Below are 71,442 nucleotides of genomic sequence, written 5' to 3' on the forward strand. Positions count from 1 at the left end.
GCTGTTTAAATGAGGTATTTGCTGCCCAAAATGAGTTATTTTGGAAGGAATGAAGGCTAAATGGTGATTGGAGGATGCATAGACTTTAGGGGCTAAAGACTTTGGTGCCAAGTTGATGATTACTTACGATATTTTCCTTGACTAATTGGCATCTTTCTTCAAGATTCAGCCCCTCTTTCCACGTTCCTTGACTCTTTCTTCAAGATTCAGCCCCCCTTCCACGTTCCTTGATTCTTTTTTCAAGATTTAGCCCCCCTCCACGTTCCTTGACTAATTGGCCTCTTTCTTCAACATTCAGCCCCTTCCACGTTCCCTTTTTCAAGATTTAGCCCCCTCCACGTTCCTTGACTAATTGGCCTCTTTCTTCAAGATTCAGCCCCCTTCCCCATTTCACGCACGTTTCCCCTCTGTTGTGCACGTTCAGGCGGCCCCTCCCCTCTCCCTCTCAAGCACGTCTTTCCCTCTCTTTTCTACTAATCTATTTTTTTTTTTGTTTGTTTTGTTGTTCTATTGCTTACTTTTGTAATAACATGAGTGGATGAGCTTTTCTCAGTTGGTTTGTCAAAGTACTTACTCATCCGAACATCACCCGTTGCTTATAGATTAGTAATCGACTCAACACATGCGGAATATCTCTACGTTTTTTTTTTTTTTTTTTGCAAAACACCGTCCACAAAATTCAATTATTACTAGTACTAAGAGTCATCACAAACCTCAACAACTATTCGATTAGATATTAGTAGAGTCCAGGCTTTTCTAGATCATGATTTCACCACTCCCCCTTAATAAAATTTTACGATCCTCCAGACATGCTTTGCAATATCTTGAACTTAGCTTGTGGTAACACTAATATGTCAAACAATTTGATAATCAATTTTCTAATATCTGAGATCAATCTCTTTGTTATTTTGCACTTCTCAATTGAAGTGATATTTGATAGCAATAGGTTTAGTTCTTTCGTGAAAAACTTGATTTTTAAATATTGCGATCACAAATTTGTTGTCGCAAAATATCATAATAGGTTGTGTTAGTGCTTCTTTGAAGTTTTCTAGTATTTTTGGAAGCCATAATACTTACTAGCAGTGGTAGCAGCTAGGAGATATCCTACTTTCGTATGCTATTGAGTCTGCTTCTTGGATGCCCATGAGAATATTGCAAACCTAGCGAGAATATGTAACAAGTAGCAATACTCCTATTGTCAACTAAGTCTGCCTAGTCACCGTCGGTGGAACTAAGCAGCTTCGCTTGTGCATGTGGGCAATAAACAAATGCAATATTCTTTTGTTCCTTGTAAATATTTTGGAATATTTTTGGTAGCTCCAAAATGAATTCGGCTTAGGGAAGCATTCATCAATATGACCCGTATAGAGTGCTTTGGAGCCTTATGACCTTTTCTCCTTTGCCTTTAGTGATAAAGCTTGGTCGTTGTTCCATATAAATTTCTTTTTGAAGATGTCCATTTATATATTTGTTTAAAGATATCCATTTAGGAATCCTGACTTTTTATCTAGTTGATAGTTTGCCATTTCTATTGTGTTGCTAAGACTATGAAAGCACTAATAGTGTCGAGATGAGGGACATGACCGAAAGTTTCGGTATAGTTGATACTGAATTATTGCAAGTGTCCTTTCACCAAAAGCCTTGCTTTATGCTTTTGAGTTGATCCATATGCGTTTAGTTTGGTCTTGTGAAATTCATTTTCGAAGCTTCAAAAATATAACACAGTGGTGCAAAAACCTCTTGCTTCTGGTGAAACGAGATAATGGCCCCGCCTTTAGAACGTGAAGAAGAAGATTGTGGCGATGACTAGCGAGCTGGCCACAATGGTAGCCACAGCATTGACGACGATCTTATGCGAGGAAGATACTGATCTAGCACTGGGGCTGGGACACCGGTTGGTGCAACCTTGGATATAGGACTTTGGACTGAGGTTGGTGCACGAGGACTTTGGCCTGAGGTCACTCCGATATTAACCACCTCGAACGACCTCGGCCTTAGCTATTGAGGAGGCACAACCTCAGAGCTTAAAGCAGCAAGCGGTGGTGGTCCAAGATAAAAGGCGCACACAGTGGCAGATAGAGGGAGCCATGCGGGGTCTCCGCAGATTGAAAAAATGTAAAGGAAGGGAGAGGTGGGACCCATAATTTCGATTGTTCTATTATTTTTATTTTTTGGGTGTAAATGGAGCTAAAATGGTTGCCAATTCTTTTTTTTTTGTCAGTCCTACTCTATTTCTACACTACACTCACTCTCGGACTTTTGCCCTACCTCTTGCAAGGTGTGGGAGTTGAAACCCACTCCTGAAACTTACGCGTCCCCATCCCATCCTCCTTGAGAAGGTGGGGATTTGAACCCCTCACATCTCCTTTCCATATTGGAAGAGTGGCCGCTGGGGCGAATCATAGTGGTTAATGGTTGTCAATTCAGTTAGCGCTTTTTATTATTATTATTATTATTTATTTCTTAGAAAAGTGAGAAGTCTCAATTTTTATATGACAAGAATATCCACATTTTTTTTGGTCGGTAACAAGAATATCCACTCTAGATAAGTAAAGTAAGTCCTCACCAATCATCTTAGTAGCTCCATCGACCAGATAACACTAAAGCCAAAAATCGAATTGATGATGATTCGTATCTGGAATTATCAGCACTTGATGGCATAGAGAATCAAACATGTGTTCCATGTGTTGTTAACTAATCATGATAAAAAGTACTCATCAATCATCTTAGCAACTCTATCGACCAGATAATACTAAAGCAAAAAATCGAATTGATGATGATTCGTATATGGAATTATCAGCACTTGATGGCATAGAGAGTCAAACACGCGTTCCATGTGTTATTGACTACCGATTATCCTCCATTATAATAAAAAACATTTTTTTCTTTGTAGAAAATGCTCGAATATCCTACACTTTTCTTTCAATACCAAGGAAAAGAAATAGACTTAAAAGAAAAGACAAAATTACTAAAATAACTTTTTGAAAATCATGTATCCTTTGATTATCTACTAGCTTAATTCCAATTTTAAAATCAAAAAAATGTGTACTTGTTCTTTTCTTTTCCTTTTGAGCTTCACTGACTAATAAAAAATTAAAGTAATTTGAGTAATTTGGAATTTGTTAGATAAAGAATTTTTTTTTTGAACTTTTCGGTATATTTTGGTACATTTATAAATATAGCACAACAAAAATAGACAAAGATATATATTAAAAAAATGGAATTGGTTGACCAATAGATGCCTTTCACATTCAACTAGAGAAATGAATAACTTTTTTTCAAATTTTTAGTGGCACTCACAAACACGTCTATTTCGTACCTTCATTTTAAGACAAAAACTCCATTCTTAGCTGTTAGGCAACTCTTGGATCTTTTCATTCGATGTTATCTTTAAATGCACGTCGCACAAAAGATTTTCAACAAAAATCCAGTGCTATGCAAATAGTTTGTCAGCATCTTTGGCTTAGAATACTATTTACCCTATGATGAAAGAAAAGGAAAACTAGAATGAGGTGCAAACTAGAATCTACACAAACGCTTTTGTTTTGCTCCTAGACGTTTAAGGAAAAAAAAACATACAAATTGATCATGTTCTTCCCTTTACTCTTCAGTCAGTGCATGCATCAATGCATACGCAATACGGTCAACTCTATTATTCACGACTCAACAACCATAATCTTTGTTTATTCAAGAAAAGAAAGAAGAAAGAAATGGTCCATAATTTTTTATTCCCCAAGTAAAAGATGGAATATATAAACAAATCGGGGAATCCAAGGCTGGTAGAGGAAGGGCCTTTCGAGAAATTGGAAGATATTTGTGATTGCTTCAAATAGAGATTTCTTAGATCTGCACTAATTTGAATATAGAATTTTGAGGGTTCTGAAAGTGACGTATTCACTAGTCACCAATTATACTATGATTAGAACACATATGCAAATATTTTCAATTAAGATTATCACCAGAATTTGAAGCCTTGGATATGGGAGGTGAGCGAGCAAAATTTGGTAAAAAGTAGAATAAACAAAGATATGCCATGTCTCGCAGGTGAAAAACGCCTCCTTACTTATCAAGTTTTAGAATAAACAAAGATATGCGCAAATGTCTCATCTTCATCTAATTCACATGAGAGATTAAATTATGAGATCTTTCACATTTTCTTCGCGAGGGAATTTTAATAAACTATAGTGACATGGACTCAATATTAATTGATCGCTCACCAGCATAAAAATATGTTAGGACTATAGTTAAAATGCAAAGGGAACCATGGACGATGCATAGAACTATTGACATTTAATTTTTAGCTAATGCGTTGTTAAAGGTAAAAATTCGAGATTATGATTTTTGATTGCGATGGAGCTCATTCTTTGAACAAAAAATTTCATTTTTCATTTCATTTTCTCTGATCTATCATCTGTAGGTAATTACCTACTTATTTTCAAAGAAAACCCAAAAAGTCAAAAAGTTGATTTTGTTGTCAATTTTTGACTAAAAGTCAACATCGGTTAAAAATTTAACTTTTTGCACAAAAATTTCCTAATCAATTATAACGTCACTTTGTTCACAAAAATTTTGAAAAAAATTCAAAGTTTGGATCATAAAATCAACATTTTAGTAAAAGTAATTTTGGTTAACCTTTTGACCCAAAAATTTGAAAATGTAAAAATTCTCAAATCATCTCATTTTACTTCAATTTGATTTTGACACTGAAAATTTTGCGAAAATTAATTAAGAACTTCATTTTCCAAATTTTTCAGATTTAAGTTCGGAATCAACCAAAATAAACTTACTTCCTTTCTATTTGTATTTTGACTTGGTTTCTTTTACCACATTTGATCAAGAGGCTATTCTGAGATCACTTGTGCGACATTTCGATGATTTAGCATGTTAGGATAAAATTGCCATTTTTAGCTCTAATTAAGATTCCGAATTAGTTCTTCATGAGTTGCGTATTTACACTTTAAACTAATTCATTTTCTTAAACTAAACCTAAATCCAAGGTCAATTTTTGCAAATTCACTTGGGAACTCTCCAATTTGATGGATTTAGCTTACTTGAACTTTAGAAATCCAAGCTAATGAGCTTTAATTAGTGCAATTCAAGTTGACCCATTCTAGACTAAGGTTGAATTTGAAGAACTAAGGTTCAATTTCATCATTAACCTTCAATTCAATTTTGACATGAGGTTTGTGCCATCATTTGATTGTCAATTTGGATACATTAAGTCATCATGAGCATATAGGTAACTCAACTAGAGAAATGAATAACTTCTTCTTCTTCTTTTTTTCAAATTTTTAACCGCACTCACACACAAGTCTATTTCGTATCTTCATTTTAAGACAAAAACTCCATTCTTAACCATCAGGGCAACTGTTGGATCTTTTCATTTGATGCTCTCTTTAAATGCATGTCGTACAAAAGATTTTCAACAAAAATCCAGTGCTATGCGAATAGTTTGTTAGCATATTTGACTGAGAATACTATCCACACTGTGATGGAAGAAAAGGAAAACTAGAATGAGATGCAAGCTAGAATCTACCCAAACACTTTTGTTTCGCTCCTAGACATTTAGGGAAAAAGTACATACAAATTGATCCTATTCTTCCCTTTCCTCTTCGGTCAGTGCATGCATCAATGCATGTGCAATACGGTCAACTCTATTACTCACGACTTAACAACCCATAATCGTTGTTTATTCAAGAAAAGAAAGAAGAAAGAAATGGTCCATAATTGTTTACTCCCAAAGTAAAAGATGGAATATATTAACAAATTGGGGAATCGAAGGCCGGTGGAGGAAGGGCGGCATGTGCTTTCGAGAGGTTGAAAGATATTTGTGATTTCTTCAATTAGAGATTTCTTAAATCTGCACTAATTTGAATATAGAGTTTTTAGGGATTTAGAAGTGACGTATTCACTAGTCACCAATTAGACTATGATTAGAGCACATGCGCGGATGTTTTCAAATTACACAATTAAGATTATCACCAGAATTTGAAGCTTTTGATATGGGAGGTGAGCGTGCAAATTTTGGTAAAAAGTAGAATAAACAAAGATATGGAATGTCTTGCAGGCGAAAAATGCCTCCTTACTTATCAAGTTTTAGAATAAACAAAGATATGCGCAAATGTCTCATCTTCATCTAATTCACATGTCTGATGAGAATTATGTCTTTTCTAGGGATTTAATTATGAGCTCTTTCACATTTTCTTCATGAGGGAATTTCGATAAAGTATGGCGACGTGGATCCATTGATCGTTCACCCGCATAAAAATATGTCAAGACTATAGCGGAAGTAGTTAAAATGCAAAGGAAACCATGGACGATGCACATAACTGTTGACACTTGATTTTTAGTCAACATGTTGTTAAAGGTAAAAACTCAAGATTAAAGTTTTTGGTTGTGACAAATCTTGTTTCTCGAACCAAAAATGTCATTTTTCGTTTCGTTTTCTTTGACCTATCATTTGTAGGTAATTTCACACTCATTTCTAATGAAAATCCAAAGGTCAAAATTTGGCTTTTTGCACACAAAGTTCCTAATTATTCCTAATGTCACTTTGTCCACAAAAAATTTTGAAAAATTAAAAGTTTTGATCATAAAATCAACCTTTAAGTAAAATACTTTTGGTTAATCCATTGATCAAAAAATTGAAAAAAAGTTAAAATTCTCTAATCATCTCATTTTAGCTTCAATTTGATTTCAACACCGAAAATTTTGTGAAAATCGATTAAAAACTTCATTTTTCAATTTTTTCAAAATTAGGTTGAGAGTCGACAAAAAAATAACTTACTTCCTCTCTAGTTGTATTTTGACTTGGTTTCTTTTATAATATTTGATCAAGAGGCGATTCTAAGATCACTCATGTGACCATTTTGTTGATTTAGCATGTTGGGATAAAAATTGTCTTTTTTAGCGCTAATTAGTAGTCCGAATCAATTCTTCATGAGTTGCGCATTTGCACTTAAAACCAATCCATTTTCTTCAACTAAACCCAAATTCGGGGTCGATTTCGGCAAATTCGCTGTGGAACTATCCAATTTGATGGATTTAACTTATTTGAACTTTGGAAATCCATGTTAATGAGCTTCAATTAGTGCAATTTAAGTAAGCCCATTCTAAACTAAGGTTTAATTTGAAGGATTAAGGTTCAATTTCATCATTAACCTTCAATTCAATTTCGACATGGAATTTGTACCATCATTTTAGTGTCAATTTGGATACATCAAGTTATCATGAGCATATATGTAATTGAACCAACTGATATCCTATTACTTAACCTTGCTTAGTATCCATCTTCAATCGACATCCTCACTCTACCTCCTTTATTCATTTCCCTATGTCTAACACTTGGTCAAATATATAAAAAGATGTTCATTGACTAATTGCCATCATGTATTGATAGATTTATTATATGCTAATTAATAATCATTGCTCTAATCATCAATTAGTTCCACCATCATTTACAACTACATTATATATTTGTAGGTGAATATTACATATCTTGCCGATAGCCATGTGGATATCTTCATTAAACTCTTACTTAACCTTACTCGATATCTGTCTTCAATTGACATCTTCACTCTACCTCCTTTATTCTTTTCCGTATGTCTTAACACTTGGCCAAATTTATAACAAGATATTCATTTACTAATTGCCATCATGTATTGATAGCTTTATTATATGCTAATTGATAATCATTGCTCACAGTTAGTTCCGCCATCATCAATAACTACATTATATATTTGTCGGTGAATGTTATATATCTTGCCGATAGTCATATGGATATCATCATTGAACTCTATATCGGCTCTACATGCACCTCTCACATCTAAAGCTTTAGATTTTGGTTAGAATCTTGATTGTGTAATTTGAGAATATTTGCTCACATGTACTAATCATAACCTAATTAGTGACTGGTGGGTACTTCACTTTCAATCACATTATATTTAAATTAGTGAAAATATAAAGATATCTTTAATTGAAGCTATCACAAATAATTTCCAACCTCTCAAAAGCACGTGTCGCCCGCAATCCACCGCCCTCCAATTTCTCGATTTCTTTATATTTTCCATCTTTTACTTTGTGAATAAACAATGAGGGGGCCATTTCTTTTTTTTCTTTCTTTTCTTGATAAAGAACGATTTGTGGATTGTTATTCATAAGCAATAGGTCAGTATGGCACATGCATCACGCATGCACTAACCGAAGAGGAAAGGGAAGAAAAGGTACGATTTGCATATATTTCACGCATGAGTTGCATAAGAAAATGTTCCTTATCAAAGAATTGATGTGATTTGTAATTCATTGAACTAATTCACTTAAGCTTTTGAGTCCACGTGGGTCCACCTGAATATGTTGACAAACTTGAACTTAAGACTCCATCTTGCGAACTCCCATTGTGGAGGTATGTTGACACCTAAATTTTGGCGATTTAGTCATTTATTTATTACATAAAAAATTAGGAGTTAATTTTATCCCTGAAAAATATTAATTGCATAGCATATAGATGTAGGTGCATTTATTTTTAATTTACATGTTTTGCATTTATTTATTGGACCGGTGATGAGTGGATTTGAATTAGTGATTCTGAGCTTTAAATTGACAGGCCGGACTAAGCCCATGAAGTGAGTAAATTGGCCAAAGCCTATTTTTTTAAGTGATCGGAAATTATCTCGTGAGAAAATAAGAATTTGAAATTTTCCAGGATATCGATTTGGAAAAAATTAAAACCCTAATCGGTGGCCTATAAATAGATTTGTTCGAATAGGGTTTTGGGGGGCCACAAATATTGATACACACGGCCATTGAGAGAGCAAAGAAGCCGAGAGGGAGAGGGAGACATAGGAAGCCTTCGTAGAAGACGAAAGGGGAGGCCGATCCATCAGTATTGCATATTTGCATCCCACTATCGTTCTTTTCCTTTTTCTAAGGGTTATGCCTACATCTTCCACATCATAGAAAACGCCAAGGAGAGACCCTCACATTCTGATTATCCTAAGAGGTTTTACGGCAAGTGATCAGGAAACAAATAGCAAATCTCGCTGTTTAGAGTGATTCAAGCTTATTGCCAAGTTTTCAGTGGCGCCCTCATCAGTTGCTGTGCTGGTCTTTTGCAATATTGTCTCACCAAGCGAGTTCCTCCGAGCCCTGCCGCACCGCCTCGACAAGCTGCCGTCCCGTTGAGCTCGGTCAAAAAATTCAGCAAGCATCCGAGTCACTAAAATCTGCGCAAGAGAAGGGCACATGTTCTTCGAGTAAAGGAGGACGTATACATTGAAAGGGGGAGGATTTCGCACACTTATTTTATAGGAATTTGGAGCATCTCCCAATTGTGGTTCTCAGAGTCCCTTGGCAATCATCAAGGAGTCCAGGTGTCTAGCAATTCCACCACCATATCTACGTGGTCCCCTGGTCAAAGTTTCGCAATCAAGCAGCGGCCAAGAGAGCTCTTGGTCAGAACGGGCGCACTCTTGATATTTTTTGTAGGTTTCCCGGCAAATCATCGAGAGCCCAACACTCTTCACCGCCATGCATCTCAGCACTACTCATTCGTGCTCGGAGCTCGACACTCTTCACCGACAACCTTGCTCCATCGACGATTCTTGATCGATCCATTGTCGACCACCAATCCTCAAGCCCCGCCGCGGCAATTGATTGTTCGTTGCTCTGTTTTTTACTCTACTTTGCAGGCTAATTTGTGCGCCGACAGCCCAGCGACAAAGCTGCAAACCACTCACGTCTCCTGCTTTGCTACTTCAAGATCGCAAGCGGCCACCGATGAACCCCCGTCACGAGCAACCTTGCCCAGCCGGACACCAAGGAGTCCCTCATCACGAGCCGTGTAGCCTCCGCCATTCGTGAGCCCTTGCCGTTGGACCATGGTTCTAAGCCGGCATCCCGATTTGGGAAACTTATCCACTCAATAATTTGAATTTAGGTAATTATCTTGTTTGCCATCAATTTGAATATTTTGTGATTCAATTTGATTGAGAATATTGCATGATTCCTAAATTTGAGCGATAAGTGCACTCCCAATTAGGATTTATTTCCTAATTCGCAACCGCACACGGATTTTTATTCCATCTATAAGGCTTTAGATGGAATAATTAATCATGCGGGAGTAAAATTGATATTTTGATCTTTAAGGCTTAAGATCAATTTATCGATTTTATTAGTGAAATAATCAAGTTTGAATCTAAATTCGAATGGTGGATAACATTTTTTTATGACCATGGATGGTTTGGTGTTTATCTCTTAATTGTTTTGTTTATCCCGAAAATACAAAAAAAAAAAAAATTGCATTTGCATATAATGTAGATTAGGATTGATTTTCTTAGATAGAGTTGCATGATAGAATAGTTATTTTTTTTAAATTGCATGTTTAAATGCATGTATTTAGAATAGATAACATTTCATATTGGTTTTCACTTTAGTTAGATTTTTATTTTTAGTAAATTTAATTACGAATTTTCATAAAAAATACAAAAAAATCATGCGCATGTCATGTAGGATTAGGTTCATGAAATGCCGGTCATCTAGTGATTGTTGCTAGGTTCATTTAGTTAGAAATTGCTTGTCATTAGAATTAGGTCATTTGGTTAATTTAGATTGCATATTTAATTGTTGCATTTCTTTAATTTCGAATTTCATGAAAAATGAAAAAAAAAAAAAAAGAAAACTTAGAGTTAGGGCATTCTTTATACATCATTGCATCTTATGATAGGATTGCATGTTTAATTTTATTTTCTACTTAGTTATAGTTAGAGGTAATTTTCTTCATGATAGACTGCATGTTTATGTCATATAGTTTAGGTCATATTGTCATGCCATATCATTTTATGTTAGATTAGTAGTATGCATTGCATGATTCTCATTGAATAAGTAAAAACAAAAATTGAGTGATTGCATGTTAATTAAAAATCATATTTAGGACTGTCGATATGAATTCTGATCTAACATTGCAGATGCTTTTGTTACTATGAGGTGAGGTAAGTCTTGCAATTCATTCACTGCTTTATCTGGGTGTTAAATTGGTGGTTTGCGCACCGGCATGATCACCTCACCTGTTAGGAAAGTGAATTAAAATTAATTCAAGATGCCTCCAAAACATTTTTTAAAATAAAAGAGAAAGGTACCGAAAGGGCGTTAGAGAAATCTAGCGTAATCAAGTCCTCGAACTCACAATCTCTGGTTCGTAGGAGTAAAGTAAACCTCCCGTTACTTTACTTGAGTTTCTAATCGACCCACCGAAAATAGATTAGTGGCGACTCCTAATTAAAAATAATTTGCATGTTAAGAACTGGAACCTAAGTCGTGAGTTGGTATGGGCTTGGGAGAGCCTGAGCTAAGTTTAAGCTTAGTAATTCATTAGCCAAACCCTAGGTGGTGCACCTGAAAATTTGGTCGCGACAAGGTATTGGAGCCAAGAGAAAGGATTTTTGAATTTTGATTTTTGTGCTTGAGTGTGTTTGATTTCTATCTGAAATTCTGTCCTTACAATTATGTTGAAAGCGATAGTAGAAAGTGGTAATTTCAACGGGAAGAACAACTTTGGGTTGTGAAGTGTCAAGATGCATGCACTAGTAACAACGCAAGATTTGGGAAAGGCCTTGGATGGCAAGGCTAAGTTGTGAATTAAGAGATTTAATGCATGCAATAATTATTAGATACATTGAAACTTGATAAATACCACAATAAATACTCATAAAAGTTGTGAATTAAGATACTTAATGCATGCAATCAAGGATGAAGAGGATGTCCCATTGCTCACCACTTTGACTAGTTTCCTCCTTGAGACAAGATTGATCTTTGCTTGTTCTACATTTCCCCATATTTTACATACTAACCTCCCATATCTGAAGCTTCAGATTTTGTTCATAAATCTTGATTGTGTAATTTGAGAACATTTGTGCATGTGTTCTACACATAAACTTACAGGTGGTCGACTATATTTAAATTAGTGCAAATATAAAGATATATTTAATTGAAGCAATCACAAAAGGTTCCAACCTCTCAAAAGCACATGCCGCCCACTATCCACTACCCTTTGATTGCTTAATTTCTTTATATTTTACATCTTTTACTTTGAGAATAAAAATTAGCTGGCCTTTTTTTTTTTTTTTTTTTTTGTATGAAGAACGATTCTTGAGTTGTTAATTCATAAGTGAAAGACAGTATGGCGAATGCATCATGCATGCACTGACCGAAGAGAAAAGGAAGGAAAATGTACAACTTTCATATTATTCACACGTGAATTGTATTTGAAAAAGCTCCTTATTGGAGAATTGATGTGATTTGCAGCTAATTGACCCATAACTCATTTACTTAAGTTTTCGAGTGAAGGAACGTTCACTTGAATATTTTGATGGGCTCGAACTTAAGACTCTCTCGGTGAGCTTCCAAGGTATGGGTATTTGAGCTAGCAAAAAGGATTTTCTTAATTTTGATTTGGGATTTCTATGTATCTTATTTCTATCTGGAAATTCTACCATTGCAATTATTTCTAGAGTGAAACTAGAAAGTAGAAAGTTCAATGAGAAGAATAAATTTGGGTAGGGAAGAGTCAAGATAACTACATTATATATCTATCGGTGACTATTCCATGTCTTGCCGATAGCCATATGAATATCATCATTGAACTCTATATCAGCTCTGTGTTGATGATATATCTAATCAAATCAATTGTGTCGATTATAAAGGATTTTTTTTTTTGTGTAACCACTTCTTCAATCAATCTCTCAATTGATGAGTTTTTTTTTTATTGTCTATTAGCATCAAGCAGATGGCTTCCTTTGCATTTAAGTACTTCCACTATAATCTTGATGTTTCTTTTTGTTGGTGAATGAATAATTTATATGACTAACCCCACGTTTATACACTTTTCTAACATTCCCTCGCGAACAAAACGTGAGAGAGCACATGAATTAAATCCAACAGTAGAAATAATCATCAGACATTGGAATTAGATGAAGATGAGGCATTTCTGACCCGGATCGAGGATGAAGAGGATGCCTCCTTGAGACAAGAAATTTTTTTGTTTATCCTACTTTTGCCCGTATTTTACATGCTCACATCCCACATCTAAAGCTTTAGATTTGGGTTAGAATCTTGATTGTGTAATTTGAGAATATTTGCACATGTATACTAATCATAACCTAATTAGTGACTAGTGGGTACTTCACTTTCAATACGTTATATTTAAATTAGTGAAAATATAAAGATATTTTTAATTGAAGCAATCGCAAATAATTTCCAACCTCTCAAAAGCATGTGTCGCCTGCAATCCACCGCCATCCAATTTCTCAATTTCTTTATATTTTCCATCTTTTACTTTGTGAATAAACAATGAGGGGGCCATTTCTTTTTTTCTTTCTTTTCTTGATAAAGAATGATTTATGGATTGTTATTCATAAGTGATAGGTCAATATGGCACATGCATCATGCATGCACTGACCGAAGAGTAAAGGGAAGAAAAGGTACAATTTGCATATATTTCACGCATGACTTGTATAAGAAAATATTTCTTATCGAAGAATTGATGTGATTTGCAATTCATTGAACTAATTCACTTAAGCTTTTGAGTCCAAGTAAATATATCTGAATATGTTGACAGACTTGAACTTAAGACTCCCTTTTGGTGAACTCCCATTGTGGAGATATTTGAGCAAAGAGATAGGATTTTGAATTCCGATTTGGTGTTTTTGCGTGTTTGATTTCTATTTGAAATTCTGTTGTTACAGTTATGTTTAGAGCGATAGTAGAAAGTAGTGATTTCAATGGGAAGAACAACTTTGGGTTGGGGAGTGTCAAGATGCATACACTATTAACAATCCAAGATTAGGCAAAGGCCTTGGATGGCAACACTAAATTGTGAATTAAGAGACTTAATGCATGCCACTAATTATTAGATGCATTGAAACTTGAGAAATACCACCATACTCATAAAAAGTTAGTGAATTTAAAGACTTGATCATGCAACTATTTATTAGATGCACTGAAACTTAAAAAGACTCTAAATTGGTGCATCGGTCTTGGAAGCTGAAAATTCATTGTAAAAGGTCATCTAACAGCGGTAGTAATTGACCAAAACAGTCTCTGTTCGTCATGTAATGGATTAGTAGCCTAGGATTTGACAACAAGGTTGTAAATCGAGAACAATGTAATCAATCGACGCCCACGAAATTTATATCTTATCCATCGAATGAATAACCTCTCCGCGTATTCGCTAACTTCAACCTTGAACCCAACTTATTAAGTTGTAGAGGAAATAGATTTTTAATTGAATAAATATGAGTGGGTCGGTTTGATCGAGGAAACATAAGTGGAGCTTGTGGGCCGATTGATATAACCCAATGCTCCCACATCAGATAAGAAGTTACAAACTTTAAACACAATCTCATAATATTCAGCGATGATTATGTATACGAAGTTTCATATCCCAAGACCATTCGCATAACGACACAGCAGCGATGCGCTTTTGTTGATAGCACTCCTTCAAATATTTAACCGAAATCTTAGAGTCGCTGGTTATCAATGACTTTATTGATCAGTTTTTACTAAATTTTGATGACTTCGTCCATGACTTCTACGTTGCGTATTGCTGATTTCTTATACTGCTGACATGCTAGTAGGTTGTCAATTGTCTTTCATAATCGTGACTTCAAATTGTAACCTTTTTTTTTTGGTCAATTGAGCTCATTACTTGCCAATGATAGCCTAAAAATTGGTCATCTTTTTGTGTCAACATTAAGAATAAGAAAAGCCCAACCCGATCGGGTTGACTTAGGGACTAAGTAATATATAAATTGACAAATTGATATCATCATTGAACTCTATATCTGACTAAATTGATTGTGTAAATGATATATCCAGTCAAATAAACTCCATGTTGATTATAAAGAATTTGTTATTTTTTTTGTGTAAACACTTTCTTCAACCGATCTCTTAATTGATGAGTTCTTTTTATCATCTACTGGCATCAAGCAGATGGCTTCCTTTGTATTTAACTACTTCCACAATAGCCTCAACGTTTCTTTTGCTAGTGAACAATGAATTATATGACTAAGTCCACGTTTCTACACTTTACTAACATTACCTCGCAAACAAAACATGAGAGAACACATTAATTAAATGCCAACAGTAGATATAATCATCAGACATGTGAATTAGCTGAAGATGAGGCATTTTTTATTCTTGGATGAAGATGATGTCCCCATCACACCCCCTCCACTTTGACTAGTGTCCTCCTCGGGACAAGACAAATATTTGTTTATTCTATATTTTCCCATATTTTATGGATGCACCTCCCATATTTGAAGCTTCAAATTCTAGTCATAATCTTGATTGTGTAATATGAGAACATTCGCGCATGTGTTCTAATAATAACCTAATTGTGACCAACTATATTTAAATTAGTTCAAATGTGAAGATATCTTTAATTGGAACAATCACAAATAATTCCAACCTCTCGGAAGCACATGCCATCCACTGTCCACTGCCCTTTAATTCCTCAATTTCTTCATATTTTCCATCTTTTACTTTGTGAAAAAAAATTAGCGGGCCATCTCTTTTTTTTTTTTTTCTTTTTCTTGGCTAAAGAATGATTTGTGGGTTGTTAGTTCGTAAGTGATAGATTAGTATTGCACATGCATCACGCATGCACTAACTAAGGAGAAAAGGAAGGACTATGTACAATTTTCATATTATTCACACGTGAGTTGTATTAGAAAAACTAGGGATTAAATCCGGGAAAACTAAAATAATAACAGAAAAAGTTCTTTTGTTTATTACACAGAACTGGGACGCTGCTGACCTAACAGAAGAAGAGAAATGGTTTAACATAAAAATGAAGGCATTAAAAAAGTCCGCATCCGTCGTTCCGTCACTGTCCATTTCTATTTTTGTTTCATGGTTTCATTTTATCAGCCCTTTTTGAAGATGCAGTAGCTTTTGTGTACGACACGTGAATAACATGATATGTTATGCTCCTTTCCGACAAAAAAAAAAAAAAAAAAACGTTTCTGTTCCTTCTATCTCAAACTTTCCGACATAGGATAGCCTACAAATACCCATCAGTAAGGTATGGACACTTGCTAAAAAGCCTCTTCCCTCTAGTGTTCTTCATCTATATTTGGCCAAACACCTAAATCTGGAAATTAGCGGCAAAGAAATGTCTCTTCCGGTTTCAACAATCCCATCTCCTTCTCCTGCTCATGAAACAAGCCAGGTCGCTGAACGCCGGTCGGGAAATTTTCATCCAAGCATATGGGGGGATTACTTTCTCAAATATGCTTCTGACTCCAACTCAATGGTATCATTTAAGTTAATCTTTTTTTTTTTTTGGTGTTTGTATTACCTTCTGAAATTTTTTCTATGGTTATATTTTCTGAGGTGAGAGCATAAAAATAATTGTATTGGATTATTGGGCAACATCCCACAGAATTTGACAAAGAAAAAGAAAAGAGATTGCAGTTTATCGGGAACTCCATGCATGTGTTGGTCCTTACGTTATTCAATTCCTATTTACTTTGGTCAGTCGGATCATAAGCAATATATTTGTTACGTTTTCCTCTATTTTTTAAACTTTCAATTTCATATTAATGTAGAGTTCTCAAGGCGTAGCAAAGGAACGGATTGAGAAATTGAAAGGAGAAGTGAGAAAGATGTTGACAAGCGCTATGGATAAGCCTTCGCAGAAGTTGAACTTAATTGATCAAATTCAACGCTTAGGACTTGCCTATCATTTTGAAATTGAGATAGATGAGCAGCTGGAACAAATCCACAGAAGCTATTTTGAATTTCACTGTGGCGATAATGATAACAACCTGCATACAACCGCTTTACTCTTTCGATTGTTGCGACAACACAGTTACAATATTCCATGCGGTATGTCATTTCAATTTCTCATTGATCGATCAATTTTGCAAAATTATAATGCAAACACTAGTTTGATAGCCCATTTGATTGATTAGAGTGAACACATAATATTGCTATGATGTTTATTTTACTTCAATTTTAATTTGTTAATTCGTCAACTTTTTCTTTGTATACAATTCTTGCATTTTGAGTTCTTCAAATTTTCTCGCTTTTGAGAGGTGAATAGTACTTTCTTTTGACTCCTTGGATTAATACGTCATGTTTCCATTGTTTCCAATTGATCAAGATATTATGCATGATGTTTTTCATGGCATCTCTTGATAGCATCTTTTCCCATGCTCCATTTCGCTGTACAGAAATCTTCAACAAGTTCAAGGACAACGAAGGGAACTTCAGCAAATCGCTCATCGCTGATGTGCAAGGATTGCTAAGTCTATTTGAAGCTTGCCATCTAGGATTTCATGGCGATGTTATTTTGAACGATGCACTTGCTTTTACTATCACTCTCCTTGAATCAATTGACAAAGGAAAAGTAACCGGTAATCTCAAAAAACAAGTGACCCATGCCCTAAACCAGCCAATCCACAAGGGACTGCCAAGGGTAGAGGCAAGGCATTACATTCAACTCCACCAAGAGGAGCCTTCACATAATGAAGTCTTGCTTTCCTTGGCGAAACTTGATTTCAACTTATTGCAAGAGCAACACCAGAAGGAACTTGGCAACATTACAAGGTTTAACTTCATGATTGCATGTCTGAACTAGCTAGTTGTTCTAAGAACACCAAATTGACATAGATTGATTCATGCAATTTCAATTTATCTTGAATTGAAAAACATTTGTACGTGACAGGGAGTTTTACACTCTTTAAATCATTAGTCTAAAGTACTATCCATAGATAACCTCAAAATTCTATCAATGATATGTTCGCCTAATATAGGATTTGTTGGTAAACTATAGGTGGTGGAAGGATTTAGATGGAGAGAGAAAGTTTCCGTTTGCCAGAAATAGGCTTGTGGAGCTGTATTTCTGGATGTCGGGAGTTTATTTCGAGCCGGAGTATGAAGCCACTAGAGAAATACTAACCAAAGTGATGGTGATTGTTTCCATATTTGATGATGTGTATGATATCTATGCCACATTGGAAGAACTAGAACTCTTCACGAAAGCAATTGAAAGGTACAATTGGCACTCAAATGCTTTTCTTGTTTACCAATTCCCAATTTATTCTAATTTGATCAACTGTTAATTAAGGTCAAATGTGATGTTTTCTGAACTTGAATTCAGGTGGGCTGTCGATGCCAAAGATGGATTGCCCGAGTACATGCAAGTGTGTTATAAGACACTTCTTGATTTGTATGATGAAATTGGCTACGAAGTGACTAGAAAAGGACAATCATACTGCCTCTTCTATGCAAAAGAAGTGGTAAGCAATGTGAATTAACATTAAACAAATGAAATTTTTACTTCGTCCACTTGCAACAGAATATCAGGTTCTTGGATTAGGATGAGAGAATGTAATTTATTCAAGTCCCCCAACATACGTTAAAGTTAGAAGACTAACATAGCTTTATGTTTGATAATGAATCATCAGATGAAAAACCATATGAGAACATACTTAGCCCAAGCCAAATGGTTCCAGCAAAACTACGTACCAACGATGGAGGAGTACCTGCCCATTGCATCATTATCCATCGGTTGTGAATTGCTATTAGGGACGTCGTTTCTGGGAATGGGGGATGTCGTAACAAAAAGTTATTTTGACTGGTTATTACTTAGCGACAACAAGATGGTGAATGCTTCGGGTGTAATCTCTCGGCTCATGAATGACATTGCTGGACATAAGGTATATAAAAGCTATACCATTGAACAACATCAATTTGCCTAAATTTTGTCTAATGGAATTTATCAATAGGAGGAATAAAATAATTTCCCTGAGAAATTTGTTTACAGTTTGAGCAAGAGAGAGGACATACAGCATCTTCAGTGGAGTGTTTCATGAAACAATATAAAGTTACGGAGCAAGAGGCTAAGGACGCTCTCCGTAAACAAGTGGTCAATGCATGGAAGGACATAAACAAAGAGCTGTGCCATCCGACCTCTGTCCCCAAGCCACTCCTTGTGCGAATTCTCAATTTTGCACGAGTCTTCCATGTGGTGTATAATGATGAAGTAGATCACTACTCTCATGCTGGAACAAAGCTCAAAGAATTTGTGACTTCTCTTCTCGTCGATCCATTGCCAATGTGATGATTTGGAAGAACAAGTTTAGTTACCAAGTGTCATAGTTGCATTAGAGATTTTCGAATTTGCTCTGTTCACAAGTTGACTTGTGTTGAATATTGCTCTTTTTCTGTTTGTCTTTTTATCGTTTGGAATGACTGCGTCTATCTATCATCTATACAGTTAAATTCTTAAGCAGACCACAAGACGGTCATGATGTGGTGTATAATGATGAAATAGATCACCACTCTTATGCTGGAACAAAGCTCAAAGAGTTTGTGACTTCTCTTCTCGTCAATCCATTGCCAATGTGACGGTTTGGAAGAACAAGTTGACATGTGGTGTATAATGATGAAGTAGATTTTACATAATATCGGCCAAAGCAGGATATAATTCGCCACCGAAGTGAATTGAGTACACCCAGATGGACAATTCCACGGGGGACAAGTTAAACAAATCACAATGCCCAAAACAAGTGGGTTTGAACCAAACGAGCTACAGGTTTCTGCCGCAACTTGCTGCGATGAATCAGAGACAGCAGCATACAGCTAACTTTGTGGCAACCAATATCGACAATGATTAACCAGCAACAGCAGGGATTGCGGCTGTGCGGACAACGATTAAAACAAGGCGATGTTGGCTCATTTTAGTTTCGACTAAGCAAGCCGGGAACAGGGGAGAACAGAGAACAAAACTCAGCGCTTTAAATGATGAAAGCCCCGTGAAACTAGCGTGCAAATTTGTTGGCTGTAAGGGGAACAGCCGAGAAGAGGAAAGACCCGCCCCCGAACAGCCGAGGAGCAACGCATGCTGAAGTCCCTGCTCTGTTTTTCTTCTCGGTTTCTCACACTCTTCTGGTTTTTTTTTCCTTCTTTTTTCCTCCCAATCTTCTTTTCTATTTTCTTTCTTTTTTTTTTTACAAGCCGGGACAAACCAGGACAACTCTCACCGCCTCTCTCTCTCTCTCGATCTCTCTTTGTGTTCGTGTGTTGGCTCTTGTTGGAGAAATCTTATTGGAGTATTTTGAAGAGCAAACTAGCTGACAAAAATTCTTCGTTTCCATCAATCTAGTCCGACACCACCGCCAACCGAAGATTTACAGACTCTACTATTCAAAGTCTAAAGATTCCGATACGCTCTCTTCTCTCCGGCACTCAAGACTCAAAGTCTATTCTCATTCTCATCTTTTTGTTATTTAATTGTTCTAATCCGTTCTACGAAGAAGGGCTATCCATTTAAAACTATCTTTATGAACTTGGTGTTTCATTAAGGATTTGACCTTATCGACTGGAGAAGATCTCTTGGTTGGATATGACATAACGGAATCCTTTAATTGATCATGATTGATTCAGAGATTAAGGATCCAATGATTGACGAAATATACTTGGAAGGTTCTACTTATGGAAACCGAGATCCTGATTGTATGAGCGACTACCAGTAATTTATAATAAGTTCTTGAAATGAGCAAGGATTGATGAGCTATCGACATGTTTCTTAAATAGCTCGAATGATTTTTCTAATTGATTCCGTTCAATGGGTAGATTGGAGGAATTCCTTTGGTAAGACTGCAAATAGAATCAACGGGTATGATGGCATAAAGGAGTATAAAAGGAAGACGTTTACTAGTTGTTCGAGTGGGTGCGCGCCTATAGAAGAATTCCAAAGTTTGATCTTACAAAAAGCTTTTCTTTGTTTTTAGTCAATTCATTTCATTTGAGCGAAATCGTCCCTTTCGTGTACGCAAAAGAGAGTTTATATTCTGAGAAACCTTGAGGAAGTGTGGTAGAGTTTCTACACTGTGGAATCAAGGGAGAGACTTGCTGTTCATACTGTCAGTGCGGAAGAGTGGACGTAAGCTTGGAATAAACTGAACCACTATAAACCTTATATTCTTTGTTAACCAAATGATAACTTCCTTTCTATTGTCTGCTTAGTATTGCTCTCTTATCTCAAGAAATTATTTTTACACCTATTCACCCCCCTCTAGGTGCTTATACTAGCTATCTCACCTCTGCTTTCCTTCTAGTTAACTAGCAACTTCTTCCCTTGTCCTTTACCAAGAAATTCCAATAAAGGCAAAACTATTTTAGACGCGGTTTTGTCCAACCAAGAACAATGCCTGAAGAATTGAACACCAATCAGTCATTAACACCAATGTCCATGGCACTCACTCTAGTATCCAGTAAGTAGCACATACAAAATGGAAACTAACAATCAACATAGGAAAAGCAAACTAGCACAATGCCCAGCAAAACCGCAATACAGCTACGTGACCAATTGCCAAAGTTTTCTATACCGCAAATCCGCGATCGCGACCAAATCATCGAAATCCGGTAGTCAAATTCTTCGAGTTCGTCTCCACCAACGCACCCGTATGACACAAAACCGGGAAAAGAGACAAGATAAAGCTCGCTCGGAGTTCAGCAGACGTCGGGGCACTGAAGGGGGGCGGGGGAACCAAAACAGGGACACGAAACCCTAAGATCTGTTCAGAATCCGACACCACCGCTAACCGAACCGCACGACCTGTCAAGGCAACCACGACGAAACCCTAAGATCTGATCAGAATCCGAGTCTACTCAGCGAACGGATGGGTGCTGGTGCTGGTGCTGGTGCGGGTGCTCGCTCTGCGACGAAAGAAACTACAACTCCCTCCTCCTCTCCTTCTTCGGCTTCTTCAGTTTCTTATTTCTCTTCCTTATTTATTTATTTATTTATTTATTTCGTTTTGCTCTTGGCTGCGTTTTTTCACCGAAATGTTTAAAAGTTTGTAATCGATACGCTCTCTTCTCTTCGGCATATTCGCTTCTCAGACAGGCCACGATTTCCAATGCCGTCCGGCCACGTAACTAATCAATTGCAAAGCTCCCTCGGGTTGGTTGCCGTGTCATCCTTTCTGCTCCTCTTTTTTGTTATTTAATTGTTCTGGATAACTCTGTAATTGTGAAAAAAAAAAAACCGAAAAATTCTACGGTTATGGAGTATCAGTGCAAGCGTTAGAAGAAGCAAATTTCAGGATCATTTAAAAACTATCTTTATGAATACTCTAAGAATCTCAAGTTAACTGTTGGGATTCATGGTTTCTAATATGCAACCGGACAAGTTGGGCAGTTTTCCATTAGAATTTTAATTGTTGTAATTGTGGAATCTATTTCGGCCATGAGAATCTGTAGCTTCAACATTTACCATACAGATCACTCTAGGATCATTTAAAAACTATCTTTATGAATGCTATAATGAACGCATATGCAATCCGGCATAATGCAGAAAGAAAGAGTGAGGTCTATTTGGCATCAAATATGGAGATTTACTATGATAAGGGACAAATCAATTAGACAAAGTATTATACCTCACCATAATTGAATGTATCATAAACCGATAGTACTTTGATGGCAGATTTACTAGGCTTGTTTGCCTGGACAACCATAGAGGTGGATACAGACAAAAAAGCCGTGTCCGAAGAAAACCATTTGAAGTCAAAGACCACCTTCACACAACTTATAAATTTCAACTTAGTTCATCAAAAATAGGAAAACCCAATTAAAGCCCAGAAAAGAGAACAGGTGGGAAATTTCAAACCTCCTACAACCTTCAACTGCACTTCCTGATAAATGGCGGGGGCCCAAGGAAGCATAAAACTATCAAACTTCTTTTGTCCAGAATAATCTACATTTTATCACAGACCATGACTGCTTGCACAATTTTGAGAACCTACGAAAGACGAAATGAATAAAATTGGGCTACCTCATTCTTCTAATAACAAATTCAGCCTTGTTGATACCAGTAAATTATAATAAGTTCCTGAAATGAGCAAGCTTCTCCTCTTTCTTCTTGGGAACAAGGAAGTGCACATATCATAGAAAGGAAATGTCTCTGGATTAAATTTAAATGACAGACCTCCTTTGATCCATGACTCCCGCCAGACTAAGCTAAAGAAGCTGTTGGTTTTCCCATGCCAGGAGTAGTAGCTTTTAGGATTCTAGAATTTCGCCAACCACATTCAACCATAATATCATGTAACATCAAGATATTTCCCAGTTCTCAGAGTGGTGGTCAAACAAATTGAGATCGTCACTTTAAACAGAAGGAACAACGTTTTCATCAACCAAAACCAAAAGCGCTATATATCAAATGACTACAACATCATTAAAAGAACAAATAGAATCTGCAAAGTATTAACACAAAAGAAAAGGAGGAATAAAATGTGTACAGTGCAGTGGGGAAAAAACAATTGTCAGGTGCCAATCTCAGTCCCTCTATCTTTCCTTTTTCTTTTCTCCGTAGGGATGTCAACTAGGCCGGCTCTTAGCCAGCACCACCTCATCCCTTGCACAACCAATTTACAAAATTGCCCTTGGGCTTGCAAAATCACAAAAATGCCCCCCAATTAGTCTTTAATTTCAATATTAATCACCAACGTTCATTGAAAATTCCTCATGGCTGTCTAAATAGACATGTGCACATTAATCATCTCATCTTAGGCAAATTTAATGCCTAAGTAATTTTGTTAGCTAGGGAGATCAAATGCAAGCCGTTAGATCAATCCAGGGATAAGATTTGATCTTACAAATAGGTGTAAAACAAATTTTCCCTCCAAAAATGGGGGCTCTCAATTTCCAGATCCTCTCTCTCTCTCTCGTCATGCCTAAACTATCGCTCATTGGCTTCCTCCGGCAACGTGCCACTTTGTTCAGCAACCTACACTCCCTTTCGAAGTCAATTGCCATCATCTGCCGCCTGTAGCCACCCTCGAAAATCGGCATTTTCGCTGGTGATTCAAGCTCCAACGATTTGTGACTGATTCTAGGTGGTCCAAAATCCTTCAGCAGTCTCAGAGCCTTCGACGATGTTCCTCAACTAGTTCCAGACTTGGTGGCGATCGGAATTCCCTTGAATCAGCTCCAATGAGCTTCTAAACTAGCGATCCTCCTGATTAGCTCAACTGGCTCCGATCCTAGCACTAGCTGCTTTGATGGCCATTCCGGTGCTTTTTGGATGTCCTCCGGTGTTCTCTAGTGTCCTTAGCCCATAACTAAATCTTCCTCAACGTGCCTTAGCCTCGATGTAGATTGATTCTAGCTCAATCGAGCTTATTTCATGAAGATATACAAGGTAGACTCCCTCTTGATCTTGAGCTCGATGAAACGAGATTGCCTTAGGCAATCGAGGCTAAAGCTCAACCTAAGATGATGTTCTATGCTTGCATGGATGATCTTTATATAGTCTATGATGGCTATAGATGATGGATGATAGCTTAGAATGGCTTGCATTGATGATTTGCATGATTAATTGTATTTTGTAATTCGGATGGCCTGATTGGACTGATGTTATAAACGTCTTCATTTGAGCTAGATAATGTCATTTTTAGGTTTCCAGTTCTTCACGAGATTCAAAGCTGGTTTCAAGAGCTTTTACTAGCCGCATGCACATAAATTGGACCTCATTTGCTATGTCAAAACCTGTTCGCGAAATTGGACCTCATTTGCTATGTTGAAACCTGTTCGCGAATAGGATGATCTGTTTTGAGACGTGCATGTTCTACTGAAATGTTCTTGCTAATTGACCTATTCGGTTTGACAATTGTGTATGATTTTTTTTGCATTTCGATTTTGGACAGAGTGCCTTCCTAAAGTTTGATCTTGACATTTAGTTCTAAATCATGTAAAAATTTTGTAGAATTTGCAAATCGTTTAGTTAGATTAAAATCATGTTATTCATGCAAATTTTGTACTCTGTTTCAGACTTGACCTATTTGCTAGTTATCTTTGTTTGAGTTGGAAAATGATCTCAATTGCGTTTGAGGCCCTTTAGAGATTTGTAGGAGACACCATAAGCTTTGTTTTGACATCTTTTTTACATGATTTGAAGATCGTTTACTAGGTCTAATAATTTTCACAAGACCGAACTGAAATCTGGAAAATTTTCTTGTTCTGTTTTCATGTCTTGTTCCAGTGACCTTTGCCGTTTGCCATTTTCCATACAATTTTTTATGGATCAAATTTTAAATCGGTGTCTCCTTGAAATTTGTTCACAACATGTAATTATATAACATATAAAAATTTAAAAATGTTTTAGCATAATTAGTAGGGCCGATAGGCCATAGACTAAACTTGTTTCCTACTGCCATTTTGTGCTAGTAATTGTCTTACACTGATTCCTCGATTTTTTTAAACTATGTGTTGTGAATCTGGAAATGGTTTCTTCATGAAATATCGCTTGTTATATCTTTGTGAACAACATATAAAATTTTCATGACGATTGGAACACATTAGGATAAGTCGAGCATACTTAAATTGGGCCTAGTTGCTGCTGTGATTTGTCTGTCCTTAATGATATGTGCTGAACTTCACTGTCGAAATATTTCAGAAAATATCAAACATGCTTACTATTTTTGCCAACCCTTTCGAAATTGCGGGGCTTTTGTGAAAATTATTATAAATACATGATGCCAATCTTGAAAAGCTTTCTTCGACAAAGTTGTTTGGTATTTCCTAAACTTCGTTTTGATACTAATTTTGTTGGATTTGATATTCGTTTGATGGTCCAAGGAGACCAATCAGTGTGCTAACATTATTTGCATTCGGGTTCTCGAATCCATTTTCCAAGGACATTGAACTTGCTCAATATCCTATAAAATTGTTATCCTTGCTTGCCAAATGGCTGAAACTTGCAAATTACTCTTCTTAGCGACTTGTTTGTAAATATGGAAAGTTTACGTCCCTCTTTGCAATTTTCTTGAACTTGAGCCCTTCTTTGCAAATTGTTCACAAAATTACCCTTTTTCTGGTAACCGAGGACTCCACCACGGGCCCCCCGTGCCCGGACAGCACTGAAGGGCCGGGCCCCTATACCTCGGGGGAGACTAGCATAGGACTCCACCACTTACTTTCGCATCAAGTGAATCACATTTCCTTTGTTCGATTGTCTTTGTTTGTCATTGTTTTGTATTGCATGATCATATTACTCGGTGTATATGATTGTTTTATTAATTGCTCCCTCATTTGATTGATTGATTGAGAATCAAGGCCATATGACCTAAGTGCTTGCTTTTTCTGTCAAATGCATGTGATTTTTAGATGGATGATTTAAGTGCGATGCATGACCATATGGGGAACCTTTGGGATAACCTAGACCCAAATTAGGACCATTCAATCTTAATTACCACTTGTGAACACAAGTGATAATTAATTATCGATGATCATGAATTTAATTGATTAGGTGTCTTAAGAAGGGATGACGTATGCAAATCAAAGGTCAATCTCAAGGCCATGTTTGATTGGTTGAGTGCATTTCCTCAATTCATTGTATTGATTGTGTGACAGCCCAGGGGACGGTGCGTGGGGAGAAGGGATGGCGATGGGTTCGCGCCTCGGTCCACGGACGTGCGCAGGAAGTGGGCACGTCTCTTGTCCCACATCGCCTAGGGAGGGAGTCCTAGGCTAGCTTATAAGACTTGGGTCCCTCTAAACTGTACATATACGTTTTTTTTTGGGTAGTATGGGCTGTCCCGAGAGGAACAAAACCGTGAGGACTTAGTGTCCAAAGTGGACAATATGTGTACAATGGAGACGCGGGATGTTACAAGTGGTATCAGAGCCGACTCCCGACCGCATGTGGGGCCATAGCGAGGACATTGTTCTGACTCTCAACCTCGTGTGGGGCCACAGCGAGGATGCTGTGCTCCCAAGGGGGGGAGAGTGTGACGGCCTAGGCGACGGTGCGCGGGGAGGAGGGATGGGGATGCGTTCGCGCCTCGGTCCGCGGATGTGCGCAGGAAGGGGGCGCGTCTCTTGTCCCACATCGCCTAGGGAGAGAGTCCTGGGCTAGCTTATAAGACTTGGGTCCCTCTAAACTGTACATACGTGTTTTCTTGGGGTAGTATGGACTGCCCTGAGAGGAACAAAACCGTGAGGACTTAGTGTCCAAAGCGGACAATATGTGTAGTGGAGACCCGAGATGTTACAGATTGTCCTCGCTTAAGTTCATTGTTGTATGTTGTATGATCTTATATGTTAGTTTAGCATTAGTTAGAATTATAATAGGTCCAAAAGGCAATCCTTGGAGGTGGTGACCCGAAGGGATGAAGATGGTGGATGGTCGATGTTTGATCTGACCTTTTTCATTTGTAATATTCATTTCCTAACATATGTCTTGGGTCCCCTTCTGCATTATATAAATGTCCGACGAGTTGCGGGTTTTCCTTTCTCGCACTTAAATTTGTTTGTTTAGGTTTTTCTTGTGATACATTTAAACTATTTGGGTGTTTACTTTCCCGCTCTGTCATTTCAATTACTTGTGTGCTTCATTTTTATACTTTAGATAGTTAGTATAGAAATGGTACAAACGAACCATACGTGTGTGATCACCTATCTTTTCACTTGCACGAAAACGTAAAAAAAGAAGAAGTATATATATATGACCACTTTAGATAACAACTGTACTTAAAGGTATCGAAATGGCGCTAATAGAAATCTTTAGCATAAGTCAAGTCCCCAAACCCACGAAATCTCTGGTTTTCTGAAAATCAAAGGTGGTCTCTCAACACTTTACCAAAAAGAAAAAAAGGGTGGTCTCTCAACCCTTGATTGGGTTTCTAGCTGGCCCCCAACAAAGAGGCTAGTAGCGACTCCTAGATAATGGTTTTAGGCGGTGTAACAACTTAAAATGAAATGTGGTCGCGTGAAGCATGAGTTTGAGAGGACTCGAGTTTATAATTGACAATCCGTTTGTGTCGTTAACAAATTGGAGAACCCATTCAAAACTGCCGTTCTTATGTGCCATTCAGATTTTATATCCGTCTAAGGGGTTTTTCGGCATTTTATTTGAGATTTCTATTTGTACGAACCATTCAGATTGACTTTATAAACAAATGCTTCTAAAACCTATTTCTTGGGATTGTAAGGCCTAGAGGGGTAGGTCGCAATAGTCCCTAAGTCAATCTTGTAGGGTTAAGGTTTCCTCATTGACACAAATAATATGACTAACTTTTGGATTATTGACTAGTAATGAAGGAAATCAATGACACGCAATGTAGAAGTTATACAAAGTCATAAAAGCTTGAGCGAAATTAATCAACCAAGTCATTTATAGCAAGCGATCTGGGATCTTGGTTTATTATTAAGGAAGTACTATTAATGAACGTTATAGAGGTTTGCCAACACGTTAGTTGAAGAAAGAGATAGTGGATTGACACGAATGCACAATTGCTGAGTGGTTACACCAATAGTCTCGAGATTTGTTACATCTTGCATATAATCATTATTAGATAATAGGAGATTGTGTCTAGGGATTTCAACTTTTTACCAATAACTGCAAGTGGGGTTAGGAAGTTTTTTGTAGATACAAAATCAATAACTGTTTTGCAAAGGTTCGTCCAATCAATCACATAACTTGTGTTCTTGCATATTTATGTTTATCTTTATTTTCCCAGCAAATCTTTCTAGCACTTTAAATTCCTAGCAATTGCATTTTCAATTCCATTACATTTCAAGACATTTATATACATGTCCAAATAAACAAAGGAAACTTTCATAATTTTTGCATATTCAATTCAATCCATCCCTTTTCAAAAGTTTTTTTTTTCTTTTTTTTGCTTTTTTGGTGAAACATTCCGATTATAACTTTGATAGTATAAGCACGGCTCAAATTTTTAGAGCATATTTAGGTAAAGTGCTTTGATGTCCTGTTTAAGCAAAAAATACTGATACATACTGTAAAATCAATATATAAGGTCTTTTTTTTTTTTTTTGGTTGATTGGCAGAATATGTAACGCTTAAATAGTGGAAGGGGATGAAAAAGTTGAACTAAACATGAGTTCTCAATTGAAGTATGACTCTCTTCTTCTCGCAAATTTTTTCTTTGAGGTAAACCGCTATGACCATAATAATCAAAGTGAAATTACCAATCAAAAGTATCATCGAATCCATTCTCTAATATGAGTTAATTGTTTTGCTCAGCCTGAAGGACTATTAGAAAAATATTTGAAGATGTTACAATAGAATTCCAAGCCAATTCACCAAAGGTAGAAACTTTGTATGTCAAAACACCTAGCTCTGTAGTAATTTATTGTAAATGGGCAAAATTATAGTAGCTTCATAAAGACCAAAAATCCCTTAGTTTGCCACGAAATACAAAAAGCCGAGAAGAGTAGATTCAATTTAATATAGCTCGGAATCACATGTTCCAGAAGAAAAACAGTTTAAAATTGAAAATAGGAATTCGTCAATTATGTTCGGATGCCTCAAACATGTATAAATAGCACACATCGGAACACAAGATACAAACATATATAAAAGCATAATTCTAAGATAGATGCATCTGTAGCTACACTATCTCCATCACTTGCTGGTTTTCCCACAAAGCCATCTGCACAAGAAAAAACAACGGAATAAAAGTTGTTGGACAATGATAAGACAAGTTTGGAGCAATCTTAGGTCGGGCGTATCATGCTAATAGAACTCACATTAGTTACTCGATTGGCTTGCACGGAGATGAGCGACAACTATTACCAGTACAATGAGCAAAAGAGCGACCTGCAATTTAGATCGTGATAAGCTATTGTTCTCTCTTTTGTTTGGTTTGCTGTTCAGCACATAGTTCCAAGACCAGCCAAACAATGTGAGATGAACAGGGTGTAAACTCACCAGGACAGAACTCTTTGTGGGTTCAGTCGCAAGGATGTAAGATTTCCTGTCAAAATTTACAAAGGAAATTTGTTTAAGTAGAAAGGCATAATCAATATCCATTTCCCCAGAGAGAGAGAGAGAGAGAGAGAGAGAGAGAGAGAGAGAGAGAGAGAGAGAGAGAGAGAGAGAGAGAGAGAGAGAGAGAGAGAGAGAGAGAGAGAGAGAGAGAGAGAGAGAGAGAGAGAGAGAGGAACCTTTTGTTTAGGAGGCCAGAATCTCTGCAAGCCTTCTGTATACCCTCGATTATGCTCAATGTTTTTGTAGCATTAGGATCATTCTTGTCAACCTACGGGAGCCAAAGGCATAATTTGGTGAGTAATGTCTCACTCTGTATGTTAAAAAATCGTAGTGTGAAAAGCATGGAGATGGAAAAGCAAGCGAACAAATGAAAGCATCAACTACTATTGTGGCCAAAAGTTGGATTAATAGATCATCAAGAATATTCTGCCCCACAGTCAGGAAGCAGAAGGGAGAAATTTCACAACGCTACTAAGACTTAAGTTATAATCCCTTCTGCTATTAAAGCTACCATTAAATGAAGTGGTTCCTAACACAAAAATATCTTTGCAAAAGACAAAACTTCTTCTTCTTCTCCTTTTTTTCACTTCATAGGCATAACGGAGAACTGTCATTTCCATTTCGGATTCAAGATAGCTAGCCTTTACATGCAATTTGATTTGCTACATATCCACTCAAATCACAGAAGATTGTGTAGGTTATAAGGTCTAGTACATTTTCAAGTTAGAAATAATTAAAATACATGTATAAAAGATGGTGCATTCTAGTTTTTGACTTCATACCTTGGACTTTAGCATACAAGAAAAATCATAGAAAGCACCATAAACATCAGCCATTGTCCTTGTGTGATCCCTAAGTTTAGCAGCAAGACCTGAATAGTATAGTTAGACAAATGGAACAATTGAAGAATTATTATCTCGGAGCTACTACAGAACATAAACAAATGTGCAAAGGCTCATGGATAGACACAGCCTTGACAAATGATGAATGGTGATAGTCTGACAAGCTATATTTCCATCATGCCTGGACCTAGTTCTTCATTACGCCTCATTATTTCATCATGTAAAAGTATCTTCTACATGCCTAGTGCCATTCAAGTTCTTCAGTATGCCTAATCATTTTGTCATGTCTAGGATAGCTCTAATTTCAATGATGAAAGAAAATATCAGCAAATCATTTTCTTACCTGGCCTGATCTTTACTTCGCCTCTGAAAACTTCAATATTGTTGTAGGATAAAGCTAAATTTCCAATCGCCATTATCTAGTAAAAGTAGAAAATGTTGGCAGAGGAGCTTCTCCCAGATAATCAAAAGATTAATGGCATTAAAAAGAAAATATCAACATTCAACGTCATGAAAGCAAATGAACCGCGTACAGAAAGTCTTAAGAATATGAAGAGTGAGTTGAGAAATGTCAACAACTGATTATAATAGGGAAATTTTGTAACGTCAATGTGTGAAACCAAATCTTGTGCCCACACGTGCACACAAGGAGAGAGAAAGGCACAACTTGTGTGTCTGTGCACCTGCTGCACACGCGCGCAAATGTGTGTGAGAGAGGGGAGCAAGGAAAGAAGTGCAGAGATTGGGCTTGTAGTATGTTGGTGAGAAAAATTCTAAGGCAAGTTTTATGTAGGAAAAATTTGGAGATCGATAGCTACCTTCAATATTTTAATATATAGGATAGATGTAAGGCAAAAACACTCGTTCACAGATAAGAAACACTGCTGTCTTGAAGAATTGATAATGTACCTGAAAAATAGCCCAAAACCGGAATATAGCAGGATCCCTTAAAGCAGACATGTATGTCAAACTGTCTTCAACATGTGTCAAAGCATCTGTGACCATCTCATTCAAACATTGTACTGCCTTCACTGAGTTCTCCTCATACTTCAAGTCCTATGTAGATAGGGCCAAATACAGAAAAGAGAAAATAAGGATGTGCATGCGGCGCAAAATTCAGCATTGTAGGTGCATAATATCTTAGCGATTCATTTTCAAAGTAGTTGATGGGAAATCAATTTTATATGGTAAAAGGGCTAAAGCGCAATCTGTGTAAGCCTTTAATCATCCTGAATCATGTTGAAGAGGCATACCTCAAGTTTGTTTACATATTTGCCCCAAATCTGATGAGGCCAAAACATGCGTGACTTTGGAATCTCATTGATATCTTCCAAATAATCTCGAATAATGTCTTGTTTCTGATATTTACATCCATAAAACAATGTTAGAAATCCAAAATATGTGGTCATGTACATGAAACTTAGTGTCTTTCAAGTACCTGTAGAATCAAAGCCATTGAATTGGACAGAGAATCTGGTGCCAAATCTTCAGCTCCAGAAGCATGGAAAAGCTTTGACAGACCTAAACCTATAAGTCCTGACACATAGTGGCAATATTCATTGTAATCATCAACTGTTTCCACCTGCAATAGGGAAGAAATTAGTGGAACTCTTTGCAGGAATAACCCATTAAACAGATTAATCTCCACTACAAGCCAATTCTTCCAGAAGGTGCAAGACTACAACTGGCCTTGAAATGCTTTGTGCAAAAGAATATTACAGCTCTTAAATTCTTTTCATGATAGTATTTGATCAAATCCATTCCAATCCAGCCAGGTCAGTTACCATAAACAAGGCTCGTGTTAGAGTCAATAGTCAGTTCACAGGCATGTGAACCTTCGAAGACGGAAGAGTGGTTATTAAGGCTGAATGATACACTTCTAGATGAGTTCATTTTCTGTAAGGGAGTGAATTCTTTAAGGAGTAGAACCACACAGATAAGGTCAAATCCTTACTCCACTGTGGTCGTAGTAAACAGCCGGATGGGCTACCCGTTGGCCACTGTATGTGCAGCCATTCAATAAATAAAAGGTTTATACTGGTACTGAAAAGTAACATATTCATTTTCAACCATTGGAGGCAAGGATTCTCCTCATGAAAGGCTTACGCACTAGCTATATACTGACCAAGTCCAAACACAACCAAATACTATAATGTGTATAATAGTTCCTTCAGCTTGGCTATTTATAAGGTAGGGTCTTGGAAAATATCAGGAGTGTCACATGACAAGATCACAAACCTCTTTGCAAATAAATTTTGCCATTCCTGCTCCCATTCTTTTAGTAATCTCCTCAATTACCTCTTGATACCTGCAAGTATAAACAAAAGCTACAGTTTATAAAGGAAAAGCAGTCAACACATCAATCAATAGAAACGGTTATACAATTTTGGGTCAATTGCAGGAGAGTTTGTTTTTGAGTTTTCATTCTCAGTGAAAGTGAAAAATGGGTTGGCAAGAACATTTGATAGACAATGATAATATGGTTGCGGAACTGTGATGGTTAGGTATGTTGGTAAAGGAAACACACATGGTTAAGTTCAGAGGCTAAAGAAGATCAGGTTGAAGAAGAGAACATCCTGACCTCACAAAAGTTGTTCACATCATAATTGTAAAGAAATCACAAGTTAGTAACCTCTTCCCAAGCTCCAGGAAAGACGTTGAAACATGATGAAATTGGTCCATTAAAACCTTGCACTCCTTTGTACCACCTTCCATATGGCAATAAAAATATCAAGTCAGTGAACTGAATAGAATTCTGGGCAGCTAAATAGTTCAGTGCCCAGCTCCAACTTCTTCATATAGGCAGCACAGACTTCTGGATAAGCACCATTTACAGATTGTCTGTAAACTAAGACAGCAATATAACTAAACAATAATAAAAATTACAAGATAACAACAGTTGCAACTTAAAGCAGCTCTCCCAACCAAGTTGTGCATGCCCCAAGAATTGCTAGTTGGAGAAAATCAGTGGCATGATGAAATCTGAATAACCAAGAAACACCTTATTTTCCAACTTGACGTCAGAAATATATTGACAATCGTTTACCCTATGCTTGGTTGTCCAATTTCTTCATATGCTGGAAATAACACAGGAATTTATCATAGCAAGAGAGTGTTTATTTTACTTTAGTGTTGGTTCTTAAAGAAGTCAGTAAAAGAACGCACAAATAAGAAATGTAGATGAGACTATTTGTAGAGGTTCTCATGTAGAATCATAACGTAGAGGCAAAATATTGTTGATATATCTTGTTCTTATAGCGGTGTTATAGAAAATTATCTCAGTCAATTTGAAGTCAGCTTCAAATAATGGAAAATTGCTACAAGATTCTGTTAAAGATAGAATCTCCATGTAGCTTTGATGATCATTCTTAATGCAAAATGTGGAGGACGTCAATTATTTACACATACGCACAAACATATTTCTACAAGGTTACATTAAGAGAGACAAGTCAAACAAAGTTTTTCGACAAAATAACTAACTCACGCTTCCTGAATTTTATGTAAAGGTCGGGAAAGGACAAGAATATTGAACCAAGGATTTAAATGCAGGGAAAACCAGTCTTAGATCACCGAAAGCTTCAACTGGAAAGAAAGGGTAGCATGATAGGATGTTTAACTCACATGAAAAATGCCACTCCTTATCAAACACGTGCTGAAGAAAAGCTTTCAGGATAGGCACTTTGACATCAACAGGTATGCTCGTGTCATCCTCTGGAAAGGGAGCATTAGAAGAAATAAGATTCCAGCACAAAATCACATACTAATGTCTATATGGAGCTGGAAACAGTTATTCAACGTGATACTAACAAGAACTAGGCATAGGAATTAAGGATTAATCCTGAAACGAATTCTTTCATGAACTATTCAATGGATTAAATGTAAGCAAAAACATTATTATATGATAAATCAACTGGGGCCTTAATAACTAGAGCATAGCATTCTCCACTTCCATTTATGATGGTTAATGGTGACAAAGACACTCGACTTTACACGTGAAGAGCTCACTCTAACCTACACAGATATTTCCATGAATGTTATCAACATAAAAAGGAAACTCCGGTGGGTTTGCGTTATAGTAAACCTTCGACATACAAGGGATAGATGGCTCAGATTAACCAACCAGAAGTGCTAACGGAGTGAGGGTAATTTAGGACAGATGCACATGTTTGATAAACAGCATAATATCTTGCAAATGAAAGACAGAGAACTAATGCAGTGTTATAGGACAAACCAACTGTATCGAGGGCGCGCAGGACCAAATAGAGTATGCACACCTGCAAAAATGCAAAAGAAAAGTTAAAGAGATGAAAGCACATCGAGAGAAACTAATCTAATAATTCTACTGGAATTTGCACTGGCTGTGAGTGGCATTTGCACTAACTAATCTAACAGTTTATTTACATTTTTGCAGTTGGATTAGCAGACAGCAGAATTGAGGTAGGAGAAAGTATCAAGAGAAAACAAGATATAACCACCTAAATCTATGGATGAGCATTGCATTGGCATTAGCAGTAATATCACGCAGTTCCATTCGAGATCATACTTCGATTTGAAGTGCCCATGGCACTTTTCTTTGACTTCTCAGATTCAACAGTAGGATAAGAAAAAAGTGATTAGCTAATTTAAATAGGTTAGCTAGTAATATGCACCTTCACATGGACGCATGACATGTCGTCCCTGCGGTAGGAGGCGCGTATAAAAAGGGGGTTCGGGCCGAGGAATAAATTCCGTCTTGAAGACTGGTACGTCGGGTTTTATGTTGTCGTCACGTGGCACCTCCCGCCATCCTGTATCTATTTTAATTATAGTTTCTTTTTCTTGTGAATTTAAAGATTCTCGTATTCTTTTAGCTTCCCATGTTTTACAAAAATTAGCTGTTGGATAATTTTTTTCTTTGCTTTTTGAACGACTGGGTGATCTTATATCCAATCTACAAAGGGGTACATGTATTGTGTTCTTATCATCAATGATGCGTATGAATATCTCAATTAGCTTTTGTTAAAAAAAGAAGAAGAGATTTTTAGAAAAAAAAAATGTTATGTTTCTCAATAACCTTTATATTATTATGCTACACGAATCATAATCAATAATACTAAAACAGTAAAATTTTAGTAGGAAGAGTAGGAGGAGGAGGATGGACTGCTCATGGGGGCTCACACTTATGAGAGAGAAAAGTGCGTGGGGAATTGATTTTAGGCGAACTTATAAAAAAAGTGTGTAAGATTGGCCATATCATTCCCCATTATTTAAAGGAAAAATCTATACATGTGTGTCAATATCTCAACGATATTTAAATAACTGAGAAACTCATATTGACTCATCTCTTACTAGATTATACTAATTGAGCGTGTATGACTCAGCAAGACTATATTACCAACTCAAGAAAACTTAATTGGAAATCCCTTACCAAAAATAACCCACCTAATAAAAAGATTTCAACCACGATAAATATTTGAACAATTTAAAAGCATGGTGGATCACCTTTTCATTTATTGAAAATATTTTATTTTTCTTTAAATATATTACCATATATCATTGATCTAAAAAAATAAGGAGAATTATTTAAAAAGTCCAAGACCTATTGCAATTATGTTAATTCAATCCTAAACTTTTTTTTCTTACTAATTAAGTTCTAAACGTTTTGCGATTGTGCCAATCTAGCCTATCTTGCCAATTTTGGCTAGCCAGGCTGACATGGATGCCATTCATCCTACATGGTGCTCGATGTTGACATGGACAATTTTTGATGATATTTTAAATTTATTTATTATTTTCTCTTTCCTTTTTTTTCCCCTTCCCCTCTTCTTCTTCCTCTAGCTGGTCACTAAACCTCAACAATTGGCTAGAGGTGAGGGCTGGTGAAGCTATGCCTCACCCAACCCTCTTGCAAAGGCTCCCTTGCCCAACCCTTGGTGATCGGCCCAAGGAATAAGAAGAATGGAAGCAAAACAAAAAATGAAAGAGAAAGAAAAGGAGAAAAGGAAAAAAAAAAAAAATATATTTAAAATTGTTCACGTTGGTACCAGTCATACCATATAGGGCAACCATAGTCTAGGTTAGTGCCAATTAGCCAAATTGATCAAATGGATTGAATAGGTATAAATGCAAAAGATTTATAATTTAATTGATAAAAAATGGGTTTAGAACCGAACTGGCACAATTGTAGTAAGTTTAGCCTTCTCAAAAAAATATATATTCCACCATACATTTGTGGCCACTTTATACACAACTTAACCGCAAGAGCATGGTGGATATTACGGTAGAGGGATCTATATTTGTAAAGAAACTTCCAAAAAAATTATTGAAATATATATGACTGACACGTTTATAAATCATCATAATTCTCCATGAAAATGATGGTGGAGCAAGAATCACAAAAATGAGGGGTTGCTAGAAGCCTAGAATTGGGACACGTATCAAAGCATGGTGATGAATTTTCGAGGCTACACATAAAGCCACTGACAGCTCAATGGTTTTAAGTCATCATTAACATAATTAATCTCCTCTGGGTTGTCCCCTACAAATATCAAGCTATTTGCATGCAACCTAAACGAGCATAACGCTTTAATTTTTTCGATTATGTTGTCTAGTCTTTTTAAGTAAATTAAGGGGAAGGTTTCAGGTAATGTTGTGAGAGTAAATAATTAATCTTCGCATGAGACATTGATCCTTAGCTTTATCCAAGTTGTCGCGTAGCAGGCACAACAACTTGGTGCGTTTGAAAAAAGGTTTGGGAAAATGATTTTGTATCTAGATAAAGTAATTTAACTTTTCGGGTATTTGTTCAAAACAAACAGCATTGGATAATTGGCTTTTGTTACATTTTTGTTAAGCAACTAAATGAAGTAAAATTTTAGGTCTAAAACTTAGGATGCTTTGACAACATGTGAGATTTTGTGAGATTATTGTCACCTCTTATAAAAACTTAAATCGTTATATAAAAATGTACTTTAATATTTAAATATTATAAAAAGAATTTTGAAATCGAAAACCACACTCACCGCATCGCGAAGCTCGGTGGGGAGTTGTTCGATGACGAAAGCGAATGTCTTGGAGAATTTGCGGAGCATCGAGTAGCAAAATCGCCAATGAGGTTGCTGAGGAAGCTGCTTCTCGGCATTCCTCGCCTCCAACTTCAGCTTCAACAGTGGGTAGAGTTCATTCGGATGCTTCAAAATCGCTCCCAAACTCCCCATTTCTCTTCTCTCTCTGAACTCGAGATCGGAGAAAACAGAGATTGAATTTGGCAAAAGCTAATGGGGAGGTTTTGTAAGGAGAGCAAACCAGAATGGTCAATTATGAATTCTCTAGGCTTGGAATAAACAATGTTATATATTTTTCAAAGTGTCCTTTCATGTCTTCAAATCATAGTACGGCACAGTTCTTTCGGTGTTCATGGTGTCAAAACGTGATTTTCATTTTGAGTGACTAAACCATCATTGATCAACTTATTTACATAAGACCTCTAACCTGATCTAGTCCAGCTGCCTCGAGGACCTCTAACCTTGTCGAGTGCACTTTCATCAAAAACTTAAGTTGTGACGTTTCTTACTAAAAACTGGAATTCTCCCACCAACTCCCCGGGGGAACCAAATTTCAGATTGGAGCTGCTTGAAAATTAGTTTGCGGCAGGTCAGAGAAGTTCCCAAGTCTTTGATTAGGAGTAGAAACCTATTTTGATTGTTTCCCAAGCGGTGACCTGAACAATCATAGAGCTAATTGCTAATCATATGGAAAGAAAAAATTCCAAGATTGCTCCAAATTGACCTTCGGGCACGGTTATGTGACTATGCTAAGAGTTACTTCATGATTAATGTTAAATTAATGTTTCGAGTTTGGATTCGGATAACGATTTGTTAAATCGAATTTATTGATAAAGATTTTTCAAGTAAATTTCGGATTGGATGAAAAAAAAAAAGGACTCTTGAAGATTTACAAAAGAGAAAATAATAGAATAAAGGAAAGAGGGGAGTAAAGTTTCTTTCTTTCTTTTCTTTTCCTGCAGAAGCCTGCAGAAGGAAGTGATCTTCGTGGGGCCCAAAAGTCAACTTTTGGGCACACATGGAAGAGCTATGAAGGAAGTCTTCTGCAGCGTCCCACTTCCTTACCCATTGAAGAAGGAAGCAAACGGTGGGGTCCAGAGTCAAAGTTTGACTTTGGGCACATGTAGATGAACAGAATATAATTTCCTTTTTGTGTGCGTAAGTGGAGCTGCTGAAACCCTACGAAGCCGCACGTCCACGCCGCTTGAGAGGAGCTGCAAGTTTTTTTTTTGAAGCCACACAAAGCCTTGAACAAGAATGCAAATCCGTACATATGTGAACCAGGCATACGTAGAGCGTTATATTTTGAGCTTGAACACGTAGTAATTTTGTACTGTGAGTTTATGTCCAAATGAGTTATTTATTTAGAAACACTTTGAGTTTTTGGTTAAATCTAGGTGTGGAAAACACTCGGGTATGTGAACAATTGTAAATTCCGATTATCTGATTATAGTGGATTATTTATTACTAACTCTCTTCGTAGACGTAGGTACCGATACTTAGACCGAATCACGTAAATTTTTGGTGTCCTTATTATTTCTTGTTTATTTCTCTGGTATTTTGCGTTGACGTACATTGCAATATCCTATTGTTTTCGCGTATTATATTCCAACAATTGGTATTAGAGCTTGAATCAGATTTCTTGATTGTAATTTAAAACTTTTGCTTGTTTAATTATTATCGGGAAATTCTGTTATTGCAATTATGTTTGAAATGAAATCTGAATTTGAGAAGTTTAATGGGAGCAACAACTTTGTGTAATTGACCATCAATATGTGGGCTTTATTGACAACCCAAGGTTTGGCCAAAGCACTGGATGGTGAAGATGAGTTGTCTATCTTAATGAAAGCCTCATAAAGGGTAGAGCTAATGGAAAGAGCAAAGAACACAATCATGTTAAATTTATTGGATGATGTTTAATAGAGGTTGTTGAGGGGAAGGATGCCGCAGCATTATGGGCAAAACTTCAAGCACTCTATGTGAAGAAAGGTTTAAACAATCACTTGTACATGTTAAAGAAGATGTTTCAATTTAGATATACTAATTGTACATCTATTAGAACCCACCTAGATGAATTTAATAGACTCATGATTGATCTAAAGAATGTCGGTAAGATACTTGATGATGAAGAACAGGGTATGATGTTGTTAGCCTCTTTACTAGAGTCATGGGAGTACTTTACTGATTCACTGTTGCAGAGGTGTACTACAATTACCTCAGAAGAGGTAAAGTCCACCTTATTCTTTAAGGAGTGGCAGAGAAAGTTGCGAGATGACGGTCTAGCGTAAGGAGTAGTGCAAGCACTAACAATTCGGGGTAGAGAATAACATCGAGGGCCTAGTAGTAGCAGAGGTAAAAGTAGATCAAAATCACACTATAGAAAGTCCAAGGGATGTGTGAAGTGCTTTGAGTGTCACGAGAAGGGGCATATAAGGAGAGATTGTCCAAAGCGGAGGAATAAAGCTGATAGGTAGAATGCCACAAGTAGTGCGGTAAACGTTGCCGAGAGGAGAAATAGTGATGCAGAAGCTGTTTTATGTGTGACTACTACTTTGTCTAGAGATAAATGGGTGCTAGATTCAGGATGTTCTTATCATGTGGCGCCTCATAAAAAATGGTTTACTACTTACCAGACTGCATATAGTGGTAGGGTTCTTTTGGGGAATAATGCAATTTGTAAGGCTATGGGGATAGGGACAATTTGGATTCGGATGCACAATGGGGTGGTGTGCACATTAACAGATGTGAGGCATGTATTGGAGCTCAAGAAGAACCTTATTTCTCTAGGGACACTTGATGACATTGGGTGTAGGTACACAGCTGAAGGTGGAGTACTAAAGATCTCTCGAGGTATCATGACAGTGATGAAGGGGAAGAAAGTGAATACTCTCTATTATCTACTAGGAGAGATCGTGACCGGAACTGCTGCAGTTTCATCAAGTGAGTCAGACTCTAACCTAACTCAATTATGGCATATGTGTTTAGGCACATAAACGAGGTAGGTATGACGATGCTAAGTGAAAGGGGGATGTTGAAGGGTTAGAAGACATGGAAGCTGGACTTATGTGAGCACTGCATCTTTGGGAAGCAGCACCGAGTTAACTTTACTACAGTTATTCATTTAACCAAACGACCAGTTGAATATATTCATTTAGACGTCTGGGGCCTGTCTTTGGTTCCTTCGAAAGGAGGTGTCCAAATATATGCTGACATTTATCGACGATTATTCGAGAAAGATATGGGTATACTTTCGGAGGCACAAATATGAAGTGTTTGATCAGTTCAAGAAATTTAAGGCATTTATTGAGAAGCAATCAGATAAACAAATCAAGTGCCTGAGAACAGATAATAGCATGGAGTTTTGTGGTAAAGATTTTACCGAGTTTTGCGAAAAAGAATGTATTGTGAGACACCGCACAGGACTTAGGACACCACAGCAGAATGGCGTGGCCGAATGAAAGAATAGAACTTTGCTTGAGCGAGCTCGATGCATGCTTTTGCATGCAGGACTTGGCAAGGAATTTTGGGCCGAAATAATGAACATGGCATGTTACCTGGTGAATCAATCTCCATCATCTACTATCGAGTGGAAGACTCCTGAGGAAGTATGGTCGGGGAAACCTATTGATTACTCTAGATTATGTATATTCGAATGCCCTGCATATGCTCATGCGAGTGATGGTAAGCTTGAGCAGATGGCAAAAAAGTGCATATTTCTAGATTATGCACATGGGCTAAAAGGCTACCGGCTATGGTGCATTGATCCTAGATCACCCGATTTTCTAATCAGTAGAGATGTGATCTTCGACGAAACTACGATGCTTTAATAGAGGAGTTCTGAGACACAACTAGCAGAGAAGACAGATCATGGTATCATTAGTGAGGTAAAGCTTTAGGTGGAGACTCTGGAGACCTTGAAGGTAACAAAAGTTGAGATTGCAGATGAAGCCAAAGTTCCTGAAGTCGGTGATAGTGAACAACCAGCAAAGCCGCAGCACATTATAGCCACAAATAGACAAAGAAAGAAAATTAAATCATCGGTACGTTATGGTTATACAAATATTGCTTATACATTGACTATAGGTGATGATGTGGGGATAGATGAGCTTTCGTCTTACTCTAAGACGATGGCTAGTTCGGAGTTGTCGTTGTAGTGGTTAGGGGTTATGAGCGAAGAGATAGAATCACTCTATTGAAATTAGACATGGGAGCTGGTCAAAGTACCCAAGAGTCAAAAGAATGTCGGAAGTAAATGGGTCTTTAAATGGAAAAAGGGCATTCCTGGTGTTGAGACAGCGAGGTATAAGGCGAGACTTGTGGCGAAGGGATATACACATCGTGAGGGCATTAACTACAATGAGGTGTTCTCTTATATGGTAAGACATACTTCTATTCGTATTTTACTTGTCTTAATTATTTCGCAGGATCTCGAGTTAGAGCAACTAAATGTGAAAACTGTATTTCTTCACGGTGAGTTGAAGGAGCAGATTTACATAAGGCAACCAGAGGGATTTGCTATTTCAAGTAAGGAAGATCATGTTTGCTTGTCGAAGAAATCTTTGTATGGGCTAAAACAGTCTCATAGGCAGTGATATAAACGTTTTGATGCTTTCATGGCTAGTCAATACTACACAAAAAGTTAGATGGATAGCTGTGTTTACTTTAGGAGATTGGAGAATGGTTCTTTGATTTATCTACTCTTATATGTTGATAATATGCTGATAGCAACTAAGAATATGTCCGATATTAATGTGTTGAAGAGACAATTAAATGCTGAATTTGAGATGACAAATTTAGGTGCTGCAAAGAAAATATTGGGTATGGAGATTTTGCGTGATAGGGCTGCAAGACTTTTACGTCTATCTCAAAAGAAGTATATTGAGAAGATTGTGGCACGTTTTAATATGCAGTCGGCAAAATTTGTAAGTACACCTTTAGTGAAGCACTTTAAACTTTCAAGTAAATTATCACCGCAAACTAAGGAGGAGGAGGAGGAGCATATGTCCAATGTTCCTTATTCTAGTGCAGTGGGTAGTATTATGTATGCTATGGTGTGCACTAGGCTTGATATTTCACAAGCTGTGAGCGTGGTTAGTAATTATATGAAACGTCTTAGTAAAGCTCATTGGGAAGCTGTGAAGTGGATCCTCAGTATTTAAAGGAGACAATAGACGTAAGTATAATGTACCAGAGGGACAGCAATGGTAGTGAGGGCATTGATTTTGTGGATTTGGATCATGCCGGTGACTTGAATGATCGCAGGTTTTTAGCAAGGTACGTATTTACACTAATGGGAGGTGTAGTTAGTTGGAAAGCGTCCTTACAGATCACATTGTCTTATCTTCGACCGAGGCAGAGTACATAGCACTAACCTTTGTAGCGAAGGAGGCGATATGGTTACAAAGTTTACTCTCGGACTTTGGGTTAGAGCAGCTGCTTTAACCAAGGTGTGATATATTTGGCGTATAATCCAGTTTATCACAAGCGAACGAAGCATATCAACATCAGGTACCACTTCATCCGAGATGTCTTAGCTAAGAGTAATGTTATTATTAAAAAAAATTGCTACAGTAGATAACCCGACAGACATGATGACTAAGTTTGTTCCTTTGGCAAAGCTCAAGCTCTGCTTGAGCTCTATTGGCATCTGTGGAGAGTGAGCGCTTGTCGGGCGTTGGGAAAGCCTACCGAAGGAAGTGATGGATGATGAGCATTATAACTTTTGAGCTACGACGGAAGTCAAACATCCATTGAAGAAGGAAACAATGTGGGAGAATTGTTAAATTATTGCTTGGCTCTTCAAGATGTCCTATGCGTTTTTTTTTTTTTTTTTTTAAGTTGCCCCTTGTTAGTTTTTATTTTTTAGAAGTCAATGTGCAAGGGTATGTGTGTGAGCATGAGAGCCATGATTTTTGCTGACTTTTCTCGTGGATGGCAATAAGGCAACAATGGGATAAGGAAAGGAAAATTATATCACAGTATTTGTGTATTTGTGTGAAAATTATGTCTCAAGTTTGAGTTGGAAATGAAAATCTGAATTTTAGAAATTAATAAATAGAGAAAAAGGAAATCTACTACACTAGGGAATTGTATGGAAATCGTGTTAGTTTTCAAGTCGGCCAAAGGAAAAGTGAAGAAGAAAGTCCATGATTGAACAAATGATTATAATATGATACATATATTATATATGGCTCTTGTGGGCACATTGTTGATGTGCAGAGGCAATTTTCATCGTGAGTTTGTGGCGATTATATCTTGTTGAGGATACACGAGTATTCAAGCCAATTAAATTCTTATGGTGAGAATTTGTGTTTAATTATTTTATGAGATTAAGAGATTATTTCACGAAGAAGTATGGGGCTAAATGCTGTGTGAGTTATTAGATATAATTTGACTAATCGACTCTATATCACTTTATCTATAATAGAATTTGGTGCTATTCTTCCCGTGAACGTATGTCGTAGTGATTGAATTATGTAAATCTACTGATCTATTTGCTTTTTTGTTTATTTTATTCTATTGCTTACTTTTGTAATAACATGAGTGGATGAGCTTTTCTTGGTTGGTTTGTCAAAGTACTTACTCATCCGAACAGCACCCCTTGCTTATAGATTAGTAACCGACTCAACACATGCGGAATATCTTTACTTTTTTTTTTTTTTTTTGCAAAACACCGTCCACAGAATTCAATTATTACTAGTTCTAGGAGTCATCACAAACCTCAGTAACTATTAGATTATATATTAGTAGAGTCCAGGCTTTTCTAGATCATGATTTCACCGCTCCCCCTTAATCAATTTTTACGATCCTCCAAACATGCTTCGCAATATCTTGAACTTAGCTTGTGGTAACACTAATATGTCAAACAATTTGATAATCAATTTTCTAATATTTGAGCTCAATCTCTTTGTTATTTTCCACTTCTCAATTGAAGTGATATTTGATAGCAATAGGTTTAGTTCTTTTGTGAAAAACTTGGTTTTTAGATATTGCGATCACAAATTTGTAGTCGCAAAATATCATAATAGGTTGTGTTAGTGCTTCTTTGAAGTTTTCTAGTATTTTTGGAAGCCATAATGCTTACTAACAGTGGTAGCAGCCAGGACGTATCCTACTTTCGTATGCTATTGAGTTTGCTTCTTGGATGCCCATGAGAATATTGCAAACCTAGCGAGAATATGTAACAAGTAGCAATGCTCCTATTGTCAAACACATGTTCCATGTGTTATTAACTAATCATGATAAAAAGTACTCATCAATTATCTTAGCAACTCCATCGACTAGATAATACTAAAGCAAAAAATCGAATTGATGATGATTCGTATATGGAATTATGAGCACTTGATGGCATATAGAGTCAAACACGCGTTCCATGTGTTATTGACTACTGATTATCCTCCATTAAAATAAAATACATTTTTTTCTTTGTAGAAAATGCTTGAATATCCCATACTTTTCTTTCAATACCAGGGAAAAGAAATAGACTTAAAGGAAAAGACAAAATTACTAAACTAACTTTTTGAAAATCATGTATCCTTTGATTTCTTTCAATACCAGGAAAAGAAATAGACTTAAAGGAAAAGACAAAATTACTAAAATAACTTTTTGAAAATCATGTATCCTTTGATTATCTACTAGCTTAATTCCAATTTTAAAATCAAAAAAATGTGTACTCATTCTAATCATAAAATCAACCTTTCAGTAAAAGTACTTTTGGTTAATCCTTTGATCAAAAAATTGAAAAATGTTAAAATTCTCAAATCATCTCACTATAGCTTCAATTTGATTTTGGCACCAAAAATTTTGTGAAAATGATTAAAAACTTCATTTAAAATTTTTCGGAATTTGGTTGAGAGTCGACAAAAAATAAACTTACTTCCTCTCTAGTTGTATTTTGACTCGGTTACTTTTATAACATTTGATCAAGAGGCTATTCAAAGATCACTCATGTGACCATTTTGTTGATTTAGCATGTCGGGATAAAAATTGTCTTTTTTAGCGCTAATTAGTAGTATGAATCAATTCTTCATGAGTTGCGCCTTTGCACTTAAAACCAATTCATTTTCTTAAACTAATTCGGGTCAATTTAAGCAAATTCACTATGGAACTATCAAATTTGATGGATTTAACTTATTTGAACTTTGAAAATCCATGTTAATGAGCTTCGATTAGTGCAATTTAAGTAAGCCATTCTAAACGAAGGTTTAATTTGAAGGATTAAGGTTTAATTTCATCATTAACCTTCAATTCAATTTTGACATTGAATTTATACCATCATTTTAGTGTCAATTTGGATGCATCAAGTTATCGCGTGCATATATATGACATCATGAATTTTCGACCCATCCCGATAAAACAAAATGGGCTTTTCATCGATGTGCCTATGGTCATTTTTCTCTGAGCTGGTCACTCACAAGTGAACCAATTTATTGGGTGAAGCCGTTAAGGGGTATAACCACGGTAAAATCCCTAAAAGCTACCCAGTAGGTCGGATTGGACTAAAATCGTGTCCGTTCGATTATAACCACGAAATAGAGTTTGGTTTTGGGAATCGGACGTTCAAGCATGTCATGATTCATTTTTAAGATATCGTCTCATCTTTCGGAGAAATTTTGTCAAGCCCAAATTTTGCGGAAAAATCGATTTTAGACAAGTTGGAAAATGAGAGTGAAATTAGGATGGGCTGTTTGAATGAGGTATTTGCTGCCCAAAATGAGTTATTTTGGGAGGAATGAAGGCTAAATGGTGATTGGAGGATGCATAGACTTTAGGGGCTAAAGACTTTGGTGCCAAGCTGATGATTACTTAGGATATTTTCCTTGACTAACCGGCCTCTTTCTTCAAGATTTAGCCCCCTTTTCCACGTTCCTTGACTCTTTCTTCAAGATTTAGCCCCCTCCACGTTCCTTGACTAATTGGCCTCTTTCTTCAAGATTCAACCCCACTCCACATTCCTTGACTAATTGGCCTCTTTCTTCAAGATTCAGCCCCCTTCCCCCATTTCACACACGTTTTCCCCTTTACCGTGCACGTTCAGCCGCCCCTCCCCCTCTCCCTCTCAAGCACGTCTCTCCCTCTCTTTTCTCTTGAAGCTCATGCGTGAAGGGCCCCCACCAGCCAACTTCTCTCTCTCTCTCTCTCTCTCTCTCTCTCTCTCTTTCTCTCTCCCCTTCTCCCTCCACTTTCCCCTCCTCCCTCGCGTGTGACCAAGTCTCTGCAACAGCTAACCCATCTCAGTTCCTTCTTCCCTTTTCCTTGATTTTGACTTCCTCCCATTTCCCCTACTCTACGATCGTCTTCCCCCTTTCACCGTAAGCCCCACATTAGCCCCCACTCCCCTCATGCTAGCTTTCTCCATTTCCCCTCCATTTTACTTGTTGCCACCCTCATTTCTCCATCCCATTTCACACGTCCAACAAACCTCCTCACGCTTGCAAGCTGCTGCTGTCCGCCACATCCAACAGCTCCATTTCACGTCTTAGTCATTGCAACTCCCGCCATTTGCTATCTCTCTAGTAGTCGCACCACTAGCTTCGCGTCTCAGCCTAGTTGCAGCCCCTTGTCTAGCCAACGGCCACTAAACCAGCAGCAAGCAGAACCGCTTAGTAGCTCGAACTGCGAGACTTGTGTGCTGTTTTCAGCCTGGTTCAAGTCTCCTTTGGGGATGCCGTAGTCATGGGATCTCACCGCCATTGCATCGCCATCGTCGTGGACTCACCGGCCCGCTAAACCGGTGAGTTTACTCACTAAACCTTGCTTAGAAAGTTAATTATGCTTAAGGGTTGATTTGATTAGCTTTAAAATAGATTAGTGCCAATCTAGAATGGTTATATTAGCCTTAGAATGGATTAGTGTTAATCTAATTAGTAAGATTAGCACCATTGATGATGGATTAGTCCAATTTAGTGGACTTTCTTCAGAATTGATTCTTGGACTCTCATTATTTGCCATTTTTGTGGAGTGAAATGTGTTGCAATTTTGAGGTTGATTCATTCTTGAAAAATATTTTAGACATCTTCAACTATAATATATATTTTTCTCAAGATTTTTAGGGATTTAAAAGAAGGAGATATCAACTCCGTCATTTGCAAATAGAATCTCAGACTGTGCTGGAATTTATGACCTTTTGGGATTCTATGAATTTTTATCAACTCTTAGGGTTTGAATTTCAAAATAGTTTCTTCACAAAAATTGTTTGTCACATCTTGTAATTTAATATACTCAAATTTCAGATCAAATGGACAAGTTTTGGATCTCTAACTAAACTAATTTTGGAAAATAGACTTTTTGGAAACAGACCTAGTTTTTGGTACTGGATTTAGCGATTTACTGGGCAGAATCTAGAAGGATCTGGGTTAAGGCGTCCACATGAAAAATGTTCTTTTATGTATCCTTTACAACATATTCAAATTTGGGAATTTTGCAAACTCATTTGATTATATTCTTGGATTTAAACTCGAAGATGCACGATTGGGTCTTTTTTGCCGGTTAGAGTCGGTTATGATATTGTGGTGTTATTGGTGCAATACTTGCTGGTTTGAGCATATTTGATGATATGGTTGGCTTATGACATGCCTAGAGCTTATGCTTGATGATCGTGTGATGGTTTATAGTCATGGCAATGTGACTATTGAACGTTGAGGTGACATGTGTTTTGTTGAGGGAACCGAATGCGTTGTGAGCAAGTAAATGACTAAGTACTACACAAAAATGAGACTTCATGTGGGTTAGAGCCTTATACTATTGCTTATATATGTGAATAGGTTGTGAGCAGGTAAAGGGCTAAGTACTACACGATAGAGAGATTTCGTGTGAGTTACCTCTAGTGCCTTATACTATTACTTTTTGTAATCAATGGCTAAGTGTTACATGGCGACTTGAGTCACATAGGAATTACCTCTAGAGCCTTACAATATTGCCATGCATAGTGAAGGGCTAAGTGCTACACGATAGCAAGACTTCATGTGAATTACCACTAGTGCCTTATACTATTGCTTTTTGTAATGAAGAGCTAAGTGCTACATGATATCGAGATTTCGTGTGAGTTACCTCTAATACCTTATACTATTGTTATTTATAGTCAAAGACTAAGTACCGCACGGTGACAAGACTTCGTGGGGGTCATCTCAAGAGCCTTAAGTTTGTTATTGAGTTAAAGCCTTGAGTCTAGTATTGAGTATTGAGTTGGAGTGTGAAGTAGGAATATTGAATGGGGATGTTGAGCTTGAATTGAGAGTTTGATTATTAAGAGTGAATATCGGGTATGGATTGAACCACCGGTATGAGTTACAAGCGATTGATTATGGAACGAAATTGTGTAACACGGCTTGAAACGTGTCATAATGATTTGGCATTATAATTGGGACTTTTGTGTTTGATTGATTGATTAACTAAAATTGAGATGAGACGTTCCAAATGCTCGAGTGTCGTTATTGCAATTATGTGATATATGAATTGTGCTAACTTGCAGAAGGGAACTGAGGTAAGGTAAGTCTTCTGTATTGTGTGCATATACTACCTCTAGGCATATTTACTTCCTAGTTGGGGTTTAGATGGTGAACTTTCTGAGACATTGTCTCACCTCGTCGTGGGTTTAAATTTTCAGGTCCCTAGTGTGAAGAACACGGAGCTTGAGGTGGAATAGTCAGGAGCATGAGTGGCTCAGAAATTCCTTTTAGAGATAGCTCTCCTATACTTAGACCCTAGAGTTGGCCTCTGTATGTAAACCAGATTGGTTTTAAAAGTGTGTTTGATCTGAAATTGGTAATCTTACTTTTTTATCCCATGTTTATTGTTGTTAGGGGATTATTTAATTCGTTTTTGCTTGTGTATTAAAATGATTGGGTCGGTGATGCATCCTAAGACATTGTAATTTTATCAACCACCGAGGGATGGGCATGCACTCGAGGATCGAAGCGTGACAATATAGGTAATTGAACCTATTGATATCCTATTACTTAACCTTGCTTGGTATCCATCTTCAATCGACATCCTCACTCTACCTCCTTTATTCTTTTCCCTATGTCTAACACTTGGCCAAATATATAAAAAGATGTCCATTGACTAATTGCCATCATGTATTGATAGATTTATTATATGCTAATCGATAATCATTGCTCACAATCATCGATTAGTTCCACCATCATTTACAACAACATTATGTATTTGTAGGTGAATATTACATATCTTGCCGATAGCCATATGGATATCTTCATTGAACTCTTACTTAACCCTACTCAGTATCCGTCTTCAATCGACATCTTCACTCTACCTCCTTTATTCTTTTCCCTATGTCTTAACATTTGGCCAAACTTATAACAAGATATTCATTGACTAATCGCCATCATGTATTGATAGCTCACAGTCATCAATTAGTTCCGCCATCATCAATAACTGCATTATATATTTGTTGGTGAATGTTACATATCTTGCCGATAGTCATATGGATATCATCATTGAACTCTATATCAGCTCTATGTTAATGATATATCTAATTAAATCAATTGTGTCAATTATAAAGGATTTTTTTTTGTGTAAACATTTTCTTCAACCAATCTCTTAATTGAGGAGTTCTTTTCATTGTCTATTGGTATCAAGTAGATGACTTCTTTTGCATTTAATTACTTCCACTGTAGTCTTGACATTTCTTTTGTTGGCGAATGAATAATTTATATGACTAAGTCCACGTTGCTACCCTTTTCTAACATTCCCTTGTGGACAAAACTTGAGAGAGCACGCGAATTAAATCCAACAATAGACATAATAATCAAACATGTGAATTAGATGAAGACGAGGCATTTCTCACCCCAATTGAGGATGAAGAGGATGCCTCCATCGCTAACCACTTTGACTAGTGTCCTCCTCAATACGACAATTTTTTGTTTTTTCTTTTTTTTACATTTCCCCATATTTTTCGTACACACCTCCCATATCTAAAGCCTCAAATTTTGGTCATAATCTTGATTGTGTAATTTGAGAATATTTGTGCATGTGTTCTCATCATAACCTAATTGCTTACCGGTGGGCACTTCACTTTCAAAACCCCATATTTAAATAAATGCAACTATAAATATATCTTTAATTGAAGTAATCACAAATAATTTCCGACCTCTCGAAAGCACATGCTGCTCGTCATCCAATGTCCTTCAATTCCTCAATTTCTCTATATTTCCCATCTTTTACTTTGTGAATAAACAATTAGGTTGTTACGCTCCGATCCTCCGAGCACATGCCCATCCCTCTTTGGTCGATTAATAGCAACGTCCTAGGACACATCGCCGACCCTGTATATTTAATATACGCATGTGGAAGCATATAAATAATCTCTAGACAATAAAACAATGTGATAGGTAAATAGGGCCAATTTTTCACAAAATACTTTTTTATAAACACACAGGTATATACACAAAGGTTTACAAAAGGGATCGGCTCCCAACAAAAGAGAATTGTCCTACGACTAGCTAGCCAGACAAGATCGCCGATTCTTCGGGCTTCACATTTTAAACTCCAGGGCTTCCAGTCCTTCACCAACTCCCTCTAAGGACCTGAAAACGGTTATCCAATAACTTGTGAGACAATATCTTAGCAAGTTCTACCTCCTAAGACTCGATTAGGAAGCAAATACGCCATAAGGGCTGCCTAAGCACAAATAAGTGTCAGAGGACTTACCTTGGCTTCAGTTCCTCCCTGCAAGTCAATACAATTTATATATTCACAAGATCATTTCATTCAATCAAATCATCAAGCCGATCAAATCATTGGTTAATCGAACAGGTCGATTTATGTTATCCAGACTATTTATAAGTCAAGTCAATTAGTAATGGCTACCAACTCCAATCACGTCAATCAAGAACTCAGATCGAATCATCAATCAATCGACTCAGTTGATTACATGTCAACTAGACCATTCCCCAATCATCTCAATTACTCAAACTAAATGTTGAATTACGACTCATCTCAAATACCCTAACCTACACGATCATCTCAAATACTCAACCGCAACGCTGAATTACGGCTCAGCGAGCACAGCCTACTAAATCTTGGCGGTAATGCTGAATTACAGCTCAGCGGGCACGGCTTACTAATTCTTTGGCGGTTAATGCTGAATTACGGCTTAGCGTGTACAACCAATTCTAAGTTTGGTTGTAGTGCTGAATTACGGCTCAACGAGCACAACCTAAATTAGGTGGTAACCTACGGTCCAATGGACATAACCATACTTTGGCGATTTTCTTGATCTAACACACAATGTCATACGATTAATCACCCACGGCCAATAACATTACACTCCTCAAATAAATTTCTCAATTAACACATTATCTTGCCTTATTTTCCTTGGATTAAGAGTACCTAGTAAAAATGATCGTTTGTGGGTACACGGTCGGCCTTAGCCAAAATATAAAAATTTTATTTTTAAACATCCCACCATTTTATATGATCCACCAAAATGTTTTTAACATTATAAACCGACGCTTGGTTATTTTCTAAACAATTACCAAAATTGCTTAATTTAGGAATAAAATCCTAAAATCACAATCAGGCAAAATTAGCACAAATTAAAGCTCAAATAAATAAACAGATTGCACCATTGCAATTAGAATAAAATTCTGGTCACCGACTATCTCGGTCTAATTTTCGAAAAATAAATAATTAATTAAGTAATTACATAAAATATTAAATAAATGCCCATAAATCCAATTTAGGCTTGTAATGCCTAATTGGATGCCGAAACGAACCTGAAAAAATTCCAAGGTTCGTTAAATAAATAATTCAACATGTTTATTTGTTAAATACACTAACTAACCACCTAACATGCATCGACAATTAATTAAATTCATTAATCTAATCTAACCACATAATCCATCTTAGCTTAAACTAATCAACCCCTAAGCATCATTAACCTACTAAGTGAGGCTTAGTGAGTTAAACTCACTTGTTTATCGAACCGCTCGGTTCAATTTGACGAGGACACGATGGGGACCGACTTTCTCTAAAGCGAGCCTAGCAACCAAGGTTCGGAATCACCTCAAAACGGGCCACGAAGCTTCAAGACCTTGGCTAGTTTTAGCTTAGGTTCTTGCTAGACTACAGAGAGGAAACCAATGGCTTCAACGGCGAAAATGGGCTGATCGGAGCTCCGGCAATTGGGTGGTCGGCAACCGGCATCTCTCGAGGGGTCTTAGGGGTCTTGTTGGAGGTTGGGATGGGCAAAGCAAGGGTTGGAATAGGAGAAAGATGAAGAAAAATGTGAAACAATGCAGGCGGGTAACAGACCGGCAAACTCGCGACCGGTGGCTTGCGACGGCCATACAAGACGGCCGGCGGCTCCATTCGGGGTGAGGTCGAGCTTGTTGGGACAGGCTGTCTCTCTTGGTCATGGTGATGGGTGGATCGTTGGCTGATTTTTCTGAGAAGTTGACTATTCACTCGGATGTTTGGCGAAAGGTCAGCTAGAGCAAAAACTAGATAAAGGAAAACATAGGAGGAAAACGGTCTGGCGGTGGCTTTGCATGCATGCAATGAAGGAGGGGGATGGAGCTGCGGTTTCTCTAGTTTCTCTAACGTGTCTCAAACCTCAACAATGGAGAAAGGTGGGGGATAGAGGAAGAAGATGGCTGATGGAGAGGGGGGACCCCAATTAGCCTCCTAAGCCTTCAACACTTGGCTTTTGCACTTGAGAGCTGCCCCCACCACTTCAGCTCTATCCTCTGCCCTTTCTCTCTCCTCAAAGCTTCCTCAACACACCATTGAAGTAGTCCAAATGTTCCTCCCCCCATGGCATACGAATTTGCACATTTATTCCTTCAATTTCATTCAATTTCACTCAATTCTCCCTCATTTGGATCCGATTGAGCACAATTTGATTTCCATAAATCTAACCAAGGTGCCATCATCCTAATCAACATTTTTCATCACCATATAGTCCAACTTGACTCCCAAAAACACGACCGAGAACAGGCCTAGGAAGTTCCCGGTCCAAACGGCCTAATTTTGAACTTTTCATCTTTAATCTCGGTTTGCAATTTTTTTTCTAAAGATGAGTCGACATTTCTAAAATGAATTGTGACATGACAGAACTTTCAATTTCTGAAATTGGGTTTAAATTCACGATTAATTTCACTCTGGCGTGTTTTTAGCGTAACCTAGGCTATTGGGTAGGTTTCAGAAATTTTTAGTACAAATGACCCGTGGTCGATTTTCTTCGAGCCACAATGAACCCACTCGACACATTGGCAACTCTTGGTTGTCGTGAAAATCTCGAGAATTCAAATATGGACAATGAGTACCAAAACGATAGAAAAATCAGTGTAGTGCCAATCGACAAGAATTTTCCAATTTAGTGGTGTCACCCACGATTAGCCACACATCTTTGTCAAACCGACCTATCTCTGACCTCTGATCGATTTTTAACTGTGTGGTAATGGCCTCTAAAGATGAGCATGGTCGAGTAGCCGATTACTGATCAAATTCTCAAGTCTATTACATTAAAATTCCTTAATGGCTTCCCTAAATAATCTAGTTATCTTGAGAGTGATTAGTTTTGATAAAAACCTTATAGGTGCGTCGATGAAATGCCTGATTAATTTAATTGAGAATAGAAGTGAAAAATCCAGAATGTCACATAGGTGACTATTTCTTTTTCTTTTTTTTTTCTTGCTTTTCTTGAAAATAACAATTTGTGGGTTGTGATTCATAAGTGATAGATCAGTATGGCACATGCATCATGCATGCACTGACCAAAGAGGAAAAGGAAGAAAAGTTACAACTTGCATGTATTTCATAGATGGGTTGTATTGGAAAACATTCCCCTCAAAGAATTGACGTGATTTGCAATAAACTGACCCATAACTCATTCACTCAAGCTTTTGAGTGTAAGTGAGTACACCCGAATATGTTGATAGGCTCAAACTTAAGACTCCCTCGTGGCGAACTCCCATTGTGGAGGTTTTAGAGCCAAGAGAAAGGATTTCTGAAATTCGATTTAGGTTTTTGCATGTTTGATTTCTTTCTAGAAATTCTATTGTTACAGTTATGTTTAGAATGATAGTAAAAAGTGTTAATTTCAATGGGAAGAACAACTCTAGGTTGTGGAGTGTCAAGATGCATGCACTAGTAACAATGCAAGATTTGGAAAATGCCTTGGATGGCAAAGCTAAGTTGTGAATTAAGAGATTTAATGCATGCGACTAATTATTAGATGCATTGAAACTTGATAAATACCATAATAAATACTCATAAAAAGTTGTGAATTAAGATACTTAATGCATGCAATCAAGGATGAAGAGGATGTCCCATCACCCACCACCTTGACTAGTTTCCTCCTTGAGACAAGACAGATTTTTGTTTGTTCTACATTTCCCCATATTTTACATGTGCACCTCCCATATCTGAAGCTTCAGATTTTGTTCATAATCTTGATTGTGTAATTTGAGAACATTTGTGCATGTGTTCTACACATAAACTTACAGGTGGTCAGCTATATTTAAATTAGTGTAAATATAAAGATATATTTAATTGAAGCAATCACAAAAAGTTCCAACCTCTCAAAAGCACATGCTACCCATTGTCCACTACCCTTTGATTGCTTAATTTCTTTATATTTGCATCTTTTACTTTGTGAATAAACAATTAGTTGGTCATTTATTTTTCTTTTATTTTTCTTACTTTTCTTTTATAAAGAACGATTCTTGAGTTGTTAATTCATAAGTGATTAGACAGTATGGCGAATGCATCATGCATGCATTGACCAAAGAGAAAAGGAAGGAAAAGGTACAATTTTCATATTATTCACATGTGAATTGTATTAGAAAAAGTTCCTTATTGGAGAATTGATGTGATTTGCAGCTAATTGACCCATAACTTAGTTACTTAAGTTTTTGAGTGAAGGTACGTTCACCTAAATCTGTTGACGGGCTCGAACTTAAGACTCTCTCTTGGTGAGCTTCCAAGGTACGGGTATTAGAGCTAGCAGAAAGGATTTTCTGAAGTTTGATTTGGGATTTCTATGTGTCTGATTTTTTCTGGAAATTCTGCCATTGCAATTATTTCTAGAGCGAAACTAGAAAGTGGAAAGTTCAATGAGAAGAATAACTTTGGGTAGGGGAGAGTCAAGATAACTACATTATATATCTATTGGTGACTATTTTATGTCTTGTCGATAGCCACGTGGATATCATCGTTGAACTCTATATCGACTATGTGTTGATGATACATCTAATCAAATCAATTACATCGATTATAAAGGATTTCTTTTTTCTTTTCTTTTTTGTAACCACTTCTTCAACCAATCTCTCAATTGATGAGTTTTTTTTTTTCCTATCATCCATTGGCGTCAAGCAGATGGCTTCCTTTGCAAAAAGTGCTTCCACTATAATCTTGATGTTTCTTTTGCTAGTGAATGAATAATTTATATGACTAACTACACATTTTTACACTTTTCTAACATTCCCTCGTGAACAAAATGTGAGAGAGCACATGAATTAAATCCAACAGTAGAAATAATCATCAGACATTGGAATTAGATGAAGACGAGGCATTTTTAACCTCAATTGAGGACGAAGAGGATGCCTCCTCGAGACAAGACAAATTTTTGTTTATCCTACTTTTGCCCATATTTTACATGTGCACCTCCCATATCTAAAGCTTAGATTTTGGTCAGAATCTTGATTGTGTAATTTGAGAATATTTGTGCACGTGTACTAATCATAACCTAATTAGTGACTAGTGGGTACTTCACTTTCAATACATTATATTTAAATTAATGAAAATATAAAGATATCTTCAATTGAAGCAATCACAAATAATTTCCAACCTCTCAAAAGCACATGTCGCCTGCCATCCAATGCCCTCCAATTTCTCAATTTTTTTTTTTATATTTTCCATCTTTTACTTTGTGAATAAATAGTGAGGGGGTCATTTTTGTTTTCTTTCTTTTCTTGATAAAGAACAATTTGTGGATTGTTATTCATAAGCAATAGGTCAGTATGGCACATGCATCACGCATGCACTGACCAAAGAGGAAAGGGAAGAAAAGGTACGATTTGCATATATTTCACGCATGAGTTGCATAAGAAAATGTTCCTTATTGAAGAATTGATGTGATTTGCAATTCATTGAACTAATTCACTTAAGCTTTTGAGTCCAAGTGGGTCCACATGAATATGTTGACAGACTTGAACTTAAGACTCCCTCTTGCGAACTCCCATTGCGGAGGTATTGGAGCCAAGAGAAAGGATTTTTGAATTTCGATTTGGTGCTTTCACGTGTTCGATTTCTATCTGAAATTCTATCATTATAGTTATGCTGAAAGCAATAGTAGAAAGTGGTAATTTCAATGGGAAGAACAACTTTGGGTTGGGAAGTGTCAAGATGGAATATTATTAACAACCAAGATTAGGCAAAGGCCTTGGATGGCAACGCTAAATTGTGAATTAAGAGACTTAATGCATGCCACTAATTATTAGATGCATTGAAACTTGAGAAATACCACCATAAAAATACTCATAAAAAGTTGTGAATTTAAAGACTTGATGCATGCAACTATTTATTACATGCACTGAAACTTGAAGAGACTCTAAATTGGTGCATCAGTCTTGGAAACTGAACAATCACTGTAAAAGGTCATCTAACAGCGGTAGTAATTGACTAAAATAGTCTCTGGTTGTCATGTAATGGATTAGTGGCCTAGGATTTGACAACAAGCTTGTAAATCGAGAACAATGTAATCAATCGACGCCCACGAAATCAATATCTTCCATCGAATGAATAACCTCTCCGCGTATTCTGCAACTTCAACCTTGAACCCAACTTATTAAATTGTAGAGGAAATAGATTTTTGATTGAATAAATATGAGTGGGTTGGTTTGATCGAGGAAACATAAGTGGAGCTTGAGGGCCGATTGATATAACCCAATGCTCCCACATCAAATAAGAACTTACAAACTTTAAACGCAATATCCTAATATTCAGCGATGATTATGTACAAGAAGTTTCATATCCCAAGACCATTCGCATAACGACACAGCAGCCATGCGCTTTTGTTGATCCATCATCTCTGTCTTCAACTATCTTGTTGGTGGACCTTTTTTTTTTTTTTTTTTTTTAATAGCACTCCTTCAAATAGTTAACCGAAATCTTAGAGTCGCTGGTTATCAGTGACTTTATTAATAAGTTTTTACTAAATTATGATGACTTCGTCCATGACTTCTACGTTGCGCATTGCTAATTTCCTATACTGTTGACATGCTAGTAGGTTGTCAATTGTCTTCCATAATCGTGACTTCAATTTTAACCCATTTTTTTTCGGTCAACGGACCTCGTTACTTGCCAATGATAGCCTAAGAATTGGTCATCTTTTTTTGTCAACATTGAGGATAAGAAAAGCCCAACCCGATTAGGTTGACTTAGGGACTAAGCAATATATAGATTGACATATTGATATCATCATTGAACTCTATATCTGACCAAATTGACTATGTAGATGATATATCTAGTCAAATCAACTCCATGTTGACTATAAAGAATTTGTTATTTTTTGTGTAAACACTTTCTTCAACCGATCTGTTAATTGATGAGTTATTTTTATCGTCTACTGGCATCAAGCAAATGCCTTCTTTTGTATTTAACTACTTCCACAATAGCCTCAACATTTCTTCTGCTGGTGAACGATGACTTATATAAGTCATCGACTAAGTCCACGTTTCTACACTTTACTAACAATAAATCGCAAACAAAACATGAGAGAACACATTAATTAAATGCCAACAGTAGATATATTCATCAGACATGTGAATTAGATGAAGATGAGGCATTTTTTATTCTTGGATGAAGATGATGTCCCCATCACACCCCTTCCCCTTCCACTTTGACTAGTGTCCTCCTCGAGATAAGACAAATCTCTGTTTATTCTATATTTTCCCATATTTTACGGGTGAACCTCCCATATCTGAAGCTTCAAATTCTGGTCATAATCTTGATTGTGTAATCTGAGAACATTCGCGCATGTGTTCTAATAATAACCTAATGGTGACCAGCTATATTTAAATTAGTTCAAATATGAAGATATCTTTAATTGGAACAATGACAAATAATTCCAACTTCTCGGAAGCACATGCCATCCACTGTCCATTGTCCTTTGATTCCTCAATTTCTTCATATTTTCCATCTTTTACTTTGTGAATAAAAATTAGCGGGCCATTTCTTTTTTTTCCTTTTTCTTGGCTAAAGATTGATTCGTGGGTTGTTAGTTCATAAGTGATAGATTAGTATGGCACATGCATCACACATGCACTAATTGAGGAGAAAGGAAGGACTATGTACAATTTTCATATTATTTACATGTGAGTTGTATTAGAAAAACTAGGGATTAAATCCGGGAAAACTAAAATAATAACAGAAAAAGTTCTTTTGTTTATTACACAGAACTGGGACGCTGCTGACCTAACAGAAGAAGAGAAATGGTTTAACATAAAAATGAAGGCATTAAAAAGTCCGCATCCGTCCTTCCGTCACTGTCCATTTTTATTTTTGTTTCATGGTTTCATTTTATCAGCCCTTTTTGAAGATGCAGTAGCTTTTGTGTACGACACGCGAATAACATGGTATGTTCTGCTCCTTTTCGACCAAAAAAAGAAAAAAAAAAGTTTCTATTCCTTCTATCTCAAACTTTCCGACAAAGGATAGCCTATAAATACCCATCAGTAAGGTATGGACACTTGCTAAAAAGCCTCTTCCCTCTAGTGTTCTTCATCTATATTTGGCCAAACACCTAAATCTAGAAATTAGCGGCAAAGAAATGTCTCTTCAGGTTTCAACAATCCCATCTCCTTCTCCTGAACGCCGGTTGGGAAATTTTCATCCAAGCATATGGGGGATTACTTTCTCAAATATGCTTCTGACTCCAACTCAATGGTATCATTTAAGTTAATCTTATTTATTTTTATTTTTTCGGGGATTACCTTCTGAAAATTATTCTATGGTTATATTTTCTGAGGTGAGAGCATAAAAATAATTGTATTGGATTATTGGGCAACATCCCACAGAATTTGACAAAGAAAAAGAAAAGAGATTCCAGTTTATTGGGAACTCCATGCATGCGTTGGTCCTTACGTTATTCAAAATTTCTATGTGAAGCTCGTGGCATGCACATCTTAACAAATGAAGAAATATTTTTGCTTCAATCAATAAAACTGTCTTAACGGAATAATCTTCAAGTAATTTCAATTCCTATTTATTTTGGTCAGTTGGATCATAAGCAATATATTTATTGCGTTTTCCTCTATTTTTTAAACTTTCAATTTCATATCAGTGTAGAGTTCTCAAGGCGTAGCAAAGGAACGAATTGAGAAATTGAAAGGAGAAATGAGAAAGATGTTGACAACTGCTATGGATAAGCCTTTGCAGAAGTTGAACTTGATTGATCAAATCCAACGCTCAGGACTTGCCTATCATTTTGAAATTGAGATAGATGAGTAGCTAGAACAAATCCATAGAAGCTATTTTTTATTTCACTGTGGGGATAATGATAACAACTTGCACACGACCGCTTTACTCTTTCGATTGTTGTGACAACACGGTTACAATATTCCATGCGGTATGTCATTTCAATTTCTCATTGATCAATCAATTTTGCAAAATTCTAATGCAAACACTAGTTTGATAGCCCATTTGATTGATTAGAGTGAACACATAATATTGCTATGATGTTTATTTTACTTCAATTTTAATTTGTTAATTTGTCAACTTTTTTCTTTGTACAATTCTCGTATTTTGAGTTCTTCAAATTTTCTCGCTTTGAGAGGTGAATAGTACTTTCTTTTGACTCCTTGGATTAATACGTCATGTTTCCATTGTTTCCAATTGATCAAGATATTATGCATGACGTTTTTCATGGCATCTCTTGATAGCATCTTTTCGTATGGTCCATTTCGCTATACAGAAATCTTCAACAAGTTCAAGGACAATGAAGGGAACTTCAGCAAATCGCTCATCACTGATGTGCAAGGATTGCTAAGTCTATTTGAAGCTCGCCGTCTAGGATTTCATGGTGATGTTATTTTGAACGATGCACTTGCTTTTACTATCACTCTCCTTGAATCAATTGACAAAGGAAAAGTAAGCCGTAATCTCGAAAAACAAGTGACTCATGTCCTAAACTAGCCAATCCACAAGGGACCGCCAAGGGTAGAGGCGAGGCATTACATTCAATTGAAAGGTACAATTGGCACTCAGATGCTTTTCTTGTTTACCAATTCCCAATTTATTCTAATTTGATCAACCGTTAATTAGGGTCAAATGTGATATTTTCTGAACTTGAATTCAAGTGGACTGTCAATGCCAAAGATGGATTGCCCGAGTACATGCAAGTGTGTTACAAGACACTTCTTGATTTGTATGGTGAAATTGGCTACGAAGTGACCAAAAAAGGACATTCATACCGCCTCTTCTATGCAAAAGAAGTGGTAAGCAATGTGAATTAACATTAAACAAATGGAATTTTTACTTCGTCCACTTGCAATAGAATATCAGGTTTTTGGATTAGGATGAGAGAATGTAATTTATTCAAGTCCCCCACATAACTTTATGTTTGATAATGAATCATCAGATGAAAAACCATATGAGAGCTGTCACGACCAATTTTTCAGGTGCACCACCTAGGGTTTGGCTAATAGATTGTTAAGCCTAGACTTAACTCGGGTTCTCCCAAGCCCATACCAATTCGTGACTTAGGTTCAAGTTTTTTAACATGCAAATGGATTTTATCTAGGAGTCGTCACTAATCTATTTTCGGTGGGTTGATTAGAAACCCAAGTAAAATAATGGGAGATTTACTTTACTCCTACGAACCAAAGATTTATGAGTTCAGGGACTTGATTACGCTAGATTTCTCTAACGCCCTTTCGGTACCTTTCTCTTTTATTTTGCAAAATGTTTGGCAATCAGCTTGAATTAATTTTAAGCTATTTCCTTAACATGTGAAATGATCATGCGAATGCGCAAACCATTAATTTAACATCCAAGAAAAGCAATAAATAAATTGCAAGACTTACCTCATAGTAACAAAAGCATCTGCGTTGTTAGATTAGAATTTACATCAACAACCCTAGATATGATTTCTAATTAACATGTAATTTTTTTTTACTTAATTAATGAGAATCATGCTTTATGTAATGCATACTACTAATCTAACATCAAATGACATGACATGCCAACATGACCTAACTATATGACGTAAATAAAATGCAATCTCTCCTTAATGAATGCAGTTGATTTATTCTAAGGCAATTTTTGGTATTTTCCATGAAATTCGAAATTAAGAAAAATGCAAAAATTATCTATCTAGATTAAGATTCTATCCAGCTTATATTAAGGATCATGTCAGACTAAATCCTAATTTAAACTAAGGTATTATCTTAACCTAGCAATCTCTAACCTAAGATGCAGTCTATCTAAAAAATCAATCTAAACTTAAATGAAACATGCGATTTTATCCTAATATGCCATGACATACATAGAATACCCTAATTCTACATGACATATGCATGATGATTTTTGCATTTTTTTATAAAATTCGAAATTAAGATTGACACATAATTAAATGTGCAATTTAAATTAAAGAAAATCTAACATCCTAAATTTATGTTTTTGGTGTTTTTATTTAAGAAATTCGAGATAAATAAATTTCCTATTCTAGACATGCAAAATAGCCCTAAAACAAGTAATATACTAACATGCATCTAATCTAACTCAAATATTTTTTATTTTTCTTTTATGGGAGCAAACAAATAAAGGCATCAAGAACAGCATAGCAACAAATCCAACAAAATATCATCCATGTCCATTTTGGAAATAAATTAACGAATTGTATCTCGAGCATGAGATCGGATTGGCCAATTTCAAATAAAATCGCGAATCGTATCTCAAGCGTGAGATTGGATTGGCGATTTTTCCGTGCGATTGCGAGTCGCATTTCGAGCATGAAATCGGATTGTCAATCATGTGCACGTTGCGAAATTAGGAAGATTCCCTAATTTAGGAGGCTACTCGAGTTGCGAATATCATAGCATATCGGGAATTTCCATCTTGTGCACCAATGAATATATTAAATAAGGAAACAAAATTTTCGGAAATTAGATTAGACAATTTTTACCTATCCCAAATATTGCTTCCAAATTTGGTCTTCGAACGGCGGCCAGCTCGTGATGACCAACTGTGCTTCAGAGCAAGCCGGCAAGGCATCTCAGCTTGGGATGCTCGAGTTGGTAATTCACGGTGCGGTGCTCGGTTGACTGCAAAATCAAAACAAGTGCGCGGCAAGGACCAACGCAATATAAAAGATTAAAGAATTAGACCCCAAACCCTCGAATCTCCTTACCGTCGGCGTTTCCCCTGCTGCCATGCACCCTTATATTTCTATTTTTTATCTAACCCCACTCTCCCACCGAAAACCAAATTTCTACCGCCTCAGGCTACACAGAGGCCAATTCTTTCCCACGTGTTTGTCCTTTGGCTATAACTTTTCGGGTGAACTTCATGAGTGGCCGTGAATTCAAATATTCCATTGAGAATTCTCGTATTTTTCTTCTTTGATTTCAACCGGTAGTGTCGTGACTTGATGGACGCCGAAGTGTGAACACGAGTGAATTTCTTCACGGACGATATACTCAAGAATCATAGGGACATGGCCACCTGGTCACCGGCGCACAAGTCAGCTTGCAAAACAAAGAAATTCAACGGCACAATCTGAGTAGCGAGTTGTTGAGGCCGGGATCATTGATGAGGGTAGCCACCGGTGGTTCGGCTCTTCTGGACGGTAGGTCTTCGCTGGTGCTCAGCCCGGAGAGATCACGGGGCAAAAGTCGTTGACGGATCGCAACAAGGCTTTTTTTTTTTTTTTTTTTTTTTTTTTTTTTATGTGATGCTTCTCAGCGCGATGAAACAACTCTTGGTGGTGTGCTCGGGGTTGGGATTAAAATCTGTCGGAGCAATTCACTGGAGATTCCACAAACCAAGAGCTTTAAACGTGATGAGGGCAGCACATCGGGAACTCGACACAACTCAGGCACGTCAAACCATGGTGTCGGCAACAGCTCAATAGGGTAGCACTCATTAACAAGGCGTTGCGGATGAAGAACTGAGGATGCACAACGCCAAAAAGACGGCTGGAACGGTATTTTGACTTTGCTCTATCGCCACCTTCGTGAAAAAGGAGTCTTCCCCTCGGTATTGCCCCTGTCTCCGTGGAGAACGCGAGTTCTCTCTTTTTTGCGGCCGTGTGCTCTCAATTGTGTGGCCCTCCCCAAAACCCTACGCGTATTAATCTATTTATAAGCCACGAGTTAAGGTTTTAATTTTTCCAAATCCATATCCACGAAAATTCCTCTTTCCGAACGTAATATTTGCTTTCCAAACACAATATTTGTTTTTTGATATAATTTAGGATTGCAAGAGGATTATTTCTTAAATTTGAAATCTCGCACAAATAAATCTGTAAAATCTCTCCGAGATATAGGCTTGGGCCGATTTGTTCTTTTCGTGGGCTTAACCCAACTCATCAAATTAAAATTCTGAACAATCAATTCGAACTCATCTGTCACTGACCCAATGTAAATGCGAATTAAAAAATAAATGCTCATAAAATTATATGCTATGCAATTAATTTTTCTCAGGGATAAAATTAACCCCTATTTTTTTAACGCGATGAATGACTAAATGGGTCGCCAAAATTTAGGTGTCAACAAGAGCATACTTAGCCTAAGCCAAATGGTTCCAGCAAAACTACGTACCAACGATGGAGGAGTTCCTGCCCATTGCATCATTATCCATCGGTTGTGAATTGCTATTAGGGATGTCGTTTCTGGGAATGGGGGATGTCGTAACTAAAAGTTATTTTGACTGGTTATTACTTAGCGACTGCAAGATGGTGAAGGCTTCGGGTGTAATCTCTCGGCTCATGGATGACATTGCTGGACATAAGGTATACAAAAGCTATACCATTGAACAACATCAATTTGCCTAAATTTTGTCTAATGGAATTTATCAGTAGGAGAAATAAAATAATTTCCATGAGAAATTTGTTTACAGTTTGAGTAAGAGAGAGGACATACGGTATCTTCAGTGAAGTGTTTCATGAAACAATATAGAGCTGCGGAGCAAGAGGCTAAGGACGCTCTCCGTAAACAAGTGGTCAATGCATGGAAGGACATAAACAAAGGGCTGTGCCATCCGACCGCTGTCCCCAAGCCACTCCTTGTGCAAATTCTCAAATTTGCACGAGTCTTCCATTTGGTGTATAATGATGAAGTAGATTACTACTCTCATGCTGGAACAAAGCTCAAAGAATTTGTGACTTCTCTTCTCGTCGATCCATTGCCAATGTGATGATTTGGAAGAACAAGTTTAGTTACCAAGTGTCATAGTTGCATTAGAGATTTTCGAATCTGCTCTGTTCACAAGTTGACTTGTGTTGAATATTGCTCTTTTTCTGTTTGTCTGTTATGTTTGGAATGACTGCGTCTATCTATCATCAATACAGTTAAATTCTTAAGCAGACCACAAGACGGTCATGATGTGGCGTATAATGATGAAATAGATCGCTACTCTTATGCTGGAACAAAGCTCAAAGAGTTTGTGACTTCTCTTCTCGTCAATCCATTGCCAATGTGACGGTTTGGAAGAACAAGTTGACATGTGGTGTATAATGATGAAGTAGATTTTACATAATATCGGCAAAAGCAGGATATAATTCGCCACCGAAGTGAATTGAGTACACCCAGATGGACAATTCCACGGGGGACGGCAATGCCCACAACAAGTGGGTTTGAACCAAACGAACTACAGGTTTCTGCCGCAACTTGCTGCGATGAATCAGAGACAGCAGCATACAGCTAACTTTGTGGCAACCAATATCGACAATGATTAACGAGCAACAGCAGGGATTGCGGCTGTGCGGACAACGATTAAAACTCGGCGATGTTGGCTCATTTTAGTTTCGACTAAGCAAGCCGGGAACAGGGGAGAACAGAGAACAAAACCCAGCGCTTTAAATGATGAAAGCCCCGTGAAACTAGCGTGCAAATTTGTTGGCTGTAAGGGGAACAGCCGAGAAGAGGAAAGCCCCGCCCCCGAACAGCCGAGGAGCAACGCATGCTGAAGTCCCTGCTCTGTTTTTCTTCTCGTTTTCTCATCCTATTCTGTTTTTTTCTTCTTTTTTCCTTCCAATCTTCTTCTTCTTCTTCTTCTTCTTCTTCTTCTTCTTCTTCTTCTTTTCAAGCCGGGACAAACCGACAACTCTCACCGCCTCTCTCTCTCTCTCTCTCTCTCTCTCGATCTCTCTCTGTGTTCGTGTGTTGGCTCTGCTTTCCTTCTAGTTAAGCAACTTCTTCCCTTGTCCTTTACCAAGAAATCCCAATAAAGGCAAAACTATTTTAGGCACGGTTTTGTCCAGCCAAGAACAATGCCTGAAGAATTGAACACCAATCAGTCATTAACACCAATGTCCATGGCACTCACTCTAGTATCCAGTAAGTAACACATACAAAAAGGAAACTAACAATCAACATAGGAAAAGCAAACTAGCACAATGCCCAGCAAAACCGCAATACAGCTACGTGACCAATTGCCAAAGTTTTCTATACCGCAAATCCGCGATCGCGACCAAATCATCGAAATCCGGTAGTCAAATTCTTCGAGTTCGTCTCCACCACCACACACGTATGACACAAAACCGGGAAAAGAGACGAGATAAAGCCCGCTCGGAGTTCAGCAGACGTCGGGGCACTGAAGGGGGCGAGGAAGCAAAACAGGGACACGAAACCCTAAGATCTGTTCAGAATCCGACACCACCGCTAACCGAACCGCATGTCCTGTCAAGGCAACCACGACGAAACCCTAAGATCTGATCAGAATCCGAGTCTACTCAGCGAACGGATGGGTGCTGGTGCTGGTGCGGGTGCTCGCTCTGCAACGAAAGAACCTACAACTCCCTCCTCCTCTCCTTCTTCGGCTTCTTCAGTTTCTTATTTCTCTTCCTTTTTCTTTTATTTCTTTTTATTTTTTTTTTTCGTTTTGCTCTTGGCTGCGTTTTTTCACCGAAATGTTTAAAAGTTTGTAATCGATTCGCTCTCTTCGGCATATTCGCTTCTCAGACAGGCCACGATTTCCAATGCCGTCCGGCCACGTAACTAATCAATTGCAAAGCTCCCTCGGGTTGGTTGCCAAACTTGCCATGTCATCCTTTCTGCTTCTCTTTTTTGTTATTTAATTGCTCTGGATAACTCTGTAATTGTGATAATAAAAAAAAAAACCAAAAAATTTTACGGTTATGGAGTCTCTGTGCAAGGTTAGAAGAAGCAAATTTCAGGATCATTTAAAAACTATCTTTATGAATACTCTAAGAATCTCAAGTTAACTGTAGGGATTCATGGTTTCTAATATGCAACCGAAAAAGTTGGGCAGTTTTCCTTTAGAATTTTAATTGTTGTAATTGTGGAATCTATTTCGGCCATGAGAATCTGTAGCTTCAGCATTTACCATACAGATCACTCTAGGATCATTTAAAAACCATCTTTGTGAATGCTATAATGAATGTATATGCAATCTGGCAGAATGCAGAAAGAAAGAGTGGGGTCTATTTGGCATCAAATATGGAGATTTACTATAGTAAGGGACAAATCAATTAGACAAAGTATTATACCTCGCATAATTGAATGTATCATAAAACGATAATACTTTGATGGCAGATTTACCAGGCTTGTTTGCCTGGACAACCATAGAGGTGGATTCTAGAATTTCGCTAACTACGTTCCACCATAATATCACGTGACACCAAGATATTTCCCAGTTCTAAGAGTGGTGGTCAAACAAATTGAGATTGTCACTTTAAACAAAAGGAACAATGTTTTCATCAACCAAAACCTAAAGCGCTATATATCAAATGACTACAACATCATTAAAGAACAAATATAATCTGCAAAGTATTAACGCGAAAGTAAAGGAAGAATAAAAAAGTGTACAGTGCAGTGGGGAAAAACAATCATCAGATGCCAATCTTAGTCCCTCTTCTTTCCTTTCTCTTTTCTCAGTAGGGATGTTCTTTTCTCCGTAGGGATGTCAACTAGGGTAGCCCTTAGCCAGCACCACCTCGTCCCTTGCACAACGAATTTACAAAATTGCCCTCAAGTTTGCAAAATTACAAAAATGCCCCTCAATTAGTCTTTAATTTCAAAATTAATCACCAACGTTCATTGAAAATTCATCATAGCCATATAAATAGACATGTACACATTAATAATCTCATCTTAAGCAAATTTAATGCCTAAGTAATTTAGTTAGCTAGGGAGATCAAATGCAAGCCGTTAGATCAATCCAAAGGCTAAGATTTGATCTTACAAAAGGGTGTAAAACAAAATTTCCTTCCAAAAGTGGGGGCTCTCAATTTCCAGATCCTCTCTCTCTCTCTCTCTCTCTCATCATGCCTAAACTGTCACTCATTTGGCTTCCTCCGGCAACGCGCCACTTTGTTCAGCAACCTGCACTCCCTTTCGAAGTTAGTTGCCATCATCTGCCGCCTGTAGCCACGCTGGAATCTCCCATCCAATCGCTTCTTTTTTTTTTTTTATTTTTATTATATATATTTCTTATGATCCTCTTGAAAATCGGCCTTTTCGCTAGTGATTCATGCTCCAACGATTTGCAGCTGATTCTAGGTGGTCCAAAATCCTTCAGTAGTCTCAGAGCCTTCGACAATGTTCCTCAACTAGTTCTAGACTTGACCTATTGGCTCAACTGGCTCCAATCCTAGTACTAGCTGCTTTGATGGCTATTCCGGTGTTCTCTAGTGTCCTTAGCCCATAACTAAGTCTTCCTCGACGTGCCTTAGCCTCGATGTAGATTGATTCTAGCTCGATTGAGCTTATCTCATGAAGATATACAAGGTAGACTCCCTCTTGATCTTGAGCTCGATGAAATGAGATTGCCTCAGGGAATCAAGGCTAGAGCTCAACCTAGGATGATGTTCTATGCTTGCATGGATGATCTTTATATAGTCTATGATGGCTATAGATGATCGATGATAGCTTAGAATGGCTTGCATTCATGATTTGCTTGATTGATTGTATTCTGTAATTTGGATGGCTTGATTGGACTGATGTTATAAACGTCTTCGTTTGAGCTAGATAAAGTTGTTTTTAGGTTTCCAGTTCTTCACGAGATTCAAAGCTGGTTTCAAGAGCTTTTACTAGCCGCATGCACATAAATTGGACCTCATTTGCTATGTCAAAACCTGTTTGCAAATAGGATGATCTGTTTTGAAACGTACATGTTTTGCTGAAATGTTCTTGCTAACTGAACTATTCGGTTTGACAATTGTGTATGGTTTTTTTTGCATTTCGATTTTGGACTGAGTGTCTTCCTGAAGTTTGATCTTGACATTTAGTTCTAAATCATGTAAAAATTTTGTAGAATTTGCAAATCGTTTAGTTAGATTAAAATCATGTTATTCATGCAAAAGATTGTACTCTGTTTCAGACTTGACCTATTTGCTAGTTATCTTTGTTTGAGTTGGAAAATGATCTCAATTGCATTTGAGGCCTTCTAGAGATTTGTAGGAGACATCATAAGATTTGTTTTGACATCTTGTTTGCATGATTTGAAGATCGTTTACTAGGTCTGACATTTTTCACAAGACCGAACTGAAATCTGGAAAATTTTCTTGTTCTGTTTTCATGTCTTGTTCCAGTGACCTTTGCCGTTTGCCATTTTCATAAGATTTTTTATGGATCAAATTTTAAATCGGTGTCTCCTTGAAATTTGTTTACAACATGTAAGTATATAACATATAAAAATTTAAAAATGTTTCAGCATAATTAGTAGGGCAGATAGGCCATAGACTAAACTTGTTTCCTGCTGCCATTTTGTGCTACTGATTGTCTTACAATGATTCCTCAATTTTTTTAAAACTATGAGTTGTGAATCTGGAAATTGTTTCTTCATGAAATATCGCTTGTTACATCTTTGTGAACAACATATAAAATTTTAATGAGGATTGGAACACATAAGGATAAGTCGAGCATGCTTAAATTGGGCCTAGTTGCTGCTGTGATTTGTCTGTCCTTAATGATATGTGCTTAACTTTACTGTCGAAATATTTCAGAAAATATCAAACATGTTTACTATTTTTGCCAACCCTTCCGAAGTTGCGGCGCTTTTGTGAAAATTATTATAAATTTATGTTGCCAATCTTGAAAAGCTTTCTTCAACAAAGTTGTTTGGTATTTCCCAAACTTCGTTTTGATACTAATTTTGTTGGATTTGATATTTGTTTGATGGTCCAAGGAGCCCAATCAATGTGCTAACATTATCCGCACTCGGGTTCTCGAATCCATTTCCCAAGGACATTGAACTTGCTCGATATCCTATAAAATTGTTATCCTTGCTTGCCTAATGGCTGCAACTTGCAAATTACTCTTCTTAGTGACTTGTTTGTAAATATGGAAAATTTATGTCCCTCTTTGCAATTTTCTTGAACTTGAGCCCTTCTTCGCAAATTGTTCACAAACTTAATTTTGCATCAAGTGCATCACATTTCCTTTGTTTTTTTTTTTTTTTTTTTTTTTGACGGAAAGAACTATTTGCTCATTAAGTAGGGAAATTAGTACAACCCGCAAGAAGGGCTTCATTACAAATCGATCTAACATCGGAGGAACAGGTAACGGCCCAAGTTGGGGGGAAGGAAACCTCGCCGTGGGCTTTCGCAGCCCGGTCGGCTAGGGCATTTGCTGATCTTCTGCAAAGAGTCACCGTCGATTGGAAAAAGAGGGCAAGACGTCTGCACATTCGGCGAGAAGAGCACGGCAGTCCCACGGCGGGAGACGCTCACGATGCATCACTTCAACCAAAATCAGGCAGTCGGTTTCAATGATCAGGTGAGAATGATGCTTCCCTTGTTGAAGAATGTCTTTCAAAGGTATATAATAGAGCTTGAATCTGTTTCAAGGGCGGAGGATGCTGGAACGCTTTTAGTGAAACCACCGATCAATCTGCCTGTGTGATCCCGATGGATACTGGAAATCGCACCCAAGTTTTCTGCAATGGGAAAAGCACCATCTATATTGACCTTCACCATACCCTGTACCGGTGGGATCCAGGTAGGGTTAGGGCTCGGTGAAGTCGTTCCTGTCTTCTGTGGTTGCTTCAAGTGGTGATTCTGAACTGTAATTTGCAGGTGGGTGAGCGCTAGAGCTGATTCCACGATCTGGTCCGGGTGTGTGAATTGGTGGCGAAATATGACATGGTTTCTGGCTTTCCAGATTTGCCATAAAAGAGCTGCTATAGTCTCAAACTTTGGTACGTTTCCTTGCTGTTGTAATAGATCTGCAAGCCAAGCGTCAATGCGATGATTTGCAAAATCTGTGACTGTGAGTTGTACTTTAGGATGATTCCAAATCTGTTGTGTCCAAGGGCACTTTGCAGAAATAAATGTTCTGTGATTCGGGGGAGCGGGTAGAACAGAGAACACAAAATGGATCAGTGGTGATTCGGCGACGGAACAGATTGTGCTTTGTAGGAACTGCATTATGGCTGATAGACCAAAGAAAGGTGCGAATTTTAGGGGCCGTCTTGGTTTTCCAGATTTGTTTCCATAAGTGACTGGGGGTAATATAAGATGAGGATGGGCGAGAATCTGTCTGTTGAGTCTCTAATTGCTATATGAAATGATACGCACTTTTCACCGAGTATTGTCCATCTAAAGTTGCTGTCCACA

General features: G+C 37.2%; 2 protein-coding genes across 2 annotated transcripts; one reads left to right on the plus strand and one right to left on the minus strand.

The window, feature by feature from the left end:
• Positions 1 to 16,087: 16,087 nt before the first annotated feature.
• On the plus strand, positions 16,088 to 19,375 carry LOC108957191 ((-)-germacrene D synthase-like). The gene is made up of 7 exons (XM_039301678.1): positions 16,088 to 16,306; positions 16,602 to 16,881; positions 17,229 to 17,604; positions 17,831 to 18,049; positions 18,158 to 18,296; positions 18,465 to 18,716; positions 18,824 to 19,375. The coding sequence occupies exons 1-7, from the start codon at positions 16,166 to 16,168 to the stop codon at positions 19,118 to 19,120; spliced, it is 1,704 nt and encodes a 567-aa protein (XP_039157612.1). The 5' UTR covers positions 16,088 to 16,165; the 3' UTR covers positions 19,121 to 19,375.
• Positions 19,376 to 29,662: 10,287 nt separating this feature from the next.
• On the minus strand, positions 29,663 to 37,922 carry LOC104429415 (squalene synthase-like; the record flags this gene model as incomplete). The annotated part of the gene is made up of 12 exons (XM_039302199.1): positions 37,641 to 37,922; positions 34,871 to 34,913; positions 34,261 to 34,350; positions 33,272 to 33,347; positions 32,878 to 32,947; positions 32,078 to 32,221; positions 31,893 to 31,997; positions 31,549 to 31,695; positions 30,983 to 31,058; positions 30,580 to 30,668; positions 29,974 to 30,065; positions 29,663 to 29,783 (listed from the first exon to the last, which is right to left on the minus strand). Coding segments are annotated over exons 1-12 (1,248 nt in total), but the record flags the coding sequence as incomplete, so codon positions are not given.
• Positions 37,923 to 71,442: the final 33,520 nt, after the last annotated feature.

The sequence above is a fragment of the Eucalyptus grandis genome, chromosome 9, assembly GCF_016545825.1.
Source record: "Eucalyptus grandis isolate ANBG69807.140 chromosome 9, ASM1654582v1, whole genome shotgun sequence".
In the NCBI taxonomy this organism is placed as follows: Eukaryota; Viridiplantae; Streptophyta; class Magnoliopsida; order Myrtales; family Myrtaceae; genus Eucalyptus; species Eucalyptus grandis.

Coding starts and splice junctions, on each gene's coding strand:
- LOC108957191 (XM_039301678.1), top strand. CDS start 16,166: ATGTCTCTTCCGGTTTCAACAATCCCATCTCCTTCTCCTGCTCATGAA. Junction 16,882..17,228: donor CAGTTACAATATTCCATGCG/GTATGTCATTTC, acceptor TTCGCTGTACAG/AAATCTTCAACAAGTTCAAG. Junction 18,050..18,157: donor TTCACGAAAGCAATTGAAAG/GTACAATTGGCA, acceptor ACTTGAATTCAG/GTGGGCTGTCGATGCCAAAG.